Raw genomic sequence first — 62418 nt, 5'->3', positions numbered from 1 at the left:
ATTCGTGTATTAGGTAGATCTGTGTCCGCTTACCTGGCTTCAAGCCTAATTGGGACATTTGGTGGTTATGTTTATTCAAACAATAACCCGGGATCTACCTAATAGCATTCTTAATGTCAGTGGCAATGTAAACACATTCGCTTGCTATTGGAACGACGGGACCACAGTTCGTTCGTGAGCTGGTTTAAAATTAAACTTAAAATTGAACTAGTATTGTAATAGGAAATAGAAAATTCATAAAAAATTATAAAATTATAAAAAATGGCTTGAGATGGAGGGTAATGTGCGAATTATTAGATATTCTTTAATTGGTAAAAAAACATATTGACTCTAAATCTTTCCTATAAATTAAAATATTGGTACTGGTTAATAAGTAAAATATCTAGAATAGTGTGACATAGTATTTTTCATATTAAGATAAAATAAAATTAAAATTGCTCCCGACACTTTAAGCGATGATCAAGATATCAAAAGGACGCATATATATGCGATTTGGGGGATGGGTACCGGAAATGAAGTCCAGAGTTCCAAACACACCCCTTTCAGTATATCATTGTAGAGTACAGTAACAGGCAAGATGTTGTATGTCATAATGCTTTAAATATATAAAATTCAAATTCATAATAAAATATCTAAAATTACCTAAAAATCGCTGATAAAACAGTTAAGATCAAATTCTATGTTGAGTCCTTGAGGTGTGAAAGTGTCTAAGGTAAAAATCCATTTAGATTCTAGCTGGCTGAGCGTTCTCACTTTATGCCCCCCCCTCCAATGCTTTCTGTAGGGCTCGATCCCCCAAAATGTGAGGTGGGTGGGATCCTTATTATGGTGTGTTAGAAAATGTTTTGACACACTGTGTTTGTCAAATCCATTAATTATATTTTTAATATGTTCCTTTATGCGAACCCTCAGCGGTCTCTTGGTGCGGCCTACATACTGTAGGCCGCAACTGCATTGTAGGACATAAACGGCCCCTTCAGTGTTACAACAAATAAACTCTTTAATATCGTAGGAATTCCCAGTGCTTGTGGAGCTAAATTTGAATCTTTTTTCTGGTGGGCGTTTTGTTTTTGTACACGCGAAACACCGCTTGCATGGAAAAAAACCCTTTCCTGTGAAAAAGGTCACACCATTGTATGGTGGGTCAGGAACATTCCGGACGATCTTATCCCTCAATGTTGGTGCCCTTTTGTACACGAACTTGGGAAATTGGGGTAGAAGGTCTTTTAGATGCACATCTGAGCGTAAAATATACCAGTACTTTTTAATAATTGCCTCTATTTTCTTATATTGGGCATTATAATTCAGAACGATTGGTACTTTGCCTGCTTCCAGCTTAGGGATTTGTTTGTCTTTAATCATCTCCATGCGATCCATATTTCTAACTTCTAAAATTTTCCTTCTAATTTCTTCGTCTTTATATCCTTTATTTGTGAACCTATGACCAATCTTCTCTGCTTGTGTCAGATATTCTTCCGTTTTTGTGCAATTTCTGCGCAATCGCATCAGCTGCCCTTTTGGAATATTGCACAACCAGTTTTTGTGGTGGCAGCTCATGATTGGCAAATAACTGTTTTTGTCCACATTCTTAAAGTGCGTTCTTGTGCGTAGAGTTTCATTTTCTTGCAATATTTCTAGATCAAGAAAAGAGATGGATTCGCTATTAACTACCCATGATAATTTAATATTTCTGTCATTGCGATTCAGTGTCTCCAGGAATAAGGTTAGGCTATCTATGTCTCCTTTCCAGAGTATGAGGATGTCATCTATATACCTCTTATATAATATTAACTCTTCAGGTTTGCCAGGTAGTATCGCATCCTCTTCCCATTGAGACATATAAAGACAAGCTACACTGGGCGCAAACTTCGCTCCCATCGCAACTCCAGTTTTTTGGTAGTAATACTCGCGATCATACCAAAAATAGCTGTTCTTGAGGCAAAAGTCCAAACATTTCACTAAGTATTTTCGCTGTACGCATGGCAAAGTACTGTATTTCCTTAAGCCCCACTTCACTGCCTCACACGCTTGATGGTGTAGGATTATTGTATATAGTGACGAAACGTCTGCAGATGCCATAATCCATGGGCCTTCCTCTTTTGGTAGCCCTTCCAAAATTTGTAATACTTGTTTGGTGTCTCTGAGGTACGCTTTTGTTTGTTTGACTACTGGTTGAAGATATTTATCGATATATTCCCCCATTCTAGAGGTTAAAGAGTCGATCCCATTAACTATGGGTCTTGGGGGCGGGTCTGCTTTATCCTTATGGATCTTGGGAAGTGAGTAAATAATCGGGGTCCTACATGCCTCGGGGATCAGATACTTCGCTTCTTTTTTAGTCAAGATGTTTCTTTTTAATCCCAGATGCACCACCTTTTCCAGCTCCTTTCTACATTTAAACACTGGGTTTTTTGGTAATTTAGTATAGGTAACACTGTCTGACAGTAATTTTGTCATACTGTTCTTATACTGTATTTTAGAGAGGATTACAATCCCTCCCCCTTTGTCAGCAGGTCGGATAACTATATCCTTCCTCTTTGTTAGTTTTCTGATGCCGCTCTTTATATGTTTAGGTTCCTCCAGTTTCTTAATTCTTAAATCTTTCAAGTCTTGTAAAACCACTTTTTTAAAAACTTCAATATGTCTGTTGTTCGAAATCAAAGGGTTAAAAACTGATTTATTTCTTAATTCGCTCCGTATGATATCTTGATCCTCATTCTGAATTCGCTTTTTAATCGGGTTACCAGCCAAGTATTTTTTAATATTCAAGGTCCTTACATACTTCTGTATTCCTACATAAGTTTCAAATTTGTCTAAATTCTTTGTCGGGGCATATTTGAGACCTTTATCTAGTACGCCAATCTCTTCTTGGGACAGGGGGAGGCCACTCAAGTTGAAGATCCCCTCACCTTTTAGTCTCTTCTTTGCCTGTATTCTTTTTCCGGACCTCTTCCCTCTCTTCTTACAGGACTTCTTCTTTGATCCCATTGATCGTTTAGGCGTCTTGGTGGGTGATTCTCCGTGCCCCTCCCTAAAAAAGGCCTGCTTTGATACTGGTCCTGGTAGTAGCCATGGGATCTCCCATCTCCATTTTCCTCATAATGGTCCCTTAGGGGAGCATAATAATTGTTTGTAGGTATTGGATAGCGTCCATCGGGATAGGGGTAATCGCGCGGTGTGCCCCAATTATCTCTATGACCAGTCCCATAATTATGTGGGGGGGTCCTTCCTCGTTGGCCTTGCATTCCTTGGGGTGGGCCCCTATTTTCCCTTTGATCCCTAAGGTCATATGGTGGCTTATTGTAGTTGCCATTCTGTGTCCTTCTCTGGTTATTATTTTTCCAGTAAGGCTTCTTACCCCCATTATGTGGTGTTTGGTTTGAGTAGGGCGGTCTCCTCTCAGCTCTTTGTGGTGTGGAGTAGTTGTGGTCATTTTCTCTCTCATTACCCCTTGGGGCCCTAGATGGTTCTACCCGATTTCCAGTTTGTAGATCATTTTGCTCTGGTCTGTATTGGATACTCCCAGGTTGTGTAATTCTCTCTGGGGTGGAGAATGTAGAGATCGGATCCAAATTACCTCTCTGTCTCTGCCATTTAAAAACATCATCATTTTTAAAATCATTGATATCCCTTGTGTACTTCTTGCTTTTCCTAGTCTGGACTTCTTTGTCCTTCTTGGCTAGGTCTTTATTCAATTGTGACATGAGTGAGGTGAGCTCAGGCTTATCCTTATGTGTTTCCAGTTCCCCTTTTATCTCTCCTATGGTCTGGTCTATTTTCTTTAATTTCCTCTGTTTTCTTTTGAGTAGGAAAATAAGTAATTCTAAACCTTTTGTGTTAAAGAAAGAAAACCATTCATCAATCGACTCCTGGTCAACCAAACCATCGTTTGGTGTAATATCCCATCTGAGTCTTCTCGGCACTATGCTGTCTTTCTGGTACTGCTCAAAAGTGGTTATGTCCCACCATAGGCTCACTTTTTTCTCCATATTGTGGCCCAACTTCCGCATCAGACTCTCTAAACCCCCATTTTTTATTACATTGGAGTCTGAGCTATTAAATACTTGTTCTAGATCAATTTTCCTTTTTTCCATAAAAGAAAATACCTCCATTATGGCTGCAAGGATATATGGGAGAGTAAGTCAAAGTAGTAATGGTAGGTTATCCTCGCGCTATAGTGGTAAAGTTAGAGCAGGTTGGTGTGGTTGCAGCAGAAAACACCGACAGAGGTGCAAACCCTCCCCTCAAAGTGACAGTAAATAGTAAATAGATGGTGTTGCGCTCCACATAAAATAAATTAAGTCTAATAACACAATTAATAAATAATCTCATAAAATCTTGAAAACGCACTCATGTGATTAAAATTAAAATCACTAAATAATCGCATAAAATCTTGAAAATGTGCTCATGCGATTAAAAATTCCATTAATTCTAGAATAAATACCAAGTGAATAATACAGTGCTTGAAGCTATTTCCTACTAATATTCATAAAATGAAGAAGCTAAAATAATCTATATACTCGTGATAAAGTGACAAGAAAAAAAAATCGCAAGTCTTAAAATTATCAACAAAATCGTGACATCAAACAAATCTGTGTCAGTCCATGAAAGTGCATACAAGTGCCAGCAATATGTGCAAAAAAGAGTATATATAAAAATATACAATAAAAATATAAAAAACGGTGTATGAAAAAATTATTATCACAAAATGCAAAAGATAGTAGTCCAGCAAACGTGATAAAAAAATGTCTCTAAATAAGTGTACAAAGGCTAAATCATAAAGTTCATGCAGAAGATGAAATAAATCCACGCTGTGCTATGTGAGGAAATGAATCCTATGAACAACCCCGGGATGATTCCACCAGTGATTTTTCAGCTCCTTAAACGTGGGTGCTCACACACTGAGTGCAGTGGGTACCTTACCTCACTGCTGTCAGTAAGACAGCAAAATACTCCAGTGCAGCAGTTGTGTCCTCAAATGGGGTGTATATCCTCAGTAGGTATAGGGGAACTTCAACACTTTGCGGTGTATATCCTAAATGTAGTATGGGCGCCCCCAAAACCTTTTCCTCCAGATATTCCGCAAGGGATCGCAAATCAGACCCAAGAAAGAAAGAGGGGTGCTCCAATAGTGAAGTACGTTCACACAAATACTTTATTATAAAAAGGAACTAAGTCCTGGGTACTCACACTTATACAGTAACAATCAAGCGTTTTTTTCACTAACAAACAACGAACGGCTTCCTCGTTCGTACCCCGGACGTCACTTCCGGTATCCTCCTAGGCCAATCCTACGCGTATCGTCATTGATCACGTGACTTCATCAGGGACTAATGCATAGGAGGTGGACGAACGTTTAAATAGTCTTTGTAATGGGCGGCCATTTTCCTGTAGTCAATCCTATTTACTACTATTCGCAGGCACGACTCTAGTTAGACGGCCATTTTGTGATAGACTACCTTCTCGACCGGTTCTTGTGCGCTTCACGGTCGTATTTTCTATAGATACAGAAATAGTCTATTCGTGTATTAGGTAGATCTGTGTCCGCTTACCTGGCTTCAAGCCTAATTGGGACATTTGGTGGTTATGTTTATTCAAACAATAACCCGGGATCTACCTAATAGCATTCTTAATGTCAGTGGCAATGTAAACACATTCGCTTGCTATTGGAACGACGGGACCACAGTTCGTTCGTGAGCTGGTTTAAAATTAAACTTAAAATTGAACTAGTATTGTAATAGGAAATAGAAAATTCATAAAAAATTATAAAATTATAAAAAATGGCTTGAGATGGAGGGTAATGTGCGAATTATTAGATATTCTTTAATTGGTAAAAAAACATATTGACTCTAAATCTTTCCTATAAATTAAAATATTGGTACTGGTTAATAAGTAAAATATCTAGAATAGTGTGACATAGTATTTTTCATATTAAGATAAAATAAAATTAAAATTGCTCCCGACACTTTAAGCGATGATCAAGATATCAAAAGGACGCATATATATGCGATTTGGGGGATGGGTACCGGAAATGAAGTCCAGAGTTCCAAACACACCCCTTTCAGTATATCATTGTAGAGTACAGTAACAGGCAAGATGTTGTATGTCATAATGCTTTAAATATATAAAATTCAAATTCATAATAAAATATCTAAAATTACCTAAAAATCGCTGATAAAACAGTTAAGATCAAATTCTATGTTGAGTCCTTGAGGTGTGAAAGTGTCTAAGGTAAAAATCCATTTAGATTCTAGCTGGCTGAGCGTTCTCACTTTATGCCCCCCCCTCCAATGCTTTCTGTAGGGCTCGATCCCCCAAAATGTGAGGTGGGTGGGATCCTTATTATGGTGTGTTAGAAAATGTTTTGACACACTGTGTTTGTCAAATCCATTAATTATATTTTTAATATGTTCCTTTATGCGAACCCTCAGCGGTCTCTTGGTGCGGCCTACATACTGTAGGCCGCAACTGCATTGTAGGACATAAACGGCCCCTTCAGTGTTACAACAAATAAACTCTTTAATATCGTAGGAATTCCCAGTGCTTGTGGAGCTAAATTTGAATCTTTTTTCTGGTGGGCGTTTTGTTTTTGTACACGCGAAACACCGCTTGCATGGAAAAAAACCCTTTCCTGTGAAAAAGGTCACACCATTGTATGGTGGGTCAGGAACATTCCGGACGATCTTATCCCTCAATGTTGGTGCCCTTTTGTACACGAACTTGGGAAATTGGGGTAGAAGGTCTTTTAGATGCACATCTGAGCGTAAAATATACCAGTACTTTTTAATAATTGCCTCTATTTTCTTATATTGGGCATTATAATTCAGAACGATTGGTACTTTGCCTGCTTCCAGCTTAGGGATTTGTTTGTCTTTAATCATCTCCATGCGATCCATATTTCTAACTTCTAAAATTTTCCTTCTAATTTCTTCGTCTTTATATCCTTTATTTGTGAACCTATGACCAATCTTCTCTGCTTGTGTCAGATATTCTTCCGTTTTTGTGCAATTTCTGCGCAATCGCATCAGCTGCCCTTTTGGAATATTGCACAACCAGTTTTTGTGGTGGCAGCTCATGATTGGCAAATAACTGTTTTTGTCCACATTCTTAAAGTGCGTTCTTGTGCGTAGAGTTTCATTTTCTTGCAATATTTCTAGATCAAGAAAAGAGATGGATTCGCTATTAACTACCCATGATAATTTAATATTTCTGTCATTGCGATTCAGTGTCTCCAGGAATAAGGTTAGGCTATCTATGTCTCCTTTCCAGAGTATGAGGATGTCATCTATATACCTCTTATATAATATTAACTCTTCAGGTTTGCCAGGTAGTATCGCATCCTCTTCCCATTGAGACATATAAAGACAAGCTACACTGGGCGCAAACTTCGCTCCCATCGCAACTCCAGTTTTTTGGTAGTAATACTCGCGATCATACCAAAAATAGCTGTTCTTGAGGCAAAAGTCCAAACATTTCACTAAGTATTTTCGCTGTACGCATGGCAAAGTACTGTATTTCCTTAAGCCCCACTTCACTGCCTCACACGCTTGATGGTGTAGGATTATTGTATATAGTGACGAAACGTCTGCAGATGCCATAATCCATGGGCCTTCCTCTTTTGGTAGCCCTTCCAAAATTTGTAATACTTGTTTGGTGTCTCTGAGGTACGCTTTTGTTTGTTTGACTACTGGTTGAAGATATTTATCGATATATTCCCCCATTCTAGAGGTTAAAGAGTCGATCCCATTAACTATGGGTCTTGGGGGCGGGTCTGCTTTATCCTTATGGATCTTGGGAAGTGAGTAAATAATCGGGGTCCTACATGCCTCGGGGATCAGATACTTCGCTTCTTTTTTAGTCAAGATGTTTCTTTTTAATCCCAGATGCACCACCTTTTCCAGCTCCTTTCTACATTTAAACACTGGGTTTTTTGGTAATTTAGTATAGGTAACACTGTCTGACAGTAATTTTGTCATACTGTTCTTATACTGTATTTTAGAGAGGATTACAATCCCTCCCCCTTTGTCAGCAGGTCGGATAACTATATCCTTCCTCTTTGTTAGTTTTCTGATGCCGCTCTTTATATGTTTAGGTTCCTCCAGTTTCTTAATTCTTAAATCTTTCAAGTCTTGTAAAACCACTTTTTTAAAAACTTCAATATGTCTGTTGTTCGAAATCAAAGGGTTAAAAACTGATTTATTTCTTAATTCGCTCCGTATGATATCTTGATCCTCATTCTGAATTCGCTTTTTAATCGGGTTACCAGCCAAGTATTTTTTAATATTCAAGGTCCTTACATACTTCTGTATTCCTACATAAGTTTCAAATTTGTCTAAATTCTTTGTCGGGGCATATTTGAGACCTTTATCTAGTACGCCAATCTCTTCTTGGGACAGGGGGAGGCCACTCAAGTTGAAGATCCCCTCACCTTTTAGTCTCTTCTTTGCCTGTATTCTTTTTCCGGACCTCTTCCCTCTCTTCTTACAGGACTTCTTCTTTGATCCCATTGATCGTTTAGGCGTCTTGGTGGGTGATTCTCCGTGCCCCTCCCTAAAAAAGGCCTGCTTTGATACTGGTCCTGGTAGTAGCCATGGGATCTCCCATCTCCATTTTCCTCATAATGGTCCCTTAGGGGAGCATAATAATTGTTTGTAGGTATTGGATAGCGTCCATCGGGATAGGGGTAATCGCGCGGTGTGCCCCAATTATCTCTATGACCAGTCCCATAATTATGTGGGGGGGTCCTTCCTCGTTGGCCTTGCATTCCTTGGGGTGGGCCCCTATTTTCCCTTTGATCCCTAAGGTCATATGGTGGCTTATTGTAGTTGCCATTCTGTGTCCTTCTCTGGTTATTATTTTTCCAGTAAGGCTTCTTACCCCCATTATGTGGTGTTTGGTTTGAGTAGGGCGGTCTCCTCTCAGCTCTTTGTGGTGTGGAGTAGTTGTGGTCATTTTCTCTCTCATTACCCCTTGGGGCCCTAGATGGTTCTACCCGATTTCCAGTTTGTAGATCATTTTGCTCTGGTCTGTATTGGATACTCCCAGGTTGTGTAATTCTCTCTGGGGTGGAGAATGTAGAGATCGGATCCAAATTACCTCTCTGTCTCTGCCATTTAAAAACATCATCATTTTTAAAATCATTGATATCCCTTGTGTACTTCTTGCTTTTCCTAGTCTGGACTTCTTTGTCCTTCTTGGCTAGGTCTTTATTCAATTGTGACATGAGTGAGGTGAGCTAAGGCTTATCCTTATGTGTTTCCAGTTCCCCTTTTATCTCTCCTATGGTCTGGTCTATTTTCTTTAATTTCCTCTGTTTTCTTTTGAGTAGGAAAATAAGTAATTCTAAACCTTTTGTGTTAAAGAAAGAAAACCATTCATCAATCGACTCCTGGTCAACCAAACCATCGTTTGGTGTAATATCCCATCTGAGTCTTCTCGGCACTATGCTGTCTTTCTGGTACTGCTCAAAAGTGGTTATGTCCCACCATAGGCTCACTTTTTTCTCCATATTGTGGCCCAACTTCCGCATCAGACTCTCTAAACCCCCATTTTTTATTACATTGGAGTCTGAGCTATTAAATACTTGTTCTAGATCAATTTTCCTTTTTTCCATAAAAGAAAATACCTCCATTATGGCTGCAAGGATATATGGGAGAGTAAGTCAAAGTAGTAATGGTAGGTTATCCTCGCGCTATAGTGGTAAAGTTAGAGCAGGTTGGTGTGGTTGCAGCAGAAAACACCGACAGAGGTGCAAACCCTCCCCTCAAAGTGACAGTAAATAGTAAATAGATGGTGTTGCGCTCCACATAAAATAAATTAAGTCTAATAACACAATTAATAAATAATCTCATAAAATCTTGAAAACGCACTCATGTGATTAAAATTAAAATCACTAAATAATCGCATAAAATCTTGAAAATGTGCTCATGCGATTAAAAATTCCATTAATTCTAGAATAAATACCAAGTGAATAATACAGTGCTTGAAGCTATTTCCTACTAATATTCATAAAATGAAGAAGCTAAAATAATCTATATACTCGTGATAAAGTGACAAGAAAAAAAAATCGCAAGTCTTAAAATTATCAACAAAATCGTGACATCAAACAAATCTGTGTCAGTCCATGAAAGTGCATACAAGTGCCAGCAATATGTGCAAAAAAGAGTATATATAAAAATATACAATAAACATATAAAAAACGGTGTATGAAAAAATTATTATCACAAAATGCAAAAGATAGTAGTCCAGCAAACGTGATAAAAAAATGTCTCTAAATAAGTGTACAAAGGCTAAATCATAAAGTTCATGCAGAAGATGAAATAAATCCACGCTGTGCTATGTGAGGAAATGAATCCTATGAACAACCCCGGGATGATTCCACCAGTGATTTTTCAGCTCCTTAAACGTGGGTGCTCACACACTGAGTGCAGTGGGTACCTTACCTCACTGCTGTCAGTAAGACAGCAAAATACTCCAGTGCAGCAGTTGTGTCCTCAAATGGGGTGTATATCCTCAGTAGGTATAGGGGAACTTCAACACTTTGCGGTGTATATCCTAAATGTAGTATGGGCGCCCCCAAAACCTTTTCCTCCAGATATTCCGCAAGGGATCGCAAATCAGACCCAAGAAAGAAAGAGGGGTGCTCCAATAGTGAAGTACGTTCACACAAATACTTTATTATAAAAAGGAACTAAGTCCTGGGTACTCACACTTATACAGTAACAATCAAGCGTTTTTTTCACTAACAAACAACGAACGGCTTCCTCGTTCGTACCCCGGACGTCACTTCCGGTATCCTCCTAGGCCAATCCTACGCGTATCGTCATTGATCACGTGACTTCATCAGGGACTAATGCATAGGAGGTGGACGAACGTTTAAATAGTCTTTGTAATGGGCGGCCATTTTCCTGTAGTCAATCCTATTTACTACTATTCGCAGGCACGACTCTAGTTAGACGGCCATTTTGTGATAGACTACCTTCTCGACCGGTTCTTGTGCGCTTCACGGTCGTATTTTCTATAGATACAGAAATAGTCTATTCGTGTATTAGGTAGATCTGTGTCCGCTTACCTGGCTTCAAGCCTAATTGGGACATTTGGTGGTTATGTTTATTCAAACAATAACCCGGGATCTACCTAATAGCATTCTTAATGTCAGTGGCAATGTAAACACATTCGCTTGCTATTGGAACGACGGGACCACAGTTCGTTCGTGAGCTGGTTTAAAATTAAACTTAAAATTGAACTAGTATTGTAATAGGAAATAGAAAATTCATAAAAAATTATAAAATTATAAAAAATGGCTTGAGATGGAGGGTAATGTGCGAATTATTAGATATTCTTTAATTGGTAAAAAAACATATTGACTCTAAATCTTTCCTATAAATTAAAATATTGGTACTGGTTAATAAGTAAAATATCTAGAATAGTGTGACATAGTATTTTTCATATTAAGATAAAATAAAATTAAAATTGCTCCCGACACTTTAAGCGATGATCAAGATATCAAAAGGACGCATATATATGCGATTTGGGGGATGGGTACCGGAAATGAAGTCCAGAGTTCCAAACACACCCCTTTCAGTATATCATTGTAGAGTACAGTAACAGGCAAGATGTTGTATGTCATAATGCTTTAAATATATAAAATTCAAATTCATAATAAAATATCTAAAATTACCTAAAAATCGCTGATAAAACAGTTAAGATCAAATTCTATGTTGAGTCCTTGAGGTGTGAAAGTGTCTAAGGTAAAAATCCATTTAGATTCTAGCTGGCTGAGCGTTCTCACTTTATGCCCCCCCCTCCAATGCTTTCTGTAGGGCTCGATCCCCCAAAATGTGAGGTGGGTGGGATCCTTATTATGGTGTGTTAGAAAATGTTTTGACACACTGTGTTTGTCAAATCCATTAATTATATTTTTAATATGTTCCTTTATGCGAACCCTCAGCGGTCTCTTGGTGCGGCCTACATACTGTAGGCCGCAACTGCATTGTAGGACATAAACGGCCCCTTCAGTGTTACAACAAATAAACTCTTTAATATCGTAGGAATTCCCAGTGCTTGTGGAGCTAAATTTGAATCTTTTTTCTGGTGGGCGTTTTGTTTTTGTACACGCGAAACACCGCTTGCATGGAAAAAAACCCTTTCCTGTGAAAAAGGTCACACCATTGTATGGTGGGTCAGGAACATTCCGGACGATCTTATCCCTCAATGTTGGTGCCCTTTTGTACACGAACTTGGGAAATTGGGGTAGAAGGTCTTTTAGATGCACATCTGAGCGTAAAATATACCAGTACTTTTTAATAATTGCCTCTATTTTCTTATATTGGGCATTATAATTCAGAACGATTGGTACTTTGCCTGCTTCCAGCTTAGGGATTTGTTTGTCTTTAATCATCTCCATGCGATCCATATTTCTAACTTCTAAAATTTTCCTTCTAATTTCTTCGTCTTTATATCCTTTATTTGTGAACCTATGACCAATCTTCTCTGCTTGTGTCAGATATTCTTCCGTTTTTGTGCAATTTCTGCGCAATCGCATCAGCTGCCCTTTTGGAATATTGCACAACCAGTTTTTGTGGTGGCAGCTCATGATTGGCAAATAACTGTTTTTGTCCACATTCTTAAAGTGCGTTCTTGTGCGTAGAGTTTCATTTTCTTGCAATATTTCTAGATCAAGAAAAGAGATGGATTCGCTATTAACTACCCATGATAATTTAATATTTCTGTCATTGCGATTCAGTGTCTCCAGGAATAAGGTTAGGCTATCTATGTCTCCTTTCCAGAGTATGAGGATGTCATCTATATACCTCTTATATAATATTAACTCTTCAGGTTTGCCAGGTAGTATCGCATCCTCTTCCCATTGAGACATATAAAGACAAGCTACACTGGGCGCAAACTTCGCTCCCATCGCAACTCCAGTTTTTTGGTAGTAATACTCGCGATCATACCAAAAATAGCTGTTCTTGAGGCAAAAGTCCAAACATTTCACTAAGTATTTTCGCTGTACGCATGGCAAAGTACTGTATTTCCTTAAGCCCCACTTCACTGCCTCACACGCTTGATGGTGTAGGATTATTGTATATAGTGACGAAACGTCTGCAGATGCCATAATCCATGGGCCTTCCTCTTTTGGTAGCCCTTCCAAAATTTGTAATACTTGTTTGGTGTCTCTGAGGTACGCTTTTGTTTGTTTGACTACTGGTTGAAGATATTTATCGATATATTCCCCCATTCTAGAGGTTAAAGAGTCGATCCCATTAACTATGGGTCTTGGGGGCGGGTCTGCTTTATCCTTATGGATCTTGGGAAGTGAGTAAATAATCGGGGTCCTACATGCCTCGGGGATCAGATACTTCGCTTCTTTTTTAGTCAAGATGTTTCTTTTTAATCCCAGATGCACCACCTTTTCCAGCTCCTTTCTACATTTAAACACTGGGTTTTTTGGTAATTTAGTATAGGTAACACTGTCTGACAGTAATTTTGTCATACTGTTCTTATACTGTATTTTAGAGAGGATTACAATCCCTCCCCCTTTGTCAGCAGGTCGGATAACTATATCCTTCCTCTTTGTTAGTTTTCTGATGCCGCTCTTTATATGTTTAGGTTCCTCCAGTTTCTTAATTCTTAAATCTTTCAAGTCTTGTAAAACCACTTTTTTAAAAACTTCAATATGTCTGTTGTTCGAAATCAAAGGGTTAAAAACTGATTTATTTCTTAATTCGCTCCGTATGATATCTTGATCCTCATTCTGAATTCGCTTTTTAATCGGGTTACCAGCCAAGTATTTTTTAATATTCAAGGTCCTTACATACTTCTGTATTCCTACATAAGTTTCAAATTTGTCTAAATTCTTTGTCGGGGCATATTTGAGACCTTTATCTAGTACGCCAATCTCTTCTTGGGACAGGGGGAGGCAAACAAAAGCGTACCTCAGAGACACCAAACAAGTATTACAAATTTTGGAAGGGCTACCAAAAGAGGAAGGCCCATGGATTATGGCATCTGCAGACGTTTCGTCACTATATACAATAATCCTACACCATCAAGCGTGTGAGGCAGTGAAGTGGGGCTTAAGGAAATACAGTACTTTGCCATGCGTACAGCGAAAATACTTAGTGAAATGTTTGGACTTTTGCCTCAAGAACAGCTATTTTTGGTATGATCGCGAGTATTACTACCAAAAAACTGGAGTTGCGATGGGAGCGAAGTTTGCGCCCAGTGTAGCTTGTCTTTATATGTCTCAATGGGAAGAGGATGCGATACTACCTGGCAAACCTGAAGAGTTAATATTATATAAGAGGTATATAGATGACATCCTCATACTCTGGAAAGGAGACATAGATAGCCTAACCTTATTCCTGGAGACACTGAATCGCAATGACAGAAATATTAAATTATCATGGGTAGTTAATAGCGAATCCATCTCTTTTCTTGATCTAGAAATATTGCAAGAAAATGAAACTCTACGCACAAGAACGCACTTTAAGAATGTGGACAAAAACAGTTATTTGCCAATCATGAGCTGCCACCACAAAAACTGGTTGTGCAATATTCCAAAAGGGCAGCTGATGCGATTGCGCAGAAATTGCACAAAAACGGAAGAATATCTGACACAAGCAGAGAAGATTGGTCATAGGTTCACAAATAAAGGATATAAAGACGAAGAAATTAGAAGGAAAATTTTAGAAGTTAGAAATATGGATCGCATGGAGATGATTAAAGACAAACAAATCCCTAAGCTGGAAGCAGGCAAAGTACCAATCGTTCTGAATTATAATGCCCAATATAAGAAAATAGAGGCAATTATTAAAAAGTACTGGTATATTTTACGCTCAGATGTGCATCTAAAAGACCTTCTACCCCAATTTCCCAAGTTCGTGTACAAAAGGGCACCAACATTGAGGGATAAGATCGTCCGGAATGTTCCTGACCCACCATACAATGGTGTGACCTTTTTCACAGGAAAGGGTTTTTTTCCATGCAAGCGGTGTTTCGCGTGTACAAAAACAAAACGCCCACCAGAAAAAAGATTCAAATTTAGCTCCACAAGCACTGGGAATTCCTACGATATTAAAGAGTTTATTTGTTGTAACACTGAAGGGGCCGTTTATGTCCTACAATGCAGTTGCGGCCTACAGTATGTAGGCCGCACCAAGAGACCGCTGAGGGTTCGCATAAAGGAACATATTAAAAATATAATTAATGGATTTGACAAACACAGTGTGTCAAAACATTTTCTAACACACCATAATAAGGATCCCACCCACCTCACATTTTGGGGGATCGAGCCCTACAGAAAGCATTGGAGGGGGGGGCATAAAGTGAGAACGCTCAGCCAGCTAGAATCTAAATGGATTTTTACCTTAGACACTTTCACACCTCAAGGACTCAACATAGAATTTGATCTTAACTGTTTTATCAGCGATTTTTAGGTAATTTTAGATATTTTATTATGAATTTGAATTTTATATATTTAAAGCATTATGACATACAACATCTTGCCTGTTACTGTACTCTACAATGATATACTGAAAGGGGTGTGTTTGGAACTCTGGACTTCATTTCCGGTACCCATCCCCCAAATCGCATATATATGCGTCCTTTTGATATCTTGATCATCGCTTAAAGTGTCGGGAGCAATTTTAATTTTATTTTATCTTAATATGAAAAATACTATGTCACACTATTCTAGATATTTTACTTATTAACCAGTACCAATATTTTAATTTATAGGAAAGATTTAGAGTCAATATGTTTTTTTACCAATTAAAGAATATCTAATAATTCGCACATTACCCTCCATCTCAAGCCATTTTTTATAATTTTATAATTTTTTATGAATTTTCTATTTCCTATTACAATACTAGTTCAATTTTAAGTTTAATTTTAAACCAGCTCACGAACGAACTGTGGTCCCGTCGTTCCAATAGCAAGCGAATGTGTTTACATTGCCACTGACATTAAGAATGCTATTAGGTAGATCCCGGGTTATTGTTTGAATAAACATAACCACCAAATGTCCCAATTAGGCTTGAAGCCAGGTAAGCGGACACAGATCTACCTAATACACGAATAGACTATTTCTGTATCTATAGAAAATACGACCGTGAAGCGCACAAGAACCGGTCGAGAAGGTAGTCTATCACAAAATGGCCGTCTAACTAGAGTCGTGCCTGCGAATAGTAGTAAATAGGATTGACTACAGGAAAATGGCCGCCCATTACAAAGACTATTTAAACGTTCGTCCACCTCCTATGCATTAGTCCCTGATGAAGTCACGTGATCAATGACGATACGCGTAGGATTGGCCTAGGAGGATACCGGAAGTGACGTCCGGGGTACGAACGAGGAAGCCGTTCGTTGTTTGTTAGTGGAAAAAAACGCTTGATTGTTACTGTATAAGTGTGAGTACCCAGGACTTAGTTCCTTTTTATAATAAAGTATTTGTGTGAACGTACTTCACTATTGGAGCACCCCTCTTTCTTTCTTGGGTCTGATTTGCGATCCCTTGCGGAATATCTGGAGGAAAAGGTTTTGGGGGCGCCCATACTACATTTAGGATATACACCGCAAAGTGTTGAAGTTCCCCTATACCTACTGAGGATATACACCCCATTTGAGGACACAACTGCTGCACTGGAGTATTTTGCTGTCTTACTGACAGCAGTGAGGTAAGGTACCCACTGCACTCAGTGTGTGAGCACCCACGTTTAAGGAGCTGAAAAATCACTGGTGGAATCATCCCGGGGTTGTTCATAGGATTCATTTCCTCACATAGCACAGCGTGGATTTATTTCATCTTCTGCATGAACTTTATGATTTAGCCTTTGTACACTTATTTAGAGACATTTTTTTATCACGTTTGCTGGACTACTATCTTTTGCATTTTGTGATAATAATTTTTTCATACACCGTTTTTTATATTTTTATTGTATATTTTTATATATACTCTTTTTTGCACATATTGCTGGCACTTGTATGCACTTTCATGGACTGACACAGATTTGTTTGATGTCACGATTTTGTTGATAATTTTAAGACTTGCGATTTTTTTTTTCTTGTCACTTTATCACGAGTATATAGATTATTTTAGCTTCTTCATTTTATGAATATTAGTAGGAAATAGCTTCAAGCACTGTATTATTCACTTGGTATTTATTCTAGAATTAATGGAATTTTTAATCGCATGAGCACATTTTCAAGATTTTATGCGATTATTTAGTGATTTTAATTTTAATCACATGAGTGCGTTTTCAAGATTTTATGAGATTATTTATTAATTGTGTTATTAGACTTAATTTATTTTATGTGGAGCGCAACACCATCTATTTACTATTCTTCTACATATTTTTGGTAAAAAAAATCGCAATAAACGATTGATTGGTTTGCGCAAAAGTTATAGCATTTACGAAATAGGGGATAGTTTTATGGCATTTTTATTAATATATTTTTTTTTTTTACTAGTAATGGCGGCGATCAGCGATTTTTATTGTGACTGCGACATGGCGGACACATCGGACATTTTTGACACATTTTTGGGACCATTGTCATTTATACAGCAATCAATCCTATACAAATGCATTGATTCCTGTGTAAATGACACTGGCAGTGAAGGGGTTAACCAGGGGTTGGCAGTGTAGGGGTTAAGTGTTTCTAGGGGCGTGTTACTAACTGGGGGGGGGGCTGGGCTTTGTGTTAGTGAACACTGATCTCTGCTCCAATCACATGGAGCAGAAATCAGCGTCACTTGTTGCTAGGCAGAACGGGGAGATGCTGTTTACAACGGCATCTCCTCGTTCAGCCGCCCCGTGAGATGCTCGCGGGTATCCCCACGGCGATCGAGTCCTCGGGACCTCCGGGGGTCCCGACCGGTGGCGTGCATGCGATGGCAGGGCGGCATTTTAAAATGGACGTACCTGTATGCCAATATGCCTGCCCGTGCCATTCTACCGACGTACATCGGGGTGCGCCGGTCGGGAAGTGGTTAAAGGAATATTTCATTTTTATTGTTTCACTTTCAGCATTCTTAAAATCACTGCTCCTGCAAAAACAATTGTTTTAAAACGTTTTTTTTTTTTTTTGCATTGATACATGTCCCCTGGGGCAGGACCCGGGTCCCCAAACCCTTTTTATGGCAATAACTTGCATATAAGCCTTTAAAATTAGCACTTTTGATTTTTCATGTTCGTGTCCCATAGACTTTAACGGTATTCGCACAAATTTTTTGTCTGTTCGCAAGTTCTGGTGTGACCCGAACCGGAGGATGTTTCGACTTATCCCTAGTGCTTGATTGTGTTCACACCCTCTTCTTGTTTCGTCTATTCATCGCTAACAACCTGGATGTGCATTATAAAGAAGTTGAAAGTTCCAAATCGTGTGAAAATTGCACTATATGGAAAGGCGCCAATATCGGTTATAAAAATGAACAATAGTAAAGTGCTTACATATAAAAGTATATAAAAAAAATTAACCTTAAACAAGTGAAAGATGTCACTCATAAGTATTCACCATGAACAAAGATCCAGTGACGGAAAATACACCACGAATAAAGTGGCAAATACCGTCAGAGATAACCTTAAATAAGTGAACAATAAATAGTCCAGTGCAACAAAGTGTTAACAAACGCAATAAATGATGGTGCTAAAAAAAATATATATATATATATATATATATATATATATATATATATATATATATAGTTATAGTCCTATTCAAAATCCAGTGGTAGGAATATCGTTCATGCAGTCCAGTGCTTAATTCAGGAAAGTGAGTGAAATGGTTGCTCACCTTAATAAGGAGTCTGTAAAGCAATGAGTCAAACACTGACCTCCATGCGGTCTCTGTCACTCCAACAGGTGGTCAATCAGCACGTACATAGGAAAGCAATAAAACCCCTCATAGTGAAGTATAAACTACTATTTTATTGTAAACAATGCGGTAACTTACATTAAAAAAATCTGATATCCAACAAGATCTGAGACCGTGGGGTCACACACAGGCTGAATGCTGACAAAATCCAGAACTTACATTCTCAGTCGTGACTGGAAGATAACATCACCCGGTTCCTTCTGACACATTGTGGCATTGACACGTGACTTTATTAGTGTGAATGTCCATTTTCCAAATAATATGTCATTTTTAACAAAGGATATTTTTATAAATGGTGGTGCTAGTCTTTCCCTATGACAATACTGCAACAACAGTCCAGGTTACATATCTAAAGAGTGGCTGTAGAGGTCCTGTGCCTAAAGCTGTCCATAGATGGTTCATTTTTCCCATTTAGACAGCAGGCTGAACAAACCAAATGAAACAAAAACTGATTCTTCCATCCACACAAAGGAGGTAGATGGAGGAATCCCTCAGCTGGAACATATTCTAACAGCAGCACCCTTTGCTTTCAGAATACACAGATAAGCAGCAATCAAGACATTTTCCTGTCAACAGAAGGCAAATGTGCAATGTCTTTTATGCAGGGACGGCCACACACTGATCGAAATATGGCTGGATCCTGCTGAAACAGCCATATTTCCATTGGTATATGGCCAGCTTAAAGTGTTACTAAACCCACAACAGTAAAATCAGTCTATATGCAGTAAAGCATGTTTGTTATACTTACTGTGGAACCTAAGGTAATAATCCTCTGCATTGTGTAAAAAGGCTGTTTTATGTTGTATGTGTAACGGCCATAACCCCTGCAGGGCGTCCTTGACTTATTGGGCTTACCAGTTACCTCCTCTTGGCCTGCTCTTCCACGTCTAGGGATTCCCAGGTTTGATACCCAACGACTTGAACGCTGACACAAATAAAGTTCTTTTTAGAAGGTTTTATTTTGCAGTAGTAACATCCAATAACACAGTCTCTCATGGGAACAGAGGGCACGGGTGAAGAACTCAGGAACCTTGAACTGCAGGTTTGGAAAGTCTCTAATTCCACCCAGAGAGTAGCCGCTCGCAGCTGGGTACTTCAAGGCTGAACAGATCTCTAGCCAGAGATCATGGCAGTCAGCACGTTGACTCAAAACTTGAAACAATCCTATGAACGTGTACAAGTTGTAACTAAGGGTGAACAAGAACCTTTTTCTTCAGTACCTGGAACATTTCCCGTCTCCTCAATGGTACTGGAAAAACGTGAATTTGTCAATGTCCTTCCCAACTCAGTAACCAGGGACTTCCCAGGATGCCACTCGCCGGCCCTCCTCTGAAGAGTCCTCCCCTGGTAACTTCCACGAGCTGTGGTGCCTCTCCAAGTCAAGAGCACACCGGACACCTTGAATCCTCAGTTACTGTGCCTCGGACCAGCAGGTTCCAAGACTGACGGATCCCTACCCCAGACCAGGCAGGTCTATTAGGGGCCTCTAACAGGAACATGTTGCGGGAAGTCGAACACCTCGTGACCGGGACCCCTCACAGGGCTACCCCAGTCCTGGAACCAGAACAGACCACACGGGTCTCACAAACTCCTCTCTCCTAAACACGTGACCCACACATCGAGGGCAAACATAGTCACATAGAGCCGACAAACTGCTCTACATAGGAAGCGCTGGCAAGATTGTGTGGGACTTGGTGTCACCCTTATTCGCAAAGGGGTACCACTTGTTACATGAGCGTGCCACATTTTAGTCAGTTGTTTAATCATCAGATTGGAGCATGTGGCACCATGCGACCTAATCGCCGGGGCTTTCCCCAGCGGCTTGTAGGTTCCCGTCTTAGGCTGGGAGAGAGCCTGCTTGAAGTGTAATAACTTGCTCGCTATGAAGTGGAGGGATAATAAGAATGTTTTTGTTCTTACCTCCCTTCATGCAGACACGACAGTCCAAATGACTATGGTGACTGGTGTTGTGGAGAAACCCCTGTGTCCATGAATTTAACATGGGAGGGGTGGACCTCAATAATCAGTTGTTGATGCCGTACCTAGTTGCCTGTAAGGGCAGACGCTGGTACAAGAAAGTGTCTGTTTATTTATTTCAATTGGCTTTGCTGAACGCTCATGTACTAAACAGAGCTTCAGGACGGACTAGATCCTTTCTTAAATTCCAGGAAGAGATTGTCAGAGCCCTTCTGTTTCCAGACGGTGCTCCACCTCACTATCCCCAACCAAATGCAGAAAGCCAGCTGCATGGGAGGCATTTTCCTTATGTCCTCCCGAGTACCCCTACCCAAGGAGCCCCCCAAAGAAGATGTCGTGTCTGCAGCACGCGTGGATATAGGCGTGACACCCGTTATTATTGTCCCTCCTGTCCTGACAATCCTGGTCTTTGCATTGGTGAATGTTTTGAATGCTACCATACACTAGTTGAGTATTAGCGTAGGGTACAGCACTGCACAGACTAGGCACACGTTCACAGGGTCTCCCAAGATGCCATTGCAGGGCTTTCACACTGGAGACACAGCAGCGGCTGTTTCAGGGCACTTTGCATGCGCTATTTTTAGCACTGTAACACCTGCAAAGCGTCCCAGTGTGAAAGGGGCCTTAGTGCTAGTTCACACCAGACACAGTTCCATGTGCTTTTTTTCTGCACTAAAAATGCATGCACAGTGTTTTCCGTGTTTTTCAATGGCTCAATCGCTGTAGTTCACACCATGCAGTCAGTTTCCGGAGCAGAAACTGACCGGAAACTGCATTGTGTGAACTAGAGCCATTGAAATACATTGAAAACACGGTGCATGCATTTTGTGCATATAAAAAGGGCACGGAACTGCGTTTGGTGTGAACTAGCCCTTAGTACATATTAAGGGGCTAAAACTGGCCCTAGATGGATCGAACAGCCAGTTTAGCAGGGACTAGCTGAATTTTCGATCTTAGGTCATTCCAGAGAAGTTGATCTAATGATACAATATCTCTTGAACCGGCTTGTTGGGAAATTTCTCTTCGATCAGCACTGAGGTGCTGATCAATGTATTCTGACAGCAGAGGAGCCCCCACTGTCAGGAGCAGTGGGGGCTCCTCTCTAAACAGTGTTAAACAGTAGCACAGGAGGGAGGATTGCTCTATTCACTTCACTTGTGTGGATGGAGAATCTGTTCCATTTTTTCGAACAGAATAAGTTCTGTTCTTTACTGCAGCCGCATGCTTCCTCCAGTGCCAGCTGTTGTTACACTGATACTCGGACATGGCGGGTCGGGAATCCGCGATCTGGGACAGCAGCCACCAGGGACACCCACTAGTAGTACCAGCCAGCAGGATCCATGAGCAGTACCAGCCAGCAAAACTTGCCTTGGAGGACAGCCAGCAGCCACCAGCCATACCTGCCCTAGGGACAGCAGCAGCCATCCATACCCCCCGGAGGACAGCAGCAGCCGCCAGCCATACCCACCTGGAGGAAAGCAGCAGCCAGCAGTACCCGCAGGAATATGGAGAAAGAAGTGAAAATTGAGGTCAGTTAAGGTGCAGGTAAACCACAGTGCATCATTGTAAATGCAGACTTAGGCCCCTTTCACATGATCGAGTCCATCTTTCTGTTTTTCATGCGAACCCAAACGGACTCTCCATTCACCTCTACAGAGTGGCAGATGTAAACAAACTTGTGTCCATTTACACCCGCCTATCTCCAATCCGATCTGCTTAAAAAAAACATAAGGGGATCATTCTGTCTGGGCAGATAGGATTGAAGGGTCGATAGAGTAGAGCGGGCCATGTTCGTGTTTGCTCTGCATATGCAGAGTGGGAACAGACCTGTCATCCACCCGCTCCGCTCCTTGTGTCCTACAACCAGTTACCAAGTCGCTAAAGTGGCCCTCGCTCTTCAAAAGGTTGGGCACCCCTGCATTAGGGTGTGCATCCCAAAGCTCAAACTACCCTTTATCCTTTGTGATATTTGGCTGAGGCTGGGTTCACACTGCTCCGACACGAAAGTCACACGACTTCCGGTCCGACTTTGCCCTGCAACTTCGATCCGACATCAATCCAACTTTATTGAACAGGATCTGCCTTGAATGAGTGAGACTGGTGTCTGGTGTAGATTTCAGGCTAAAATTTACCAAAACAACAGTGTGAGACCCCCCCCCCCCCAATCCATACCAGATCCTTTAGGTCTGGTATGAATCTTGAGGGGAAACCCCCACACCCCAAAAAAAAAATGGTGAGGGGTCCTTACCTAAAATCCAAACCAGACCCTTATCTAAGCATGCAGCCCGGAAAACCCCGGGTAAGGAAGGGGAGGTGGACAAGCAAGCGCCCCCCCGCTCTCCTGAACCATACCAGGCCACATGCCCTCAACATGGGAGGGGTGCTTTCAGGCAGGCCCCACCCCAAAGCACCTTGTGCCTATGGGTTTTGGACTTCCTGGTACAGCCCCTCCCCCAGCATGGATCAGGAGAAAGGGGTTAAGGGTCACAGTGATTCTGCATAAACATTACAGGTTTCTTCCCCACAACCCTGTAGTGTAACAAAAAACATGAGGCAGCTTTTGACAAGTCCTCTATTAATAATGTCCCCCCATGTAGATCCAGCGTCAATCACAATGTCTTCCTCCACCGCCGTTGACCTGATTAAAAAACAAAACTAAAACACACTCCTCCCCCAACTAATGCTCGTGTGTTCTGGCCCAGGTCTGTGATGTCACAAGGGTACTGGGTCTCCGGTTACATTACCGCATGGCCATGATACATGGCTATATAAGAACTGTCAGACACGGGACAAGGGATTTTTTTTTTTATCATGTCGGTGGCAGAGGAAGGCATCGTGATTGACACTGGATCTATATCGGGGTAGGTGAATGGGTACATGCTCATTATATGGGGGGCGGGGGGGTGCGGGATCTGGGGGCCACCTTTCTTAAAGGGGGCTTCCGGATTCCAATAAGCCCCCCTGCCCGCAGACCAGGATCTGTGGAATTTCATCCATATTGTAGTGGTGGCCATTTCAAATAATAGTGTGCAAATACACAAGTATTTACTGAAGTAAACTGAAGTATTTCAGTACCATTATCAATGATTGTGAGCCGCACTCGGGCGGGATTGCATTGCAGAATCCTGGTACAGGTAACTTGCCTTGTCACCAGGATCCTGTGATGCCCCCCCCCCCCCCCCGCCCCGCTGTGTTCTCTGCCGTAGCCTGCGCCCGATGTACTGTGTGTCAGGCACAACGCATGGGGGCGGAACCCAGCAGCAAATTCAAAAAGTACAAAAAACAAACACATACAGTAATGTAATCTGTAAATTGCCTCCCTTTTGACCCTAGTTCTTTGTCCAGTGCCCTGCATGCAGTTTTATATTATATATACCGTTCTTTCTGCCTGGAAACTTGAGAATGTCCATGGCAACCAAAAAGTGTTCTTTTACATCAAAAGTGGTTTTAGACCACATTACAGGCCTACAATATAAAATACCAAATTTCTATGCAAAACAACGTACTGCTTTGAGATTCAAAAATCTGACATAATCATACCGCTAGGGAGGCTACTTTATAGAGTGAATATTTTCAACTCCATCAGTAAATTAGCCTTATGTAGGTGGAGGGAGGTAAAAAGGCGTATAATATGCTCTGTGTATGGTTTTACATTTCTGAAACATGAGCACAGAAAAAGTGATATTCATCTATTTAACCTCTTGCCAACCGGGCCATAGCCGAAAGACGGCTGTAGCGCGGTCGGCTTATTCTGAGAGGGTGTCCTCCCAGAATCTTGCTCCTGCTTGTTCCCTGGGGCATGCAAACGGGAAGCTGGACCCAATACATCACGGTAAATGGTCAAATGACCTAGTGATCATTTGTAAACAACCCGGCATCATGTCCGGTTCATCTTTCCCCTCCTCGTACCGATCGGTACAGTGCGATGCGAGAGAGCAAGTGCATTCCAGCAGTCATCCAGCCATCCCAGCAATACTCATCCATCCATACTCAGCAATATTCATCCATGCTCAGAAACACTCATGAATCCATTCGTACTCAGCAACACTCATCCATCCATCCATGCTCAGCAATACTAATCCATCCATACCCACTCAGCCATCCCATCCATCCACATTCATGGCTCAACCATGCTTAGCCATCCCCACCCACGGCTCATCCATGCCACTACAGTGCCTCAAAGTGTAATAGGTAGTCAAATTAGATTTGAAATGTATGCTCCCAGAACACCTGATAATGCTCCCTGCATGTTGGGCCTCTGTATGTGGCCAGGCTGTGTAAAAGTCTCACACATCTGGTATCACCATACTCAGGAGGAGTAGCAGACAATGTTTTGGGTGTAATTTTTGCCATTTGTTAGAAATATTGTATAATTGGAAAACTTTGTGTGTGTAAAAAAAAAAAAAAGCCTTTTCATTTTCTTTCCACATTTTTCAAAAACTTGTAGAAAAAAAAAAAGACATGTTTAAAAGACTCAATATGCTTCATAGATTATACGTTAGGGTGTTTTCTTCCCATAATGGGGTCATTTTTTTGGCGTTTTTATTGTCCTGGTGCTTGAGGGCCTTCAAAATGTGTAATTTATGCTCCTAGAACGCCTGAAGGTGCTCCCTGCATGATTGGGTCTCTATGTGGCCACGGTATGTAAAAGTCTCACACTATGTGGTATCACCATACTCAGAAGGAGTAGTAGAATGTATTTTGGGGTGTATGCATATGCTGTGTGTGAGAAATAACCTGATAACATGATACTTTTGTGAAAAAAGAAAAAAAAATCGTGACTTTGCAAAGAATTGTGGGAAAAAATTACAACTTCAAAAAAACTCACCATGCCTCTTTCTAAATACCTTTGAATGTCTACTTCCCAAAAAGGGGTCATTTTGGGGGTATTTGTACTGTCCTGGCCTATTATGGTCTCAAGAAATTAGATGGGCCTTCAGTACTTCAGGTGTGATATAACTTTCACACAGACCAATTAATATACACCGATTTGGATTATTTTTACCAAAGATATGTAGCAGTATAAAATTTGGCCAACATTTATTATTAAAAATTAGTAATTTGAAAAATTTTATAACAGAAACAAAAGAAAAATGTATTATTATTTTTTTATTTTTACAGAATTTTCAGTCTTTTTTCATTTATAGCACAAAAAATAAAAAAACACCGCTGTGATTAAATACCACCAAAAGAAAGCTCCATTTGTGTGAAAACAAAAAAGGTCAAAAATTTTATATGGGTACAGTGTTACATGACTGAGTAATTTTCATTCAAAGTGCGAGAGTACTGAAAGCTGAAAATTGGTCTGGTTAGGAAAGGGGTTTAAGTGCCCAGTGCTCAAGTAGTATTCAACAGTTCTTTATTATTGCTCTGTAAATTGCAGAATAGCTGCGCACATCACGTTGACCCAGAACAGGTATGTAAATAAAGACATGAGAACTTTGCCAGCTGCCCTGTTCTGCATATTCGTCTTCTAAAAGTAATGAAGCCAGAAGTTCAACATGACAGTCAGACTTTCAGAAAACTGCCCTCATATGTCTCTCAGTACAGGTTTCCGTTCTTTACGTTTGATGACCACTGTTAATGCGGTCTTCTCAATAACAATAAGCTGGTTTCTATGAGCTTTCTGCACCTAAGTTTTAAAGGAACAGTACAAGCACATCATGACAGACAGAATTCATTCAGATATTTCCAGGAAATCATTGCACTGAACACCTCAGTCTTTTTTCTGAAGTCCAAATGTGAAATCTGAAGGTAAAGTCTCTGGTGTTATCTGCGATAATTGATCATCATGTAATCGCAAAGTCCACAGTTTCTCCAACTCGTAGGTCGCTCTAGTTTCTGTCAGCATAAAGTGAACCACAATTTCACCTGAGAAAGAAAAAGCAGAGTCACATGACTTGGGACAAAAATTTGTGCACACAGGCTAAAGCCCCGCACACACAGGCTGAATGGGAAGAGACATCGGCCAGTTCAAAAAAGAAAACCGGCTGACCTGTGACCTATGCCACCCTGTCCGACAGAAGCCAGCTGTTTGGCTGGCTTCTGTCGGGCGAGCATGCTGAAAAACAAGCCAACAGCCAATCAGCTCCCGATTAGCGCTTTCAGCCAATGGCAGAGATCACTGATCGGAGTGTTCTAGCGAGGGGGTCATCCCCCTGTCGGAACACAACAGATCAGCAGGGGAGATCACTGTACTAACTTTGCACTGATAGTACAGCGGCTCCGACCGGAGGTGACAGTTTTTTTTCGTTCAACCCTCTTGGTTGAACCAAAAAAACCTCAGTGTGTACCAGGCTTAAACCGCCATAACCTCCCAGCAATAGCATTGTTCTGAATGATGTACACAAACAAAACGTAAATCAAATTGGTCGGTAAGGGTTACAACATTCGTCGCCACTACTCACATTACTTATAATTACACTTTGCAGTAATGTGTTTACAACGTTCATACTTGCTTAGTTGTGGGAAACTGAACAATCCAAAGGATATTTACACAATGAAATCAAAGAACACTTACCAAAGTCTATACACATCCAGTCATCTGTGTCCTTTCCCTCTAGACAAACATGTGACTCAACATCTCTCTTCAAATACTTGTACTGAAAAAGAACACACAAAATTGATGGTGACCAAATTCTTCTATACAGTTCTCCCTTTGTCACTTGTATAAAAATCCATGGTAAATCCCTTCCCTTCTACTTCCCAAGATCCATAGACTGCCTACTTCCTACTAACTAAATGGAAAAAAAAAAAAAAAAAAAAAAAAAAAAAAAATTGGAAGAACTGTCCTTGTAACCCATAGCAAAAAAATCATTTAAAAAAGAGAAGGTTCTGGAATTATTTTTTTTCGGCAGTTACAAATCCTGTAGCTGCTGTGTTTTAATAAAAGGACATTTACCTGTCCAGGGATCCAGCGCTGTCCTCACCCAGGCTAGTTATTCGCTATCCTTCAAGTTTCATGGACACACATCCTATCTGTGGTCCAGCAGTCTTCTGAGACATGTAACATGTGCTGGACAACTGCGGGGAGGGAGGGGGAGCGGAGAACTTCAGCTCAGATTGCAGTCTTCTTGGACCTGTAATGTGTCCTTGACTACTGCGGGGAGAGAGGGGGAGAGGAGAATTTCTGCTCAGATTGCAGTCTTCTGGGACCTGTATTGTGTCCTGGACTACTGCGGGGAGGGAGGGGGGAGAGGAGAACTTCTGCTCTGATCACTTAGATAACCTGACAGACGGCTGTCAAAACTAGGGAAAAAATGTGATCAGCGCAAACTATATACCATATATTACTACAAAGATGGAATATCCTTGTTTGATATGTATTCTACCTCATAGTAGGGACATCAGATGATGATGGAATGACAAAACGCATCAGTGTGGAGCCATACGACGAGCTGAACCATGGCAGTGTCCTTGGATAGGCGGACAGATACTCCATCGGCTACAGTCAGTCCTGGAAAGCTGCAGTGAGCGGTAGGAGAGTCTGGACATATCTGATGCTGTGATCTTAAAGAGGATTCCCTGCAAAGGTAAAGCATAATGGACTACTATGCATCGCATAGTAGTCCATTATGTGTGACTTACCTGACACAGGAGCCAGCGAAGTCACTGCTGTCCCCTGTAGTTCTGAGCGTCCATCTTCTTGGTGGGTCTCGCCGCTCCGGCGCTGTGATTCGCTGGAGCAGCGATGTCACTCACGCGCATGCAAGCCGACACTCGCGGCATATGGCCGCAATCTGCGGCTTACCCGGTGCATGCACCGTAGACAGCGGTGGCTGTCTTCAGGTAAATATCTCCTAAACCGTATAGGTTTAGGAGATATTTCTTGGCCCTACAGGTAAGCCTTAATCTAGGCTTACCTGTAGGTCAAAGTGGTTTGTAAGGGTTTACAACCACTTTAACAGTCAACCAATGCTTTGTGAACTTTGTTTTTTTGCGAGTGCATAATTTGATGGTTTTATGAATACTATTAAAAAAAAAAAATCAGTTTTTATGGGATTACACTATGTCTGCCTTTTCTTGTATATTTTCACTGAGATATTGAGGTAACACAAATACAGAGGTGGAGGAAGCAGTGAGGACCATTGCTGAAGTATAGATATGCCTGATTGACCTGTTGGTCCCGGTAACAGCAATACCAAAAGGGGGATTCCTTCCACACATCCCCTTGTTTTTTCCTTCTGCACGCGTGGAGGTGAAATCTAACGGTGTCAGCGTCTCCCTGCAACTTTCTCTATTAAGAGACTTATTTTCTCATACATATAGCTCTTGGATAATAATCCTGTTTATAGGATATATGGACTATATGGATTGAACAGATTTTATTACCTGTTTTATTGCACAAAAGAAGTAGATGTATAAATAACTGGTCAGCGCTGCTAAATCTGCATTTTATGGAAATTTGTTTGTTAGAAGTTTAGCATTATTCTGTTTTGAATGAGCCTGTAAGCGGCAGCTGAAAATCACTTTATGTAGTAGGAGATTCTATTTGTATATTTAAGTTTTACTTTTTCCATTCCATTTTTTAGTGCTTGTATTTATAGGGAACAGGGCGGTTGTTGTCTTATAAATTGTTAGTGAGTAATCAGATTGTATAGTGTATGTTGAGCTTCACAGAACCCACGGCACATTCCTTGTATTTTCAATACTACATCTCTGCTCCTCATAGGCTTTTATCTCATCTCTCATTTCCTGCACACTTCAAAATGCCAAATGAACAATCTATGCAAGATTAAAGCTGAGAGGAAGTTTCACCCTCCCGGCAGGTCAGGAAAAAGTGGGGAGGAGCGAGAGAGTGTGGGGGGGGGGGGGGGGTGCTGCCCCCTCCCCCCAAAGCACCTTGTCCCCATGTTGATGGGGGACCTTATCCCCCGGCCAGGGTTGTGGGGAAGAGGCCCTTGTTGCTCTTGATGGGGACAAGGTTCTTTGCTTGGGGGGGGGGGCGCAGAGCCCCCTCTGCCCCAAAGTATCCCCCATGTTGAGGGCATGTGGCTTGGTATAGTTTCAGGAGGGAGGGTGGGCGCTCGCCATTTTGTTTTTACATTTTGGCATGGGGTTCTTCTCAAAATCCACACCAGACCTAAAGAGCCTTGTATTTATTGAGGGAACCCACAACGTTTTCCTTTCTTTGCCAGGCAATTATTTTTTTTTTTTTTTACCTTACACGACTCATTGGTTGTTAAGAACCTGGCGGTCGCCCATTTCTTATTGAGCTGTTATTCAGTGTGTTATGGAGGGGGGAAAAATGCAAAACGCATGTAAAAACGCATCAAAAATGCAACACTTGCATTTTTGGTGCAGGTCCATTGCAGTCTATTAGACAGAAAATGCAATCTGCTATGGGAAAAATCTCTGACCCTGTCCAAAAATGCAGTGGCTGAAAAACACATAGATATGAATGTGTACCATATGAAACCATGTTAAATGGCATGTAGTGCGCTTCTGCAAACCGCACAAAAAAAATGCATAGATGTGAACGCGTACCATATGAAACCATGTTAAATGGCATGTAGTGCGCTTCTGCAAACCGCACAAAAAAATGCATAGATGTGAACGTGTACCATATGAAACCATGTTAAATGGCCTGTAGTGCGCTTCTGCAAACCGCACAAAAAATGCATAGGTGTAAACCTAGCCTAAGGCCTGAAGCACTTAAGCATTTATTGATCTTAGGTTGTGAATCGTCAGCAGCTCGGAGCTCTATATCTCCTCCTCTCTCCCCCTCCTCACCAGCCGACATCAGTAAGGGGATCGGCCCTTCCCACTGTGGGGGAAAAAAAAAAAACACCCGGTCTGCCACCAGCGGAAACAAACCCTACCACAAACTCTTCAGCTTCAGTCTGCTAGTGCTGGATGCAGCTTTAAACAAGCTTTCATCAAACGTCAGCACTGTCTGAAACTTGCTTAAAGCCAGCAGAAAACTAAAGGCAATGATCATTATTTTCAGCAGCAAGAGTGGGGAAAAAGAAGATTGCTTTGGCAAGTAATACATGTGTTATAGTTTGTGAACTAAACTTCTTGATTAAAGTGGTTGTCAGCTTTCCCATTAATATCTGTACTCAAAATTCCCACACAGGAGCTGAAGAATGTTAGGATGTTTTTATGGCTTTAAGAAAGTTACAGCAGTAACTTGTTCACCCAACTAACTAATAAAAAAACAAAACAAAAAATAAAAACAGTAAGTTAACATTACACAAGTGGAAAATTGGTGTGCAATAAGAAGCATTTTCAATAAAACACAAGCATTGATCGCCCCCTAGAGGAACCCGCAAACATTACAGCACCAGGCACTCCATATGCCCGCACTCTGGGGTTGATTTACTAAAGGAAAGTTAAATGTGCACTTTGGAAAGTGCATTTGCACTCTACAAGGGCAGTTGCTCCAGGGCTTAGTAAATGAGGCAAAGCTTCACTTTACAAAGAATACCCAATCACATGCAAGGAAAAGAAAAGAACAGCTTTTTTGCTTGCACATGATTGGATGATTGAAGTCCGCAGAGCTTTTGCTCATTAACTAAGCTGAAGCAACTGCAAATTGCAAAGTGCACAGTCTATTTGACTTTAGTAAATTAACCCCCCGTGTGTGAGATGTTCGTTAGACAAAATGACAACTTACCACTTTCAGAGTATACTCTGCCAAGGCCTGGAGATGTCTTGTTGACGTTCCACCAACAATAACAAAATATTCAACATATTTCATCTCTGGAGGAAGTTTGATGACACACAGGTCTTTGCCATTTTCCTGCCGCAGTACATTCACCAGTACTTTGATGTTAAACTCTGGCAGGTCCTCAGCTGAAATTACAAATATCAAAATGCAGATAAATGTATATGAATTACCGTATATTCAACCTGCAATGGATATGGATTCTGACAAACGCATCTAAAGGGAAGTGTTATTGATGGAGCTTGCCTGGAGTAAGCTGACAAGCTACAATAACCAAGGTCTCATTCATATGGACTCTAATGGAGGAGACTTCATGTGATTTTAAACTCAAAATCAAAAATGTAATATATTGCAGATTACCAATCATTAGATGTGGTGGCTGCATTAGTTTTCTTTTTTTGGCTCCCTCCCCCTCTCTGTTTTCACCTTGTGATCTAGCCAGTAACACACCTCATGTACTGAGACACAGCTCTGGAGGAGTGTGCACAAGAGGCACAGCAGCATTGTCAGTCTGCAGGGAGGGGGATTGTTAACCACTTAAGGACCAGGCCTCTTTTTCAGACTCTGTGTTTACAAGTTTAAAACAGTTTTTTTTGCTAGAAAATTACTTAGAACCCCCAAACATTATTTGTTGTTTTTTTTCTAACACCCTAGAGAATAAAATGGCGGTCATTGCAATACTTTTTTTTTCATACCGTATTTGCGCAGTGGTCTTACAAGCGCACTTTTTGGGAGGAAAAATTCACGTATTTGCATATTTAAATACACCAACAAATTAAAGCCAAACTCCAGCTCACATTTTATAAGTTACAGCAAACAGTTTTTCTTCCTTTTGGGATAAAGATTTTACATGAATAAATAAAAGCTGAGCATTGTATGCACCCGTCAGCGGTAAATGGTTTGTCTCGTCCATGTAAACCGATACATTCTGCTGGAGAGCTTGTGCTTTTGAAAAACAACTTACTTGCTGGTTGGATCACCAGATGAAAACAGAAGAAACCCTAAAAAGGAAACTAATACAGCCATCACATCGAAGAATTGGTAAGCTACAATATATTAAATGTTTGCCTTCAGGTTTAACCACTTCAGCTCCGGAAGGTTTTACCCCCTTCCTGAACAGGCCATTTTTTGCGATATGGCATTGCATTGCTTTAACCGACAACTGTGCGGTCGTGCGACGCTGTATTTGGTCACTTCTATAAACAAAAAATTTTTGAAGAAAAAAACATTTTTTACTTTCAGCTATAAAACACATCCTAAAAAAAAAAAAAAAAAATTATAATCAAATGCCTTCATCAATTTAGGCCAATGTGTATTCTGCTACATATTTTTGGTAAAAAAAAATTCCAATAAGCCTATATTGATTGGTTTGCGCAAAATGTATAGTGTCTACAAACTATGGGATATTTTAATGGATTTTTTATTTTTACTAGTAATGGCGGTGATCAGAGCTTTTTAGCTGGACTGTGACATTGTGGTGGACAAATCTGACACTTAGTGACACTTTTTTGGGGACCAGTGCTAAAAAAATGCACTGTCACTGTACTATTGACATTAGCAAGGAAGGGGTTAACATCAGGGGCGATCAAAGGGTTAAGTGGGAGTGATTTCTAACTGTGTGGGGGATGGTTTAACTGGAGGAAGAGAGACATCTGTGTTCCTGATTAGCAGGAACACAAGATCTCTCTCTTCCTCTGACAGAATGACAGTCTGCCTTGTTTACATAGGTAGACTGCCGTTCTGTCTCCTCTGAACGATCGTGGGTGGCCATTGGCCACCAGACCCGCCGATAGGATCCCGTTGTGAGGCTCTGGTCCAGCGCAGTCCAGATGTGATGACGTACAGGTACGCAATTATGCGCTTAAGGACTGCCCCACGTACATGTACATGTAGGGCAGCCCTTAGGTGGCCAATACTACTTTCAGTCTGTATAAGAGCAATGTGAACAACAAACTTTTATGAAACTTTCAGCAAGGTTTTGTAAAGCTTTTGGCAAGCTTGACGCAGCTTTCTGCAAACCTTCTGAATTGGTAGTAAAGTCCGCTTTGTGATTTTTACCTAATGAGACTTACCTATAGGGCACAGTTTAGGAGATATTCACACTAGATGCAGTCAGTGGCATTACTGGCGCATGCGCTCTGAAGGTCCGGCATACCGTGCCAAAACTGAGGGATCCTGTGAGGGAGTGATGTCATCGCAGCTCCAGATAGTCTGCAAACTCGGAAGGAAGACCAGGGGAAGATGGAAGCCCTGTTGGCAGTGAGAGCGTGCCACTAGAGGGCTTAGTTCTAAGGCAAGTATTTTATAATGTACTAGTATGTGATGCCATTGTCTTACAGGGGAACGTTTTTTTTAACTGCAGCGGTTTACAACCGCTTTAAGTAGCCCTTCAGACCCTGTTTGGAAAGGTTATACACAGTTTTTAATGGGAGTGCTTATCTCTTTAAAGTGGTTGTATACCCACTTTTTTAACTTTTACCTACAGGAAAGCCTATAATAAGGCTTACCTGTAGGTAAAAAAAATATCTCCTAAACCTGTACGGTTTAGGAGATATTCCCCTCGGTATGTGCCGCTGACTGCAGCGGCGCATGCGCACAAGGGGGTTCTCTCCGTGAAAATCCGGCAGCGCTCGTCCGGCCGGATTTAAATCTCCCGCGCGCATGCGCGGGAGTGACGATATCGCGGCTCCGGCCACTCACAGCGCCGGAGCCGCGATACCCGGAAGAGACGCCGAGGGAGCATGTCGGCTCCCTCGGCGTGGATCGGGCGAGATGTCGGGGCCTCGTTCTAAGGTAAGTATTTCATAATGAGCTAGTATGCGGTGCATACTAGCTCATTATGCCTTTTGCTTTGCAGGTTTAAAAAAAAAAAAAAAATTGCGGGTTTACTACCGCTTTAAGCAAGCTGCTAGCAAGCATCAACTGGCTTTCAATAAGCTTCATGCTGGATTTAGCGCAGGGTCCAATGTGTCCCCATTCATCGTTTCAGGTCCGATTTCAGCACAAATTTGGCTGAATTTGAACCAGGAGACGCACAGGACTCCTGTGCAATTCGGTGCCATTGCACTGTGAACTTGCTCCATAGAGAGCCAGTCACAAACTCCTGACATGTGAATTGGATGTAGGGAAACCATCAACCAATTCGCAATAGTGTGAACCCAGCCTCAAGCAGTGAACCTGCTAGCAGCTTGTTTAAAGTGACAATCAGCACTCCTATTAGGAGCTGTGTTAAATATTTACAGAGAAACAGAAAATATCCTGAAGCACTACAAAGGACTGTAGTGTCATGCATGGTTGGATGTAGCTGTGACGTAAACAATCCGTGGTTGATAATGATCAAACTCAGTGCAGCTGGCACAACACTGGAATAATGTGAAACAAACAAAAAAACTATAAGCAGCGCTCTATGAGCAAGATCAAAAGTGTAGTAGTCCTAAAAACAGGCACTTGTAACCATGGAATGATGATCCAACAATGTTTATTCCATCATAAACATGATGAGCTGATACAAAGTCTAAAAATCATTTGGGAAACAGGTATAAAAACGATGTAATGGACAGATAAAAGTTAGTCAACATTACCACAGTGACCTCAGATGGGGAAAGGGGGTGAACAGACACGGGGGGCACCAATACCCATGTTGAAAAGGATGGAATTCCAGTCTCATGAGCCCAGAGGCTGTAAACGATGTTGATATATCCAGGTCCAAGATGGATAGAGCCGCTAGGAGCAGGAGGATAGAGGGTCGTGTATGTCCGGACTGGGAAGGCATGATGCTGTCTGGATTTGGCCAAATCACAGAGCTTAGTGGTTCAGACCACTCGGTGGTGACATCACAACTCAGGAGAACTGGAGGAGCCAAGCAGAGCCAAGAGCAACCGAAGTCCTTTGACAAGGCACATGCGTGTGAAACATGCAAGTCACGGCAACAGCACAGCTTGCATTCCACAAACTAACCACAGACGTGCCTTCCTCTGTCTCCAGCGCAGCACTGACATCACTCCAGGCGCGCTGGTTGCTCTTGGCTCTGCTCCTTCAGTTGTGCTTCAGACAGCAAAACCAGTCTAAACAAGGCCTTACTGTAAAACAAACTTGTCAATAAAAACGTAAAAGGACAAACATATCTCTGCAGAAGGAATATTTACCTTTCAAGTTCCACTCCATTCACAAAAAAACCCTCTGCTGAAGATCACGTGGTGAGCCACACTTCCGGCACTGTCATTCTCTTAGGTCCCCTATGGCGCTCTCTGGTTTATCCTGTTGACCTTGACAAGGCAAAGTGGCGACATGGAGGTCAGCTAGAAGAACCAGTGAGCATTGCGGGGATCGACACTCCAGAAAGCGTCAGTTTCCCAGAGGACTTCAGTAGAGAATTTCTTGTGAACAAAGACGCATTCTAGTGGTGCGGGCAATGGTAAAGCCAAGTATTATCTGTCTTTTACAGGTTAACATGGTTTGCCATTTTTATTTTTAATGACAAAATCACTTTGATAGGCGGGCGAAAAAAATAAGGTTAGATGTGTTCCTGCATCCAAGTCCCCAAGAACTAAGCTTAGTCATGCAAAGCACAATGCAATGTGAATGCACCCAGAGAACAATTTATGACTAATGTAATCCAACAAGGAGTTGGTGGTGTCCTATAAGATGTAAATGGCTGAATCAGAAAATGGTCCTATAATGTTTATACCAAATATAGAGCTTCCCTTTAATGCAATATCTGTCACCGAGGGTGTCAGGCACTGACAGAATTTTTACAATGACTTTCACAGAATGACTCCTCTCATGTTAATACGCATCTCTAATAAAGCACCCCTGCATAAGAAAACAAGACCATTAATGTAGTTATCAAACCACAGAAGACATGAGTACTGTTGCATGCCCCATATGTTTGTTGGTTCTACAGGTGATCACTGGCAGTGTGAACAGACCCGAGTATCTGTGACAGCCTGTCACTGTAGTATACAGACTCAGTAGCTGCTGCTATCTGCACACGACTGTCAAGCCCAGGAGCAGGAATTAGCGATTTCCTGTCACTAAGATTCTCAGAGTGGCAAAACACTTGTGTGAATGGTACCCAACAGAACAGGTTGAAGTTAGAAGCTGATTGGTTACCATTCACAGCTGCTCCATTTTTATTAAATACAAACAACAAATAATATACACATACACCGATCGGCCATAACATTATGGTCATTGTCAGGTAAAGTGAAGAGCATTATCTCATTACAATGACATCTGAAAGTGGGTGGAATATATAAGGCAGTAAGTGAACACGTTGTCCCTGAAGTTGGCGTGTTGAAAGCAGAAAAAAATGGGCAAACACAAAGATTTGAACGACTTTGGCAAGGGCCAAAGTCAGAGCATCTTCAAAACTTTAGCTCTTGTGGGATGTTGCTGATCTGCAGTGGTCAGAATCTACCAAAAGTGGTCCAAAGAAGGAAAACGGATGATAGGTGTGGCCAAGGCTCATTGATGCACGTGGGGAGTGAAAGCTGACCCCTGTGTAGTCCATCTCAATAAAAGAGCTACTGTATCTCAAACTGCTGACAAAGTCATGTTGGTTCTGATAGAAGAAGGTGGCCTGGTCTGATGAATTCAAGAACGGTTTGAAGACATTGGGATGTACTGGAAAAAAAAGTCCGATCCATGGAGGCTTTATCTCACAACTTACTCGACTTGAAGGATCTGCCATTGCCGCCTTGGCATCAGATACCAGAGCATACCTTCAGAGGTCTGGTGGAGTCCATGCCTCGGTGGGTGGTCATAATGTTATGGCTGATCACTGTATGTGGTGTCTCAGTGAATGTCAGTGGTAGAAACACATTTTATTTATGTTGTTTCTAGGACACGATTTAAAGGGAAATCTCTTTACTGAGACACAGGTAGCAATAAAAAGCAGACAGGGCACCTGCAACTATTTAAAGTGTTACTAAACTAAACCCAGGACCCTATATTCACTATATTTGGTCTCACACAGTACACAGAACATGGAAATTAAGTCATTTTAGTAAATATAAACTGCTAAATACCTTTTCTCATTAGCAGTATATAGCAGTCTTGTGACTCCTATCAGTGTCTGGTTAAAACTTGTAGGAGGTGTTTTCATTCTGCTCTGACTGCTCTATTGATACACACCAAACTGAGTATGTGCAGAGTGTCCCCAAGGCTCTGTAGTATCAGGAGATGGATGGAGGACTGTGGAAGGGGAGGATCAGAGAAGCCCAGATCAAACAGCCTTTTAACACAATATAGATGATTAACCCCTTAGGTTCCACAGTGAGTATAACAAGCATGCTTTACTGCATTTACTGTTGTGGGAAAGGCCCCTTTCACACTTGTGCGACTTGGAACTGCAAAGTTGCTTGCCAAGTTGTACCCCATGATGTAAATGAGTACCATTCATATCATTGTGACTTCAAAAGTAGTCCCTGCAATACTTTCGTCCGACATGCGATTCATAGACCCAGTAGCGTAGCGTGGGTCGTCACTGCCCAGGGCAAGGCAAGTAATTTGCGCCCCCTAACGTGTAGACTTTTAGCACTTGACTAGTACAGTATAAAACCCCTTACCCCCTACGTCACAGATCAGCTGCGGAGCTGATCTGCGTCTTAACTTTACTGCTGTAGGTCAGCTGACACCTGTGACACTACACTGACCACTACGCCTACACTGATCACCACACTACGCTACACCGATCACTAAATTAACCACCATACTGCACTGTTCTCTCTCTATCTGCCCACCACCCGGCCAGTAACACGCCTCTCACTCACCTTCTTCTTGTCCATGGTCCTGGCCTGCATCAGTCCGGAATATAGGAGGAGAAGAGTCTCAGAAGACAGCGGCAGCTCACATTTTTTCTTGTCTCCCCCACGCTCTGGCTGCTGCCATGTTCAGTGTCCGGTGCACGATGATTGGGCATATAGGGGGTCATGTGCGGAGGCGGGACTGCAGGAGCAACCGCAGGACAGGCCATCTCTACTCTTCACATGGCCCCCATACGCCCAATCACAGGGTGCCAAACACAGAACATGGCGGCCAGAGCAAGGGGGGGGGGGGACACAGGAACGTAAAATTAGGAGGCAGCCAGTGACACATACTGGCGCCCCCCTAAATGTCGCGCCCGGGGCCACAGCACCCCCCCCACGCTACGTCACTGCATAGACCTCAAGATTACACAGGCATTGCTTCAAGTCGCACAAACATGAAAGGGGCCTTAGTAACAGATGAATTCGGCGTATGACCCGGACACAGAAGACAGGCTGAGGCCGGTATACCTCCGTTCTCCTCTGTGCTCGGTGTATGATGATCCCAGGGGATCGTGCTGTATGGGCAGACCCTCGGCAGGACACACGCTCTCCTCAGGGGCACGGTTGAGGCCCGGTATCCGGTGTGTATAGCCCCGGCAGTGAATGACAGGCCGGGCACACAGCGCAGCGACCCCAGCACTCTCCAGGCCCACATGCCGTCTGTCTTCCGGCTACCTCGACCTTGACGGAAACAAAGAACGCCGCTCGCTAATTGGTCACTAGGACGCCAAAGCTGACGCAAGGATTGGTCGAGCTGTGTCTAGGCATGGGGGCGTGGTCAGTTGAGGACGGCAGGCTGCGCCGGAAGTGACTTTAGACTCCTTTCTAGTGACTTCCGGCAGGCTTGCCGTGCTGTGTGTGGCAATGCCCGGAGATACTCGGCGGGTGCGGGGCCCGGAGGAAGGCTCTCAGAGCCCGGCGCTGTACGCTGTGAAGGAGAAAGGGAAGGCGCTCCGGGTGGGTCGGGGGCCGGCGGAGCAGCGCGGGGTCTATGTACGGGCCGGGTTCCTGAGTCAGGCGGTGGGCTCGGCCTATGTGGAGGTGGCGGAGGGCAGTAAGGTGGTGAGCGGAGTGTGGTGGGGGGCCGGGGAAAGCAGGCTGAACTGTGACCTGCGCTGGGCCCGCTTTTCCTCCCCCTTGAGCACACAACGGAGGGGCGGCGGGGCGCTTCTCCTGCAGCAGAGTCTGGAGGCCGCGGTGAGGATGGAGCGATACCCCCGGGCCGAGCTCATGGTGTCCGTACTGGTGCTGGAGGAGCGGGGCGCCGCACTGCCTCTGGCCATCACCTGTGCCGCGCTGGCCCTGGCCGATGCCGGCATAGAGATGTACGACCTGGTGGTCGGTGCTGCCGCCTGCCGGAGAGACAACGGGGACATCCTGCTGGACCCCACCGAGGGCGAGGAGGAGTCCGCCGCCAGCATGTGCCTCGCCATCATGCCCACCCTCAACCAGGTATGTAGCGGAGATGGTGAGCTGTTTATACTAGAGGAGGCATGGGGTGCCCTGTGCCTCATCACCTCAACCAGTTGTTTCCTAGAGATGCCGGGCTCATCACTCACTGTTATTGCATGCTGTATTTGTGTTTTTTGGGAAATACGCATGCAGTAATAAAAGTCAATTATTCACACGGGATGGACTCTTGTCCAGCAGATCCACCTGCACAGTGAGGGGATTTCTCCACTGATCCTCGCTGAGCAGACGGTGACAGGTCCACTCCGCTATGCAGAGAAAACACGGGCATGGCCCCGCTCTCCTCTGCGTGGCGGTTGGATGTAAATGGACCGCTTGTCCATTTCCTTCTATCAGTCATGCAGACATATGGTGATCGGATCCCCATCTGTGTGTTTTTGGATGCCTGGTAGTGGCAGCGGACACACATCCACTGACATCTGCTGCATCTTAGAAATGGATGCTCTGATCGGGTCCACCTGAAAAACTGGAAGTGGACCCAATCAGAATGTTTGTGTGAAAGAGGCCTAAAACGGGGCTTGACAAATTTGCTTTGAATCTAGGAGCCAGTTTTTTTTTTTTTTAATAGAGGAACAAATGCCTTTTTTTTTTTTTTCCTCTGATAGCCGACCTGCAAAGTAAATACATAATATGCTAGTATGCATCACATGCTTTCACGTTATGTGAAACTTACCTGCAAACAAAGCCCTCGTCACCGCTGGAGGACACATCGATCTTCCAGTCTTCCTTTTGGGTCCGCAGACTCCAACTGTGTGACTGACCAGAGCCGTGTGACGTCACTCCCACACATGTGCGCGGAGCCGCTGGTCATGGTACAAGGCTCTGAAGAAATGGCAGGGGTGCCTGTCCTTCAGCATGAATGGGCCAATGATGCAGCATATACAGTAAATATCTCCTGAACAGTGCATGTTTAAGAAATATTTACAGTTCCTTTATGTACTTCCCCTTTAACAAAGGAAACCAGTAGAACATGTAACATGTTCCCAAAGGTGATCTGATCCTTTAAACCTTTCGTGGCCAGCTCTGCTTTTGTGTTGCACACGTTTAAAAAAAGTTAGGCCGGAAGCAGTCATCCTAGAGAATAAAATGGTGGTAGCTCCAATTTTTTATAAATCATGTGCTGCACTATCCCTTTAATGATCTGCTGAACCTGCAGCAAAAAACCTAAAAAACAAAATTAACTAAAGTGATGTGCCAATGTGTCAATCCCAAGAATAAAAAGATATATATATATATACATGACTGTTGTCTTCGTGCAGCTTACAACAACATATAACGTGAATATACACACTTCATGAGATATATACACTTTATGGATTACTTTTGTATCAATATTTATAAGTCAGTGATACTCTGACCACCCAGGGTCAGTTTTCAGCGCCCTTAATATAAAGATATAAACGTGACTTGATAGGTGACTGTGAATATAGCGACCTGCAGCAGTGATTACACTCAGGTGCTCCCCACACTAAGGTAATGGAGAATGTACCTAATAACAATGAGGGGAGATTAGTACTGGCTGGTGAGGTAAACGTATACAATGTATCAGTGTGGAGATGTTCTGCCTGAGCCATGTAACGGAGTTGTAACATTTCACCCGAGAGATTGTTCTGTGACAAAAGGCACACTCGGCCCCCATTCACACTGTTGTCATATGATTTTAAACTGTCAAATCGCATGACAAGTCGCACCCAATTTGTGCCTATGGAACCGTGCAAATCGGTGCAACTCCGACTTGCACAGATTTGAAAAAGCTTCCTGCACTATTTTTTGTCAATTTCATGGGCAACTTGCATTCATCTGTGTATGAAGCTGCACATGAAATCGTGCTGAATTAGCGCAAATTCAAGTGTAAATAGGGTGTAAGTAAGCCCAGGTTTACACTAATGCTGTGCAGGAAAACCCTGTGCATTTCCCGCACTGCATTCCAATTGCACTGCCCTTGCCATCCACTGCACCTGTCAATACAAAGTTAACACCCCAAATGCAGGTTGCAAATGCAGTACGTTTGCCTGCACCGTATCGCATAGAACATAACGACCATGCAATCTGGTTGCAGTGCGGTTCCAAAAAAGGTGCATGCACGTCTTTGGTCCCATTGAGCCCGTTTAAAATTAATGAGCTCAAATCGCACCGCACTGAATCGTATGTAAATTTCACAGGAATGCAGTGTGGTTTCCACGTGGTTCACAGAGCAATGTACCCCATTTCATATTTATTTCTCTAACATCCATTGTCCGAGGGGGGAAACATATGGGTTCTTTCAGACAGATGCTCACACTTGTCGTGCATGTTTGCAGATGTCTTGTAGAGGTGAATGCAGAGCAGCTGGATAGACACAGCCATGTATCAAAATGCTGTCTGCGTTTGGATCTGTGCAGGTGCTCTTGCCGGCACATCAAATTTTGGTATGCGGTTACACTTTCCTGTTTCCATGCAGCATCTGCATCCACCTCTGTAGGCTGCCTGCATGCATCCTGGGGGGTGTGGGTGCAATAACAAAGCTTGCATGCAGGCCTGGGTGTCAGCGCCTGTCTGAACGAAGCCTATAGGAAGAAAGGGATGGACAGAAGAAAGTTGATAGCGTGAAAGAGAATCCCTCTAAATCCTGGAAGGCAGTATAAAAATGTTTCATTCATTGGCCCGGATACATGGCTAGATATAAAAAAAAAAAATTACCCCACACTACAATTAATGCCAAAGGGCTGTAGGTTGGGTACCAGTGATGTAGCCAATGGAATAAATAGTATTGTGTGACCCCTTCATAAAAATGTTAAAGTAGTAAACACTGTTACTCACAAATGTTCTTTTGAAAATGCATTTTTCCTAAAACGTCTTTCAGGACAGCACCCAAGAAATCATTGCTCCTCCCCCAACAGGGAACTCCATTGTTTTAACAGCTTTAACAGGAGGCCTCCGCGCAACGTCCTTCAGTTTTTTGTGTTTCCTCCAGCCGGAGGAACACCTGGTGGGAGCCATGATCTCTCGGGGCTTTCATGGGAGACAAAAGGTTCTCACCGGTTTGTTTTTCTGTTTAGGAGAGTGATCCTCCCACTTGCCTCTTGCTGGATGGTCCCGTGGACTCCCTCTCCCCCTTCCACGCTCAGGGAGAGCCTGTACTGCATGGGGGTGCTGCCCTTTCCTTTTTTTTTTTTTCTTCAAATGGAGTGGTTGCGGTGGTTTCACGCTGGCCACCAGCATCACAGGACAGCGGCGGTACAAGCAGAGCCATCACCATTGTTCTGGTGGCTGAGGAGAGCCCTCAGCCACATCCTGTGCAGTGTACAGGAAGAGGCAGAACCTCCGGGTCGGGCGCAGCATAATTTCCAGCCGAAAAGTGCAGGGTTGCCTGGTGTTAACTTCCGGTTCTGGGTCGGTGCAGCAGTGTTTTTGAATCTCGGAACCGGCCTTCTTTTAGCCATGTGGCCGCAGTGCACTCTGCAATGGAGGATGCAGCGGATAAGGGGGGGGGGGGGCAAGCTAAGGCCCAACAAAGCCAAGGTAAGGGACTGTGTTCCTTTTTTACTGTGGGCCGTTTTCTCCTATGGGTTTTAACCCCCCCCCCAGCATGAGTTCTCCCTGGTGCAGTGGCTAGTGGGTTAGTTCTTCTGCCTAGCATAAGGGACTCCACAAGGTGGTGGTGACGACTTGCTTGGCCATAGGAAAGTGAGAGGTTCTTTCCTAGGGCACATGGGTGTTTGTTTTTACCTATGCTGTACAGTGGCATTTCAGTGTGGTCCTTTGTTTTTTCTTCTGTTTGTCCAGGCATAAAGCTCTGTTCAACCAGTCAAGAGAAGGTCTGTTGTCTGCAAAGACAACATCTTTGTGCATATTGTATTAGATTTAGTTATGGAGGAGTCTCCATTCATTTGTGGCGATCTGGTTTCAACCATTAAGGATGAGCTCCTCGCAAACTTTCATGCTTTCAGGTCAAACATGAGAGAAGAACCAGGTCCCTCAGGGGAGCCTAGGACTCGCCACCATCTTTAGAATCCCAAGGGGTTTCTCTGATGCAGACGGGAGGTCCAGTCTCCCAGGATACTTCCCAAGAACCCGCTTCCCTCCCTCCAGGTGGATCAGATTCAGAAGAGGAGGAAAATGAAGCAGATTCCGCCTCCTAAATGCAGGTTTGCTGTTTGGTTCAGATCTAGAGTCCATTCTTGACCGAACAGCCAATAAAAATAAATAGTTTCCGGTCAAGAAAAAGCAGGTGCAAAACTGTAAGCATTTTTTTGGAAAAGGACAGCAGGAAAATAACCCGCAGGGAAAAAGGATACCATGGTCTTTCCAAAAGCCCAAAGGTAGGTGTGCTCTTCAATCCTCCTGTGACTTCTGTAAAATCGCACTGACTCCTTCCTCCCAGTCGGAGGAAGGCTACAGGAGTTTCTTCTGCAGTGGAGAGGTGTTACACCAAACCAATTTATTCTAAATATGCTCTCCCAGGGATGTGTGATTGAATTCAAGGAAGAACCTCCAAAAAGATTCTTGGTGACAAACGCACCAAAGGATCCAGCCAAGGCTCTCGCCATGAAGTCCCTATTTCAGGAACTGAGATCCCAGAGTCATTGTTTCGGTCCCTACAAGAGAGACCTTCCAAGGGTTCTACTCGCACAGATTCCTTGTTCAGAAACCCTCAGGAAAGTTCCGGCTCATCTTAAATCTCAAGATGCTAAATCGGTCGGTAGAGTGCAGAAGATTTTGGACAAAATCAATTATTTCAGTCAAAAACCTCCTGAACCAAGGGTACTACGTGGCATCAATAGACCTACAGGATGCCTGCCTCCACATAACTATTGCTGCCGGGTCCCAAAAATGTCAAAGGTTGGCACTGAAAGTAGGAAAAAAGATGGTACACCTGCAGTTCAGAGCACTCCCATTTTGGCCTGTCGTCATCCTTAAGAGTGTTTACAAAGGTAATGGCCGGAAGCATTGGCACCTTTTGAGTCTTGAAGGAATCTCAGTGATTTCCTTATCTGGATGACTTGTTTTTTGCTCCAACCAGGGAAAAACTTCAGCAAAACTTGATCAGAGTTTGTACCTACCTAGAGTCCATAGGTTGGATCTTAAATCTCCAGAAGTTGAATCTGATTTCCTTGCAGGAGGTTTTATTCTTGGGGTACCGTATCAACTCAATGGAGCAAAAGATCTTTCTTCCAGGAGAAAAAGCTGGTGGAAGTAGTGTCATTGTTACAGTCCAATTAACTCCTGTCCATCAGGAAGGTCATGTGGGCATTGGGAACCCTGACCTCTACTATACCTGCAATTTGGTGGGCAGGACTTCGCTTCAGACCCCTGCAAGGCTTCTTGTCAAGTCTGGGATCACCGGCAAGATTTGCTGGATTCGCTAGTGAGGATCCCCACCTTGGTGAAAAGGAGTCTTTGGTGGAAGAACCAGACAAGGCTTTCATCAGGTCTATTGTGGTCCTTCCCAGTACAGTTAAGGTTAACAAAGGATGCCAGCTCCTGGAGTTGGGGGGCTCACATGAGTAATCAATGGGCTCAAGGCTCATGGTTCACAAGAGAAGCAGTAAGATCCTTGAATTGAAGGGAACAAAAAGCAATAGAAATGGCTTTGCTGACGTTTGCCAGAGAAGTGTGGGGACTTCATATACAGGTCCTGTCAGACAACGGCACAGCAGTGGCCTACATGGACAAGGGGCATCAGAAGCAGAGCTCTTCAGTGCCTAGCAGGACGTATTCTACGATGGGCAGAGCTCCATATTTTATCCTTGTCTGCAGTCCATCTAAAAGGAACACTAAACAGGGTGGTGGACTTCCTTATCAGAAACCAGGTGTACAAGGCAGAGTGACGATTGAACCCTGAAATCATCCAAACGATTGTGAAGAAATGGGGGCAGCCAAAAGTGGATCTCTTTGTGACTCGGGTAAATGGACACTCGAGCCATCCCTGGGGTTAGATGCTCTAGCGCACAGTTGGAATTTTCACCTCTGTTATGCCTTTCCCCCTTCTTCAGCTTATCCCTCAGGTCATAAGGAAAATCCAGAAGGATACAGGTTTTGGCCTAAAAGGGCTTGGTTTTCATCCCTTCTCCAGATGCAACTCGAACTGTATTGGCACTTTCTGTTGAAACAAGATCTGATACAAGGCCCTTTACTTCACCAGGAAGTAGCAAAGCTCACAGCTTTGCTTCTAAAGAGCAGCTCCTAAGAAAGATGGGGTTTTCAGATTGGTTGCTACCCTAGCCAGCAGTAAAGGTGTTACCAGAGCAATTTTATTCCAAAGTTTGGAACGTTTTCAACTCCTGGTGCACGGCATCTAGCAGATCTTTAAAAGATATTTCTTCTATTATGGAATTCCTGCAATGAGTGTATAAGGGCTTAGCAGTCAGTACCCTTATGCCCTTTACACACGGTCGGACATTCAGACAACAAAATCCATGAGATTTTCCAACGCATTTTGTGCCAAACTTGTCTTGCATACACACGGTCGGACACATTTGTCGGAAAATCCGATTGTCCCTATCGAGGTGACGTACAACACGTACGTCGGGACTATAAACGGGCCAATAGCTGTGGTCTCTTAATTTATTCTGAGCATACGTGACACTTTGTACATCGGAATTTAAACGATCGGATTTTGTTGTCAGAAAATTTAAGATTCTTCTGAAACTTTGTGTCAAACTCCGACTGAAAAAGTCCGCTGGAGCCCACATACGATCGGATTTTCTGACAACACGAGCCGATCACACATTTTCCATAGGAAATGCTGACCATGTGTACAGGGCATTAAAGTTCAACTTGCTGTGCTGGGGGTGTTTTTGGGGAAAACAATCTTGTCAGAAAACCTAGTGATCAGGTTCTTGAAGACCCTCATCTGGTCCAGACTGGTAGTGATCAGAAGCTGTCCAAACTGTGACTTATCGGTTGTTCTACAGGCCCTGACCAGGGAACCATTTGAACCTATTAATTTAGCCTCTCTGAGACTGATTACTTTGAAAACAGTTATTTTTTTTTTTTTTTTTCTCTAGAACAACGGTTCGAAGAATTATTGAGCTTCAAGCCTTGTCAATCAGGGAGTCATTTTTTTTTCTCTATCTTTTGAGACTGAATTGTTCTGAAGACAGATCAGAATTTCTTACCGAAGGTCGCTTCGGTCCAAAAGCGAGCTCATTAGATAGTGCCTACGTTTTTCTCTAATCCATCGGGAAAGAAGGAAGAAGAATTCCATACCTTGGATGTTAAAATTCTGGTACCCAGAATTTAAGCTGGGGACCAGGCTTTTGGAAGGCAAGTCGTAAGTCTTGCAGGCTGTTGTCCCACCCTAAATGGGGTAAGTCTTGATTATCCTCGGTGCTGTCCTGGGAAAATTCAAGTTAGACTTACCAGTAACTTGTTTTCCAATAGTCTTTCAGGACAGCAATAACCCGCCCCTTTTTTTTTTTTTTTGCTGTAATACTATGATATAACTGTCGCTTATGTGTTGCAGCTGGGGCTGGAGGTTCTCTACAAGCAACTGAAGGAAGCTGCGTGGAGGCCTCCTGTTAAAGCTGGGAATAATGAGGTGTTTCCTGTTGGAGGCGGAGCCATGATCTCTCGGGTGCTGTCCTGAAAGACTATTGGAAAACAATTTAAGTCTAATTTGAGTTTTTTGTATAAAACCTAATTCAGGAAGAGACCACCTCAACCCTCACTGCACAGAAGAAATTCCTACAAATAGTTCCTGGTATAGAGCATGAATTAAAATAAAAAATGAGCCCTCGTGCCACTAGGTAATAAAGTGACTAAAGTGAATAAATATCTAAATATGTGTTCAACAAATAAATAGAAAATATGCAAAAAAGATAAATAGCATGTAAACCATAAAGTGATAAAAAGTGCAAGTGCTAATTAATAGTGCAAAAAATGCAGCGGGACAAAATAGTGAACACAAACTATCAAGTGAAATGAATAAAACAGAGTCCTGCGCAAATCGTGCCACTCTTATAAAAATATATATATATATATAATATATATATATAAAAAAAATAAGTCCAAGAATCGCACACAAATGAGTGAGGATGAAATATGGAAAAAGCGGGACCAAATGCTACAAAGTCCACTAATCCAGGCTCTCGGAACTCTCACCTTAAGATGAAATAAGCAAGCAGATCAAATATAGCCCCAGAAACTTCTCCTTTGATTCACTGTATTAAGCCACTAAGGACATGCAGGTGAAGGATGTGATAAAAACTTCCGCCACTAGAGGGCCAATCCCAGCATATAGGTATTGCACTGTAGATATTAACATCTATTCCGTAGTGTATGGCTCGAAAAAACAAAGGGGAGAGGGGGAAGGGAAGAGAGAGAGGGGACTCCAATAGTGTAGTAGTTTTAAATAAGCAGATGTATTTATTAAAAAATAACCAAGACTCTCACATTTCAAAAAAATATAAAACACAGAGAGAGGAAGATGGTGGTCTGGCATCTTCCGCCAGTCTTACTCTACTTCCGGTTTGTCCTACGGCCACTCCCTACGCGTTACGTCATACCACGTGACTTCTTCATGGGGATCAAATCAAACCGGAAGTAGAGTAAGTTTTATATTTTTTTGAAATGTGAGAGTCTTGGTTATTTTTTAATAAATACATCTGCTTATTTAAACTACTACACTATTGGAGTCCCCTCTCTCTCTCTCTCTCTCTCCCCTTCTCCCTCTCCCCTTTGTTTTTTCGAGCCATACACTACGGAATATACCGTATATACTCGAGTATAAGTCGAGATTTTCAGCCTCTTTTTTGAGGCTGAAAGTGCCCCCTCGGCTTATACTCGAGTCACCGCTGTCTGACTGCTCGATCAGCGTATCGAGCAGACAGACGGCGGACATTAAAATTCAAAAGCCGCGCCTCCTTCTCCGCCTCCGCCTGTGATAGGCGGAACACTGAATTTCCCAGCAGTCAGTGTTCCGCCTATCACGGACATCCGTTCATTCTCATACTACGGACGAGTATGAGAGGATGTCCGTGATAGGCGGAACACAGGCTGCTGGGAAATTGAGTGTTCCGCCTATCACAGGCGGAGGACGGAGGCGCGGCTTTTGAATTGTAGAATGGCCGCCGAGAAGAGCGGCGATCCATCGGCACGACACGGGACGGAGGAGGCACGGGACGGAGGAGGCACGGGACAGAGGAGGCACGGGACAGAGGAGGCACGGGACAGAGGAGGCACGGGACAGAGGAGGCACGGGACAGAGGAGGCACGGGACAGAGGAGGCACGGGACGACGGCGGCTCGGGACGGAGGCTTGGGACACAGGTAGGCTGGACACACACACAAGGCTGCACGGACACACACACACACACACACACACACACACACACACACACACACACACACACACACACACACACACACACACACACACACACACACACACACACACACACACACACACACATGGATGGATACACACACACACACACACACACACACGGATGGATGGATACACACACACACACACACACACAGGGATGGATGGATACACACACACACACACAGGGATGGATGGATGGATGGATGAATACACACACACACAGGGATGGATGGATGGATGGATACACACACAGGGATGGATGGACGGACACACACACAGGGATGGATGGATGGATGGACACACACAGGGATGGATGGACGGACACACACACAGGGATGGACGGACACACAGGGATGGACAGCCATGTCTCACCCTCGGCTTATACACGAGTCAATAAGTTTTCCAGTTTTTTGGGGGTAAATTGGGGGCCTCGGCTTATATTCGGGTCGGCCTATACTCGAGTATATACGGTATGTTAATATCTACAGTGCAATACCTATATACTGGGATTGGCCCTCTAGTGGCGGAAGTTTTTATCACATCCTTCACCTGCATTTCCTTAGTGGCTTAATACAGTGAATCAAAGGAGAAGTTTCTGGGGCTATATTTGATCTGCTTGCTTATTTCATCTTAAGGTGAGAGTTCTGAGAGCCTGGATTAGTGGACTTTGTAGCATTTGGTCCCGCTTTTTCCATATTTCATCCTCACTCATTTGTGTGCGATTCTTGGACTAATTTTTTTCATATATATATTGACTGTTTCACGTTTTCATTTTACATTTTTTATATATATATTATAAGAGTGGCACGATTTGCGCAGGACTCTTTGTTTTATTCATAGAGCATGAATTGACACTGACTGAGCTCCGCACACTATTCATTCGTTTGAATGAAGGTGTCACAGAAAGCTTGTCTGCTTTCTTTATTTGTCTATAGTGTTAAAAAAAAAATCCCAGTCTGGAGGGGGCAGCAATGCCTTGGATACTGAGTAATGTAATTACAATAAGAGAGCATTTGTCTTGGAAGATCATTCCAAAGTTCACCTGCAGCAAGATTGTATCCTGTCTTTCTTCTTGAGCACTGACTTATCTAAATGCATCTACCAGGGATTTAGAGTGTATTGTATATTACTGAGAAAGGTATGAGGTGATCTATACCACACTAATCCTCAATCTGTATAATAGGGGAGGTATGATGTTTGCTTTGCCTTATCATCACAAACATCAGCCAGGTGTGTACGTTGTGCTTTATATATAGCAGAGGAATGAATGAGTTGTGTTCTTTACTCCCAATGTTGACATACATTATACATGTGCTTTATAGCCTGTTTAATATGGGTCACCCACCACCTCTGCCAAGCAGCACAATTAAGTAGAGCAAATGATCAATATCTGTTCTTGTTTATACAGGTATCAGGCCTCCTCTGCACCGGGGAATGGGAAGGAGACAGCTCAGTGGAAGCCATGAAGCTTTGTATGGAGGGATGTCAGCGTCTCTACCCAGTGCTACAGCAAAGCCTCCTCAAATCTACTAAGAAAAAAGTCCCTGCACCAGTGCCTGAGGCCAGCTAGCCAAGCTGAAATCAAGCTGCATCACCAACCTCAGGTGCTGGTCTCTGGCTCCTTACATCATCACAGCATTAGGACTGAGCTCTGTATATCTGTGTCTGAATAATGTGACCTCACCAGAATCCAGATTGATGTCAGGAAATGAGCCATTAACAACATGTCCAGCTTACTATACAGAACTTTTATTGGCTGGTGGGAGTGCTACTACGGATTTGCCAGCTTCGAATGACATCAGTTTTAAATGTTCAGCTATCTATTATTGAGATGCTTGTATTTCTGAGTAGCTTCTAGCACCACCTGTGGTACATCTTATCATCAGGATCAAGGTCATACAATTTGTAACATACTGGCTGTGGTGAGCATGGATCACCATACATACACAATATAACCCAGTCTGTGAATGTACTGATGTAGCACCAGCTTTTGAGGAGTTGGCAGGGAAATGTGAGAAGGAGACTACTGCAGTCACTCATTCTAGTGCTGACCCCATGCTGTCCTTTCTCGCTGCTAATCTGATTTCTGTGAAATTGTTTTTCAGTAGTTAAACGAGAAATGTTGTTTACCAACTGACAAGGGGATCCAGAATTAAATGTTTATTTTCCTTACTCTTTCTTCTAGTGTTATTCATGGTTTTCGTTCTGCTGCCCTAAACTATTAGAACTATTTTTCAACCTATTTTTAGTGAAGGCACTCTTTCGAATTGCCCACAATCCTGAGGCACACCAGTCTGAGCGCTCGGTCATATCCGAGCATAAGTGCTTATTTTTAATTTTTTTTTCTGTTCCCGCATGTTGTTTTTTTTAAAGGCTGCTCTGTGCTTGTGAAACGCACAAAAAATGCGCTGGCATGATTTTTAAATTGTAACCCACCAAAATGCATGGTGCTGCGGAACCATGCATTGTAGTTGGTGCAAACGTACATACAATTGGTGGATGTGTGAGGGTACCATTAAGCATTAATGGCACTCTTACATCTGCAAAAGGAAGCACATTTTTGTGCAGTGCGGAAAATCGTGTGATCTCGCACACATTACCGCACTGTGAAAAAAGCCCTAAAATTGTGTTTGCAGGGCGGAGTTAAGTGGTCTGTAGATTATAAATTCCCCCCTGCTAGCACAAATTACCCCCACAGGATTAGATTACCACCCCCTCCCACAATTTCTGCTGCTGAGACATGAGCAGCCTGGAGAGGCGATAGAGGGAGGTAATCGAGCCCTGTGCTGTCCTATGAAAGGGTTGCTCTGTTAACTTCTGTATACAGAGAGGGGAGCACATCACGTGCCTCCACCACTATTGTTATCTGTAGTTTTGATGGCAAAACAGAAAGCTGTGCGGGCAGACCAGCCTGTCCTTTGCAACCGATGTTATCAGTTGGTAGGCATATCGTGGGCATACAGCTTCCACAGCTTTAAATTTTGCTAGCAAGAGTACAGATAACACCATAGTGGTGAAGGTGCGGAAGTTGCTCCCTCCCTCCCTCCTGTAACAGAGTAACCCTTTCATGATCGGACTGTAAAGAGCTTTATTTTGCCGCGACACCTCAGTCAAAAAAAAATCCTGATTTCTAGTACAGGTACTCCTCTTCTAATGATTTACCTGTTTAATGACCGCTCAGACTTACGACCAGCTCGCCCGACCCAAACAATCCACTGTACATCATTGTACAGTACAGTATTTTGGGTTATATTTATGTGTTCTGTACTTATGCAAATGAAAACGTTATTGTTTTCAGAATACAGTACAGTAGTTAAGAATTAAAATATTGCTTACTTGTGGCTCCTCGTTTTAATGACCAATTTGTTTAATGACCTATTTCCTGGAAGGAAACCTGGTCGTTAAGTGAGGAGAGAGCCTGTATATACAGGTGAAAGTCTTGCTAATTTAAAAAAATTAAAACAAGGGATTCAGAACACGTTTTTGTTTTAGGTGGATTGTCTGGTTATAATTTGTTGGCCCCCTGTGTGTATTTTATACACTGCTCTGAAAATGGCTAAGACTGAAAACACTGTATGCAGATTAAGTAAACCAGCCGTTCTGAAAGTGAGGCATACAGACGATACCATTTGTTTAATTGTTTTGCAATGGTTTAACATGATCTTTTTATTGATTTATCAGCCTGCCATTGGCTGTTTTGTAAAGGTGATCTAGGCAGATTTACATCGCTATGAAGTGTTGTCCCTGGTGGTCCCTAGGCTTTTCTGTTCCTCTGGGGAGCCTGGGACAGCTTCGCCTTCGTAAAGTCTTGTGTTTATTTTTAGCTAAAAAATTTTTTTATACTTGCCTGCCCTGTGCAGTGGGTTTGCTCAGAGCAGCCCAGATCTTCCTCTTCGTGGGTCCCTCTTCAAGGATCATGGGCCCCTCCCTCCTGTTGAGTGCCCAAGCAGCTTGCTTGTGGGGGTCACTCAAGCGGTGACACAGAGCTGCAAGCCCGGCCTGCCCCTTTCTCTTCTCATTGGCTGGCTGACTTTGACAGCAGTGGGAGCCAATGGCGCTGCACTGCTGTCTTAGCCAATAAGGAGGGGAGTCCTGGGAAGCGGAGACATTACTACAACATTGCTGGATCTAGAGCAGGGCTAGACAATTTTGGTTTTGCAACTACAAGTCCCATGAGACATTGCAAGCTCCTGACAAACAGGCATGATGGGATTTGTAGTTTCACCACAGCTGGAGTGCCGAGGTTACCTACTCCTGAGAGGGTGTTTGGGGAAGTATGAGGGTGGCTTCCAGATTCTGATCAGCCCCCTGTCGCAGACCCCCACAACCACCGGCCAGGGTTGTGGGGATGAGGCCCTTCTCCACATCAACATGGGGACAAGGTGCTTTGAGGCATCACAGACCCCCAAAGCATCCTCCCAATGTTGAGGGCATGTGGCCTGGTACGGTTCAGGAGGGAGGGGGGCCGCTCTCTCGTCCCCCCCCCTCTTTTCCTGCGGCCTGCCAGGTTGCGTGCTCGGATAAAGGGTCTGGTATGGATTTTAAGGGGGACCCCCACGGCAATTTTTTTTTAAATTTGACGCAGAGTTCCCCTTAATATCCATACGAGACCTGAAGGGCCTGGTAATTGAATTTGGGGGACCCCCACGCTTTTTAAAAATAATGTATGTATTTATTTTTATCAATGACTTTCAATGAGTGTTCTCTGTATTACGGAGCCAATTCATAATAGCTGCGAGTGATTTTAAAGGACTTTTTTCCTGCATAAATGACACTTTGTGCAGGGACAGTTCTAAGCACGGGAAACATGTGCCCCTTCACAGGCATACTATAGACACACCCCCCCCCCCCCCCTATGAAATTTAAAGGAATATTGCACTTTTATTGTTTCACTTTAATCATTATTAAAATCACTGCTCCCGAAAAAACAGCAGTTATTAAAACCTTTTTTTTTTTTTTGCATTGATACATGTCCCCTGGGGCAGGACCTGGGTCCCCAAATACTTTTTAGGACAGTAACTTGCATATTAGCATTTAAAGTTTAGCACTTTAGATTTTGAACGTTGGAGTCCCATAGACTTTAATAGGGTTCTAAAGTTCACACGATGTATGCTATATACTAGCTCCGTTGAATCTTCTTTATACATTCGACAGACACCATAAGCCTTCAAAGACAGATTCGACCGTAATTCATGTGGATTTTTGGACGAATGCAATTTTTGAACGAAATAAATAAAAACGAATTTCGGGAGTAACTAAATAAATACATTTTTCGGACGAAAATGAAATTCCAAAACGAAATATTTTACTCTGCACGTGTCTACTCATTTGTCTCCTCTCTCTGTCTGATTTCACAATTTTCAGCTTTCGGGGGGGGGGGGGGGGGGCGCAGTGACATCACTGCGAGGCTCTCTCCTCCTCCCCCTGTCGCCGGGCCAGTAGGAGAGAGGAGCGGGGCCTTGCAGTAGGGTACCCGGCGTGAAGCTGTAAAGCTACATGGCCAGGTACCCTTACCCACGAAGGCAGCGGCGCTGGACTCCAGGACAGGTAAGTGTCCTATTGTTAAAAGCCAGCAGCTGCAGTATGTGTAGCCGCTGGCTTTTATTTGATGGGGTGGAACACCGCTTTAAGTATTAACAGCTTATATATATATATATATTTTTTTTTTTTTTTGAGATAGAGCATAGGGATTTTTTAAAGTTGCTGTCCGTTTCCCCATTAGAATCTCCCCCTCTATTTAGGGGGGAAAAAGTTAGTAGAAGAGCCCAGAGTTTTTCTCACACACACTTAGCATAAACATTAAAAACAAATCTCTACAAAGTAATTGCAATGAAAGACACTTATACAACATAACTATACTTTAATATGACAAAAATAAATAAATAATAATTAACAGTGGCATCAGTATGCTGTCATAATATCAGAGCTGGGGAAAGTATGCAGCAGGGCTACCCACAACTGGCTGCCTGCTGAAATAAATTATTCTGGCTAATGAAATGAATTAAAGAGGAAGTAAACCCTGATGGGTTTACTTCCTCTTTTTTTTTCCTGCAAAGGTAAAGCATAATGGACTACTATGCATCGCATAGTAGCTCATTATGTGTCACTTACCTGACACAGTAGCCAGCGAAGTGGCCGCTGATCCCTGTAGTCCGCCGCATCCATCTTGCTGGTGGCGTCTCGCAGCTCCGACCAATGACAGCGGCGAAGCCGCGATGACGTCACTCCCGCGCATGCGCATGGGAGTCGCGTCTCGCAGCTCCTCCGCTGCCATTCGGCGAAGCCGCGATGACGTCACTCCCGCGCATGCGCACGGGAGTCGACAAATTAGGCAAATCCATTCTTGGACTTGCCGCATTTAGTGCGCCTGCGCGCCGCTGTCTACGGCGCATGCGCCGTAGACAGCGGTGCCCATTTTCGGGCAAATCTCTCCTAAACCATATAGGTTTAGGAGATATTGCTTGGACCTACAGGTAAGCCTTAATCTAGGCTTACCTGTAGGTCAAAGTGGTTTGAAGGGGTTTACTTCCTCTTTAACACCCAAGCGCTTGATGTCTGTAAACTCCTAAATGCTTGTAAAAGCATACAAGTTGCCAGGAGGAAGGCATCTAGGAAATTAAAACATCATGTGCATGAGGCCAAAAAAAAAAAATTTTTTTTTTTTATCTATGCATAAGTGTTTTGCTTTTCATTTCTGTTTTAAACTGAATGTGTTGAGTTTAAATACAAAAAACCCACCACACCTCAGTCACATTTCTCATAACAGGATAAAAAAATAAAAAATAAATATATATATATATATATATATATATATATATATATATATATATATATATATATATTATACGCACACACCACTATATCTATCCATCTCTTACCACCCCCACCAAGTTTCCATACCATAAAATTGTTTAACTGTGTTTCTGCCTCCTGGTATTTCATGAATTCCCAAAACTCCTTATCACTGACAAGATCGGTGCACCATAGTTGTGGTCATATGCACACTCCACACCCGATAGTGGTATGATTAGAAATGTGCATGAATCATCAAGAGGTCCCAGCCTTCCTTAACCACTTCCCATCTGCCATATAGCAGAATGACGGCCGAAAAGTGGTTGTATTATTCTGACTGGGCGTCATATGACGTCCAGCAGGGTATGCCGCAGGGGGCGTGCAGCGCAGCGATCGGTGTTGTGGTGCTCTGACACACCGCATCTCCAATCCTGGTAAAGAGCCTATGACGTAGGCTCTTTACCATGTGATCCGCTGTGTCCAATCACAGCTCATCAGATGGTAACCAGGAAGTGCCTTTTATCCACTTTTCTACTCGCAATGACAAGGCGTGGATAGAAGAGAGCCAATTGACAGCTCTCCTGATGGGGGGGGGGGTCTGCACTGATAATCAGCGCTTTATCAGTACAGATCCATCAAGGATGACCACCAGGGATGCCAATCAGTGCCACACATCAGTGCTCACTAGTGCTGCATATGAGTGGCCATCAGAGAAGGAGAAAACTTATTTACAAACGTTTTATAACAGAAGCAAATACAACATTTTTTTTTTCAATCTTTTTTGATTTGTAGTGCAAAAAATAATCCAAGTGGTAATCAAAATACTACCAAAAGAAAGCTCTATTTGTGGAGAAAAAAAATGATACAAATTTTGTTTGGGTACAGTGTTGCATGACTGCGCAATTGTCATTCAGAATGCGACAGCACTGCAACAAATGCGAAAGCTGAAAATTGGACTGGGCAGGAAGGGGATAAAAGTGCCCTGTACTGAAGTGGTTAAGTAGCAGCTTTTATGGATTTGCACTAGAAGTTCACTGGAATGTTCATCCCAAATTCCCTCCTTAATCATATGCATTCATCCCCTTAGGCCAGCCATGTTTAAATCTCAGCGGTTCAGCAGGAAGCAGCTGAGATTCAAACCATCAATGGGCAGGCTGAATGTACCAAGTTAATCGGGTACAACCAGACTGCCGGATTCGCTTTTGATTATTGCAAAAGACTGCTAAAGCCACTACTGATAATTTTCTTGTGGCAGGGATGGTCCACTGTCAGCGCTGTCTGTGTTGATGGGGGAATCGTGAGAGTTTCCTGCAATTTTTTGGCTGCAGGAAAAAACTTGCACCGTCTATGGCCAGCCTTCGTAAGCACATTGATGAGTTGGACCAAACCAGAAGAATCCTACCTTTTGTACACATCTACTGTATTAAAATTGTAATTAAGATAGCACGCAAAGGAATTCTGGTAGTCAATTGGCAGGAAGATTCTAGAACTGTAAGCTTGGTTGGCTGAATTCCAGCATAGCATTGTCTCACCCTTGGAAGGAAGGAAGCATTTTCTAGTAAGAGTTAGTGAAAAGCACTACAGAAAAGGGCTGATACAATATATTGAAGGGGGGAGTATTTTTATTTATTTTTACCCCTTCTAATAAACCATTACAATCAGTACCAAAGATCAAATGCAAGTTTGTACAGTGCAATGGCTTTTGCAGCGAGTCACTATATTATTCCAGCTTTGATTTTCAGCAATGGATCATGCTCGTTGTGGTTTCCATGAAGCAAGGCATCTTTGACTTGTCTGAAGTACACGCTGATTTGATTGCCACTTTCATCTGTTGCATTCCTGATGGGCTTGTACTCTATGTATTTCCTAAAAAAAGGAGGGGGAAAAAAAGGGAACTATGGCCAGCTGTTTTAAGAGTCGTGGTGAATAGATCTAGAACAAGACTAGGGAGTGAAAGCCAAGGCCAATCCAGCTTCCATTATGAAGTTGTCACAGAAACCGCTTCCATTATGTTGTCTCAGAAGGTGGCAAACTATGCCAGCCAGTCTGTTTTGCACTACAGACAGCTTGAGCAGTTACCTGTACAGAAGAACACCAGCCAATGTTGCAACGAGGACCATTAATCCAAATATAGTCAGGACTACAGAGGTAGTCTTTGTTCCAGATAATTTTTGCTGAGTATAACGATACCACATGTGAGACTTTTTCACAACGTGGCACCATACAGAGGCCCAACATTGAAGTAGCGACTTCAGGCGTTCTAGGAGCATAAATGACACATCTCATTTCTCAACCACTTATTATACTTTTGAAGGCCCTGGAGCACCAGGACAATGGAAACGCCTATACAATTACCCCATTTTGGAAAGCTAACACCCCAACATATAATCTATGAGGCATAATGAGTCATTTGAACGGTTTATTTTTTTCCAGAAGTTTTTGGAAAATGTGGGGAAAAAAATGAAATTTTTTTTATTTTATTTTTTTTACACAAAGTTGTCAGTTTTTAAGATATTTCCAACACAAAGCATTTACATACCAAAAATGACACCCCAAAATACATTCTGCCACTCCTGAGTATGGCGATACCAAATGTGTGAGACTTTTACACAGCCTGGCCACATACAGAGATCCAACATGCAAGGAACACAGTCAGGTGTTCCAGGGACACAGCATGCACATACCAAGAATTACACCCCAAAATTCATTATGCTGAGCAAAGGGTAAAGAAAAGATTCCTGTGGTTTTAGTAGCGCAGTTATCCACAGGAGGATAGCACTAGTCCTGGCAGCGGGCAGGGACTTGGTCAGCAATGGCGAACACAATTGTCCAGGCAGCAGGCAGGCGTACTGTCCATATACAGTCCAGGGTCAGTGCAGGCAGAGATATTGTCAGCAGTGCCAAAAATATTGGTCCTGGTAATAGGCAGGAACATGGTCCATGTGCTGTGGCTAGTGCGACAGGCAGAGGCATGATGGCAGTAAGTCCTATAGGCGGCAGGCAGAAGTAGGGCCTCGTTCAGGACAGAATGACAACATGGGTAGAGGCTTCTCCCACTCAAATCTCTTTGAAGCCTCTGAGTCTCCAGACCCTAATCTAGGAAGGAGAAAACAAAAAAAGTTTTCTTCATCCAGAAAAAACTATTCTAAGTCCCTCACATATGTGAGACCCCTGTGTTGAATCCCACTAGTCCAGTAGCAGGGTACAAGATCAGTCCAAGAGGCACGCAAAAAAACATGGTCAAACAGTCCAAGGTCAGTTCCAGATCAAGCAGAGGTATATACAGAATTGTTAGGCAGAGACATGGTCGAATAACAGTCCAGGGTCAGTTCCAGATCAGGCAGAGGTATGTATGTACAGAATCGGCAGGCAGAAGCGTGGTCGAATAACAAGTTAGGGTCAGTTACAGAGCAGGCAGTGGCATAAGGGATGTGAAGGTAAATGGCAGGAACTGAGGATTATGTTTACCATACTAAACTAATAATTTACTGAAGTATGGTAACTGCGAAAACAGTCATCTATGCAGAGGACTGGTGGGAAGGACAATAATAAGATATGTCCCTTCTGACTCTAACACTGGTACACACCTTAAATTTTTTTTTACGTCTTTGGCCTGTTGGTTTGGGAGGGATTTTATTGGGAAAGTGGCGTTCGAAGAGTCGACTAAGAACATCTGATTGGATGTTTTCTAGTGGGCCATTCAGGAATATAAGGGCAGTGATGATTTCCTCCTGGGAGCCAAGAAAAGGTTGGGGGTTTTGGGTGGAGTTGCGGTAAATTATATAGGAGTTGTATATGGCCAAATGCAAAAAATATATTGCTACTTTTTTATTTAAAGCATGTTGCTAAATTTAACATGTGACTCATCCACACATATGTATTGGCCCGGGGTAAGCAACTGGGGGAATATTTCTGAAAAATAATTTAGTAGTGGCCAAATTTTGTAAAGCCTGTCATAATTTGGGTAATTTCAGGGAAGGCACTGGGTATTATCATTGAAATGTAGGGACCTCATGATCATGAGATATCTGGTTCTGGGCATTACTGCGGAGAAGATCGGCATGGGGTGGGTTGACCAATAGGAACGCAATATTTTTTTTTTGGTGAGTCCCATACAAAATGTGAGGCCCAAAAAAACCTTCAACTCCTCCACTGTTAGGTCCCTCCACTTGTAAGGACGGGCATAATAGGATGTTGGATTATTCCAAATAAATTATTGTGTATACAGGTTGCACTGGGGCACAATTGATGCTAGCATGTCCTCCGTAAAAATTAAATTAAAGAAATTGATTGGGGAAAAATTCTCTGTGTCCACCTGGACTCCTGGCTGAGCAGTGAAAGGGGGAATGTTAGCTTCTCCCGAATTAGGAGGAAGCCGCAAGGGGTTCTGGAGGGTATAGGGAAGGCTGGCATGGGTCCTAACCCTTTGAGGCTGAGGCGACACCCCACTGGTACCTGGCCTTTCTTGCTGAGGTACTGCGGTGCTGGTGGATGCCATTGCCTCCTCACCAGGATGCCTTTGTTTGGCGGACAGAATATCTTCCTCCAAGTCTCAGTGTTCCACTACTGAGGACTGGCTCATAATTTACGTCAGACTCAGAATCTAAAGGGAATCTGAAAAAAAGCTCCTTGCTCTTGTCAGCCATGGAAAGTATTTGGTAAGCCTCCTTGGCGGAAAAGCATCTTTTGGAAACCCAGATAAAAACCCAGCTAAGTGTGCCCTAATAGGTTTGTGTGAAAGGTATAGCGTCTACAAGCTATGCTACATATCATTGAAAATTGATAAATCCTGATGTACTGACGGCCTAGTTCATTTGAGGGCCTAAAATGTCAGGACATTACATATACCCCCCTTTTTGGAAAGGTGACAGTCCAAGGTATTTAATAAGAGGCATGGGAAGTTTTTTTTTAAGTTACATTTTTTGCCCAAAATAGTTTGTATAATGAAGAATTTCTCTCACAAAAATGTCATATTAACATGTTATTTCTCATACACAGCATATGCATACTTCCAATTACACCCCGAAATATATTCTGCTACTCCTCCCAAATATGGCAATACCACATGTGAGACTTTTCTGCATACAGAGGCCCAACATGGGCACCATCAGGGGTTCTGGGAGCATAAATTACACATTTAGTTTCCGACTACCTCTCACATTTGTTTGAAGGCCCTGGAGCAGCAGGACAATAGAAACATCCACAAAATGACCCAATTTCGGGAAGCAAATGCCCCAATGTATATTCTATGAGACAGTCTTTTGAACATGTCATTTTTATTGCACAAGTTTTTGAAAAAAATGGAAAGAATGAAAATTTCTCACATATTACACAAAATTTTCAATTTTTTGACGATATTTCTACACACACAGCGAAAATTACATTCTGCTACTCCTGAGCAGGGCCATATTAACATAGGGGCTATTGGAGCTGCAGCACTATGCCCCTACCATTATAGGTAATCTGGCCAGCCACCGTTCTTTTGTCACTTGTAAACACAGAAGACTGGCTTCTGTATTACAAGTGACAGCGCGTTGCTCCGGAGGAGGAAGGAAGGAAGGCACTATTGCCATACCTGCATTATGTAGAATGCAGCCTGCTATCCTATACCTCATATCCAGTTTTCTTGGGAAGAGAGTTGAAATTGAGGCAATGCCCTAAAATAAAATAAACCTCATGCTTGTATTAGGTTTGTGACTCATGATGGTCCCTTGGTTGCTTATACAGAGGTTCAGGATAGCGAATCCAGGAGTGGTATGATCACCCCTCTGCTGTTTGCAGTTGGCTAGTGACTTGAGACTGAATCCAGGATCAGATGAGCCTTAATTTCCACCTTTAAGAGCCAAGTCAGGAATGAAAGTTCCCCCACGGGTGTCCTCATAGGTTTCATTTTAAAGCTCAACTCCAGGAATATCAGACAGTTTACAGCCATACTGAGTTAAAGCCGACTTTCTGAAGGTCTTCATGTCCAATGGAGGTGTAGTTTTACACTCTGGGATTCTGAGAGGAGACACAAGTGTGTTCGTGCACAGCTGCTCCGCTTGTTTCCCACCGCTGCCTATTCACAGAAGCATTAAAGTGGTTGTAAACCCTCCCCCACAACTTTGTCCCATGTAAATCAGCATAAAAAACCCTAATGAACACGGCTTGTAGATATCTCCTTTAGGGCTGCAACTAACGATTATTTTTATAATTGATTAGTTGGCCGATTATTGTTTCGATTAATAAACTTAAAAAAAAAAAGTGGGTCAAATTGACATTCATTTTCAACCACAGTGATGGGAAAATTTTGAAATAATAGAAAACTTCTTGGTCGAAGGAATTTTCACAGTGTATGTGGGTTTTTGTTCAGAAATGAAGTGAACATTTCAAACAAAATTCTTTCATTTAGCGAATGTACAAAGATTTTTCGTCTGAATATTCTCACCTGAAAATTGACCCGTGAGGCCAGCATAAGGCTCAGTACACACCTATGCAGTTTTTGCTTTTGATCTGTTTCTGCAGTGCTATTTGCTG

At 42.7% G+C, this 62418-nt stretch overlaps 2 protein-coding genes across 3 annotated transcripts; one reads left to right on the top strand and one right to left on the bottom strand.

The window, feature by feature from the left end:
• Positions 1-26195: 26195 nt before the first annotated feature.
• On the bottom strand, positions 26196-39034 carry MALSU1 (mitochondrial assembly of ribosomal large subunit 1). 2 transcript variants are annotated; one of them, XM_077491288.1, is made up of 5 exons: positions 38800-38932; positions 37552-37717; positions 31472-31650; positions 27374-27455; positions 26196-26724 (listed from the first exon to the last, which is right to left on the bottom strand). In XM_077491288.1, the coding sequence occupies exons 2-5, from the start codon at positions 37559-37561 to the stop codon at positions 26570-26572; spliced, it is 426 nt and encodes a 141-aa protein (XP_077347414.1). In that variant the 5' UTR covers positions 37562-37717; positions 38800-38932; the 3' UTR covers positions 26196-26569. The 2 variants fall into 2 exon arrangements, with proteins under 2 accessions (XP_077347414.1, XP_077347415.1); XM_077491289.1 differs by lacking the exon at positions 37552-37717 and having other exon boundaries at positions 38800-39034.
• A 106-nt stretch (positions 39035-39140) lies between these two features.
• EXOSC6 (exosome component 6) lies at positions 39141-51282 on the top strand. Its single transcript, XM_077491287.1, has 2 exons — positions 39141-39783; positions 50519-51282. Exons 1-2 carry the CDS (start codon positions 39196-39198, stop codon positions 50678-50680), a joined length of 750 nt encoding a protein of 249 aa, XP_077347413.1. The 5' UTR covers positions 39141-39195; the 3' UTR covers positions 50681-51282.
• The last annotated feature ends 11136 nt before the right edge of the window (positions 51283-62418 follow it).

The sequence above is a fragment of the Lithobates pipiens genome, unplaced genomic scaffold, assembly GCF_037356315.1.
Source record: "Lithobates pipiens isolate NorthernLeopardFrog02 unplaced genomic scaffold, aLitPip1_a1.2 Scaffold_19, whole genome shotgun sequence".
In the NCBI taxonomy this organism is placed as follows: domain Eukaryota; kingdom Metazoa; phylum Chordata; class Amphibia; order Anura; family Ranidae; genus Lithobates; species Lithobates pipiens.
This window is presented reverse-complemented; position numbering and strand designations above follow the sequence as displayed.

Excerpts from the sequence above, each read along its gene's own strand:
- MALSU1 (XM_077491289.1), bottom strand. The coding sequence starts at position 38,986 with ATGTGGGCCTGGAGAGTGCTGGGGTCGCTGCGCTGTGTGCCCGGCCTG. Across the intron at positions 27,456-31,471 it reads CAGAGTATACTCTGAAAGTG|TACAAGTATTTGAAGAGAGA; the intron begins GTAAGTTGTCAT and ends GTTCTTTTTCAG. Across the intron at positions 26,725-27,373 it reads CTGGATGTGTATAGACTTTG|GTGAAATTGTGGTTCACTTT; the intron begins GTAAGTGTTCTT and ends TTTCTTTCTCAG.
- EXOSC6 (XM_077491287.1), top strand. The coding sequence starts at position 39,196 with ATGCCCGGAGATACTCGGCGGGTGCGGGGCCCGGAGGAAGGCTCTCAG. Across the intron at positions 39,784-50,518 it reads TCATGCCCACCCTCAACCAG|GTATCAGGCCTCCTCTGCAC; the intron begins GTATGTAGCGGA and ends TTGTTTATACAG.